Consider the following 72,089-nt stretch of genomic DNA (forward strand, 5'->3'; position numbering starts at 1 on the left):
AAAGACAAAACTCAAGACATATTTATACTAGACTAGCTACTAGGGTTTACAGAAGTAAGTAATTGATGCAGAAATCCACTTCTGGGGCCTACTTAGTGTGTGCTTGGGCTGAGCTTGAAGTTTACATATGGAGAGGTCATTCTTGGAGTTGAACGCCAATTTGTAACGTGTTTCTGGCGTTGAACTCCACTTTGCAACTTGTTTCTGGCGTTGAACGCCATACTGCAACATGGAACTGGCGTTCAATGCCAGTTTGCTTCATTTAAACGCAGGCAAATTATGGACTATTATATATTGCTGGAAAGCCCTGAATGTCTAATTTCCAACGCAATTAAAAGTGCGCCATTTGGAGTTCTGTAGCTCCAGAAAATCTACTTTTAGTGCAGGGAGGTCAGAATCCAACAGCATCTGCAGTTCTTCTTCAACCTCTGAATCTGATTTTTGCTCAGGTCCCTCAATTTCAGCCAGAAAATATCTGAAATTACAGAAAAACACACAAACTCATAGTAAAGTCCAGAAATGTGAATTTTAATTAAAAACTAATAAAAATATACTAAAAACTAACTAAATCATACTGAAAACTATGTAAAAATAATGCCAAAAAGCGTATAAATTATCCGCTCATCACAACACCAAACTTAAATTGATGCTTGTCCCCAAGCAACTGAAAATCAAATAGGATAAAAAGAAGAGAATATACTATAAATTCTAAAATATCAATGAAACTTAGCTCCAATCAGATGAGCGGGACTTGTAGCTTTTTGCCTCTTGAATAGTTTTGGCATCTCACTTTATCCATTGAAGTTCAGAATGATTGGCATCTATAGGAACTTAGAATTCAGATAGTGTTATTGATTCTCCTAGTTCAGTATGTTGATTCTTGAACACAGCTACTTTATGAGTCTTGGTCGTGGCCCTAAGCACTTTGTTTTCCAGTATTACCACCGGATACATAAATGTCACAGACACATAACTGGGTGAACCTTTTCAGATTGTGACTTAGCTTTGCTAAAGTCCCCAATTAGAGGTGTCCAGGGTTCTTAAGCACACTCTTCTTTTTGCTTTGGACCTTGACTTTAACCGCTCAGTCTCAAGTTTTCACTTGATACCTTCACGCCACAAGCACATGGTTAGGGACAGCTTGGTTTAGCCGCTTAGGCCAGGATTTTATTCCTTTAGGCCCTCCTATCCACTGATACTCAAAGCCTTGGATCCTTTTTACCCTTGCCTTTTGGTTTTAAGGGCTATTGACTTTTTGCTCTTGCCTTTTGGTTTAAAGAGCTTTTGGCTTTTTCTGCTTGCTTTTTCTTTTTCTTTTTCCCTTTTTTTTTCTGCAAGCTTTTGTATTCACTGCTTTTTCTTGCTTCAAGAATCATTTTTATGATTTTTCAGATTATCAAATAACATGTCTCCTTTTCATCATTCTTTCAAGAGCCAACATATTTAACATTCATAAACAACAACTTCAAAAGACATATGCATTGTTCAGGCATACATTCAGAAAATAAAAAGTATTGCCACCACATCAAAATAATTAAACTAGTTTCAAGGATGAATTCAAAACCATGTACTTCTTGTTCTTTTGTAATTAAAACATTTTTCATTTAAGAGAGGTGATGGATTCATATTCACTACTTTAAGGCATAAACACTTAGACACTAATGATCATATAATAAGACACAAATATAAATAAACATAAAGCTCAAAAATCGAAAAACAGGAAAATAAATAAACAAGGAGATTAAGGAATGAGTCCACCTTAGTAAGGGTGGCGTCTTCCTCTTCTTGAAGAACCAATGGTGCTCTTGAGCTCCTCTATGTCTCTTCCTTGTCTTTCTTTCTCCTCCCTCATAACTCTTTGATCTTCTCTAATTTCATGGAGGATGATGGAGTGCTCTTGGTGCTCCACCCTTAGTTGTCCCATGTTGGAACTTAATTCTCCTAGGGAGTTGTTGATTTGCTCCCAAAAAATCTGTGGAGGAAAGTGCATTCCCTGAGGCATCTCAGGGATTTCATGGTGAGGAATTTCCTCATGCTCTTGTTGAGGTCCATGAGTGGGCTCTCTTGATGTGCAGTCAAATGCTCTATTACTGAGCTATGGACCCTTGGGATGAATCTCTCCATCTCCCCTGACTCAGAGGTGGAAGCAATTGCCTTCCCTTTCCTCTTTCTAGAGGTTTCTCTGGTCTTAGGTGCCATAAATGGTTATGGAAAAACAAAAATCTATGCTTTTACTGTAAGACCCAAAACCTTTGAAAAAGGGCTATCATTAGCTAATTTCAAATTCAGTGTTTTTGCAGCTTTAATTTCAGAAATTCCTCTGTTAAAGAAAATTAAAGCAAGTTTTGATTTATTGAATTTGAAATAAATTGAGATTATTATCCAATTTCACAATTATTGGATTATTTTCTATATTCAAATTATAAAGTTGGTAGTTGTAAAATAATAAGGGTTTCTATATGATTTGGATTAAATAATTAATATTTTAAATATTAATACTGCTGCTTTGGAAAATAAATGATTTAATTATATCATTTCTAATTATTGAATTTGGGCATTTTGTTGAAAATAATTTGTAAATTGATGAGCCAATAGTATTTTTATGCTTTATTATTGTTGGGTTAAAATCTATTTTTAATTACTATATTGGCCCTATTTTTATTGGAAATTACAAAACTAACCCTATTACCCTAATTTTGTCAAAATTACCAAATTACCCCCCAGCTAAACCTTAATCTGGTTACCCATTCTCTCTAACCCTACAGCCGCCAGAAACCCTCCCCCAACACCCAGCAGCAGTAACGCTGCAAATGAGGGAAACACACAACACACACACACACCCACAAAGCACGGTTGGCCGAAGGAGGAGAAGACAAGGGGAGGGAGGAGAACCGCACCAGCGCGTCGGGCTTCACCACCGCCGTCGCGCTGTGCCGTTGTGCTCCACGCTGTGCTGTCGCTGCTGCACACCGAGGGAAGAGAGATCCAGAACGGAGCTGCAATCAGAGGGGAAGAGACTGACGGGAAGGCCTCGCGAGGAAGGAGGCACTGGTTGGCCGCCGCACCTCACCGTCGATCGCCATTGAACCGCGTCGGACCCAGAACTGCGAACGTGAGGGGTGCGATGCAGGAGCCCGACGCGAGGAAGAGGGAGCGTGCGTGCACGCGCAGGAGAAGGGCGATGCTGCTGTCACTGCCGTTGCTGAGCTGCGCCGCCGTCAACCTTGCCACAGTGTCAGTCGCCGTCCTCTATGGCAGAGCCAGAGAGAGAGAGAGTTCGGGAGCAGAGAAGACGAGAGAGATCTGAAGGTGTGCTGGGAGTCCAGCCACCGCGCCCGGCCGCCGTTTGCGTTGCCGGCGCCGCCTCCGTCGGAACTGCCGCCGTCAGAAAAGGGTTATGGCCGCCAGGAGTGGTTCTGTGACTTCCGAGACCACCGCCGGAGCTTCTGGCTACTTCTGCTGTCGCCGGAAAAAGTTTGTCGGTAAGGGTTTCATTTGAGGTTTCTGCCTTTTTGGATTTCGAGAAGGTTTTAATGTTGTGCGGTTTTTATAATTGATCCACCAGAGCTTCTGGTCGCCGCCAGAGCTGTTGCCGGGGCCGGTTTGAAATCGCAGCTGCTTCGTTTTGTTATTCCGGTAAGAAATTATGTTTCGAAAGCCCTACGTTAGTGTCCTGTACGTGTATTAAAGCCTTTACGGTATTAATGTTCTTAGAGTTTAGTAACTGAGGTTGCTTGTTGTAATTTAGAGCTGTTTATGCTGCTGCAAAAATGTGTGGGGCTGTGCTTTGAAGCTGCCTTCGATTTCAAGTTGAGGCGAAAAGGGCTTATGAGGCGTTTGGATTATGGGATTTGCGTTTTGAGGTAGGGGCGCTTTCCAAAAACTATATTTCTATATGTTGGAATTATTACATATGGATACTGATGTGAGAAAATGTGTATTTGGTGATTGTATCGGCCTTATGTATTATTTGATTGACTCGAATGTTAATGGATGTTGGTTTGGCTGAGTTGTTGTGCGGCTTTGTGAAATGTAATATTTTGAAGCTGATTCTTTAAATATTTGAAATCTGAGTTTAATCCGTTGAGGATTGGTTTGAATTGAGTCAATTTTTTTGATGATGTGAAAGATATAATACTCTTTGAAATTCAGCTTGGTTTGCTTTCACTGATTTGGTTTTGATAAATGATTTGTTGCTGAACCGATTCTTTAAAGCTTTGGAAATGAGTTAAATTGATTGATATTGAGTTGATTTCTGAAATAGTTTCTTTGAGATATGCCACTGAGGCGACTGTTGGATTTAGCTTGCTTTTGAATTGATTTCTGGTTTTGGGCTGTTAAAAAGGAATGAGAATCGGTTTAGTTGGGACCCGAACCAGGTGGCAAAAGTCCAAGTTTTAGGGGAGGTGCTGCCGAAATTTCTATAAAATCCGAGTCTTTATTGAAATGTTGTCTGGAAAATGATGAGTTAAAGACTTCTACTATTTTATTTGAATTATCGAGAAAAGGATGATTCATGCTTTCGAAATGAATTAATAAAGAGGAAATTGTGATTTAGTCTTGCTTCTTAAGAAAGACATTGTATCTCTTTCAGGAGAAGGTTATTTAGATGAAACTTGTGTTTTAAAGCTGTTTGGATGTGAAAAGGGTTTATGCCTTTGAATTTGACTTGGGAGTTTCAATTAAAGAAGTTTCAATGACTTTGAAAGAACCTGAATGTCTATTGACAAGTTTCATTTTGAAATGTTTTGAGAAAGGTTTTAAGTACTCTTTGAATTCTGAATTCTTGCAAGACTAAAACAATTTTGAACAGTTGAAACGTTCTAGAATTTATCATGGGGGTTGAAGTTGGTTTTGCCTAAGTAAAGGAAACAGCTTTGAAAGAAGTAAATGATTACATGACTCGGTTTGGCTTAGATCCTATTTGCTTACTCAAATCAGAAAGCCAATGTTTTAATGATTTTAAATGAATTTGGCGAAATGAGTTATGTTATTCTCCCCTAAAGACTTGGGACTCTGCCGAGAAACTTTTGTTACGAAATCCCATTGTTGTATGGGTGATTTTGAATACTTTGAAATAAATCCTTAACTTGCCATGCTTTTGGAAGTTTTGGAAAGAGAATGCCGATAGTGGCTTTGTTTTAAAAAGGGAACTCACTTTGAGTAAATTTGGCTTATGAGCCTGAGATGATTTGAGAAATGAGATCTTTAAAGCCAAGGCTAAAAAGAGTTGAAATTTGATTTCAAAGTGAAATGGCTTGAGAAAAGTGATTTATGGCTTAAATGCCGGTTTTATGAATTTGATGATGTTGAATGGTGGAAGTGTTGTTTTGTTGTGAGCCGGAATGGCCGTGTATGCTATTGAACTATGGCTGATTGCCGAATGAGTTGTGAGCCGTGTGGCTGATTATGAATTATGAACTTAAGCCGAAGGGCTGTATTTATTGATAAATTGGCTGGTTCTGGATTGAACCGTGAGCCGGATGGCTGAGATGGATGGTGATCCATGGTTGAGTATAAATGCATGTATGCAATCGAATGAATTGTGAATTTAAGCCGGATGGCTGAGATGAATGTTGTATGCGAGTATGCTTGTGTTTTCTCTCTGGTTGTAAGGGTGACAGGGCAACGATACCCTCTAATGGCGACAGAGCGCAGATACCCTCTAATGGCGACAGGGCGCAGATACCCTCTAATGATAATAATACGCAACAGAGAGACTGTGTCCGGGTTAGCTACCGGATACGTCGGGTTGGCTTGGTAACCGACAGATGATATCATCAGCCACTAGGGACAGGCATGCATCATATGCATTTGTGTGACATTGGTTGGGTGTGCATATTATACTTGGTTTGCCTATGTGATTAATTGCTAACTGTTCTACTTGTAATAACTGTTTGTTTGTGCTTGAACTTCCTATCTGTGTTTGCATCTGGGACTCTGTTGGATTGTGGTGATTGGTTGATGGTAGGACTATTTGGGGCCTAGGGCCGTGGTTGAAATGAGATGAACCGATGGTTGATTTCGGTTTTGTGTTTCTGGTTTGGAATAAAATATGAAGGCTGTTTTGGTTCAGCATAGATAAACCGTTTTGAAAGGCTTTTGAGTTTTTGAGAATTTAATTGTTCCTCTTTCAGAAAAGATTTCAGACTTCTATTTATTGTAAACCGTTGTTTTTGAAAAGAGGTATAAGACGGTTATTAATCACTGGTACGGTTTATCTTCACGTATCCTATTACAGTAATTTCCAAAAACCCTCTACTGAGAACCCTTTCGAGGATGATGTTCTCACCCCCCTACATTTTTCCCCTTTCAGGATATGGGCGCAGAAGTTACGAAGAGCTTATTTAATTGTTGTTGTGATGCTCTGATTTGTTTTATTTATGGTTTATTGTACCCTCGCCTTTATCTTAATATATTCTGTAAGAGGGATAGGAATTGTATTGGGTAATGCTTGTAATATTATATATATATATATATATATATATATATATATATATATATATATATATATATATATATATATATATATATATATATATATATGGATGTACTCTTTATGAGTTTTGTAAGTTGCATGGTATCTATAGATGTATGTTATCGGATGAAAGTATTTTGGGGAGCGGTTTTGAGGTTTAAAGTTTCAAACAGGCTCATATTTTAGTATTAAATAGTATAAGAGTCGTCGTAATATCCGAGCTATCAGAGTCGCGCAGCCGGAAGTGTGAACTTTGGTAGTTAGGGTGTTATATTATGGTATCAGAGCAGTTCTTCCTGTAGAGCCTGAGGAATGGACTGACTATGCTTCAGTTGCATGCTCTGAGTGTTTGTCATGGAATAGGGTTGAGAAGAGGGAAGAATATGAGTGGAGGTAGGTGGGGATCCTGTGGGGTCCACAGATGCTGAGATGATCCTGTGGGGTCCACAGATCCTGAGGTGTCAAGGATTTACATCCCTGCACCAATTAGGCATGTAAAATGCCTTTGCATGCATTTCTGGCGTTTAAACGCCGAAGTGATGCTTGTTCTGGGCGTTCAACGCCCATGTGCAGCATGTTTCTGGCGTTGAACGCCAGCTTCATGCTTGTTTCTGGCGTTCAGCGCCAGCTCTTCTCAGGGTGCATTCCTGGCATTTGAATGCCAGGATGTTACTTGTTTCTGGCGTTCAACGCCAGATCCATGCTCTGTTCTGGCGTTGAACGCCAGCCAGATGCTCCTTACTGGCGTTTAAACGCCAGTAAGTCCTTCCTCCAGGGTGTGATTTTCCTTCTGCTATTTTTGATTCTGTTTTTAATTTTTGTATTTATTTTGTGACTCCACATGATCATGAACCTAATAAAACATGAAAGAACAATAAAAAAAAAATAAAAATAGATAAATAAAAATTGGGTTGCCTCCCAACAAGCGCTTCTTTAATGTCAATAGCTTGACAGTGGGCTCTCATGGAGCCACACAGGTGATCAGGTCAATTTTATAGACTCCCAACACCAAACTTAGAGTTTGGATATGGGAGTTCAACATCAAACTTAGAGTTTGGCTGAGGCCTACCAACACCAAACTTAGAGTTTGACTGTGTGGGCTTTAGTTGACTATGTATTGAGAGAAGCTTTTCATGCTTTCTCTCCATTGTTACAGAAGGAGATCCTTGAGTTTTAAATACAAGGTTGTCCTTATTTAGTTGAAGGACCAACTATCCTCTGTCCACATCAATCACAACTTTTGCTGTGGCTAGGAAGGGTCTTCCAAGGATGATGGATTCATCCTCATCCTTTCCAGTGTCTAGGACTATGAAATCAGCAGGGATGTAAAGACCTTCAACCTTTACTAACACGTCCTCTACAAGTCCATAAGCCATTTTCATAGATTTGTCTGCCATCTCTAATGAGAAATTGGCAGCCTGTACCTCAAGGATTTCCAGTTTCTCCATTACAAAAAGTGGCATGAGGTTTATCCCTGACCCAAGGTCACATAGAGCCTTCTCAAAGGTCATGGTGCCTATGGTACAAGGTATTAGGAACTTTCCAAGATCCTATTTCTTCTGAGGCAATGTTAGTTGATCCAGATCACTCAGGTCATTGATGAGCAAGGGAGGTTCATCTTCCCAAGTCTCATTACCAAATAATTTGGTATTCAGCTTCATGATTGCACCAAGGTACTTGGCAACTTACTCTTCAGTAACATCCTCATTCTCTTCAGAAGAAGAATACTCATCAGAGCTCATGAAGGGCATAAGGAGGTTCAATGGAATCTCTATGGTCTCTAGTTGAGCCTCAGATTCCTTTGGTTCCTCAAAGGGAAACTCCTTGTTGATCACTGGACATCCCAGGAGGTCTTCCTCACTAGGATTCACGTCCTCTCCCTCCCTTGTAGGTTCGGCCATGATGGTTATATTAATGGCCTTGCACTCTCTCTTTGGATTCTCTTCTGTATTGCTTGGGAGAGTACTAGGAGGAGTTTCAGTGATCTTCTTACTCAGCTGGCCCACTTGTGCCTCCAAATTTCTAATGGAGGACCTTGTTTCATTCATGAAACTCAGAGTGGCCTTAGATAGATCAGAGACTAAATTTGCTAAGCCAGATGGATTCTGCTCAGAATTCTCTGTCTGTTGCTGAGTGGATGATGGAAAAGGTTTACTATTGTTAAACCTGTTTCTTCCACCATTATTAAAGCCTTGTTGAGGCTTTTGTTGATCCTTCCATGAGAAATTTGGGTGATTTCTCCATGAGGGGTTATAGGTGTTTCCATAAGGTTCACCCATATAATTTACCTCTGCTATTGCAGGGTTCTCAAGATCATAAGCTTCTTCTTCAGAAGATGCCTCTTCAGTACTATTGGATGTAGCTTGCATTCTATTCAGACTCTGAGAAATCATATTGACTTACTGAGTCAATAGTTTGTTCTGAGCCAATATGGCATTTAGAGCATCAATTTCAAGAACTCCCTTCCTTTGAGGCATCCCATTACTCACAGGATTCCTCTCAGAAGTGTACATAAACTGGTTGTTAGCAACCATGTCAATAAGTTCTTAAGCTTCTATAGGCGTTTTCTTTAGGTGAATGGATCCACCTGCAGAATGGTCCAGTGACATCTTTGATAACTCAGATAGACCATCATAGAATATATCCAGGATGGTCCATTCTGAAAGCATGTCAGAAGGACACTTTTTGGTCAGTTGCTTGTATCTCTCCCAAGCTTCATAGAGGGATTCACCTTCTTTCTGTCTGAAGGTTTGAACATCCACTCTAAGCTTACTAAGCTTTTGAGGAGGAAAGAACTTGGCTAAGAAAGCCGTGACCAGCTTATTCCAAGGGTTCAGACTATCTTTAGGTTGAGAATCCAACCATATTCTAGCTCTGTCTCTCACAGCAAAGGGGAAAAGCATGAGCCTGTAGACCTCGGGTTTGACCCTATTGGTCTTAACAGTATCACATATCTGCAAGAATTCAATTAAGAACTGAAAAGGATCTTCAGATGGAAGTCCATGAAACTTGCAGTTTTGTTGCATCAGAGAAACTAGTTGAGGCTTAAGCTCAAAATTGTTTGCTCCAATGGTAGGGATGGAGATGCTTCTTCCATGTAAATTAGAATTTGGTGCAGTAAAGTCACCAAGCATCTTCATTGCATTGTTATTATTTTCGGCTGCCGTCTCCTCTTCCTTTTCAAAAATTTCTGTAAGGTTGTCTCTGGATTGTTGTATTTTAGCTTCTCTTAGTTTCCTCTTCAGAGTCCTTTCAGGTTCAGGATCTGCTTCAACAAGAATATTTTTGTCCTTGCTCCTACTCATATGAAAAAGAAGGGAACACAAAAGAACATATGGAATCCTCTATGTCACAGTATAGAGGTTCCTTATGCAAGTATAAGAAGAGAAGAATATAAGAAGGAGAGGAGAAAAACTCGAACACAGAGAGGAAGATGAGGTTCGAATTTTTGGGTGGAAGAGAAGTGTTAGTAGATGAATAAATAAATAGAAAGGGATAAGAGAGAGGGAATTTCGAAAATTAATTAAAATAAAAATAAAAAAAATAAAATTAAAATTTAAAGTTAAATTTCGAAAATTAAAGTTTGAACTTAAATTAAAATTAAAATAATTAGTTAAATTAAAAAGGAAATTTGAAAAAGAGGGAAGTATTTTCGAAAATTAGATAGGGAAAAGTGGTTAGGTAGTTTTGAAAAAGATAAGAAACAAATAAAAAGTCAATTAATTAGTTGAAAAAGATATGCAAATCAATTTTGAAAAGATAAGAAGATAAGAAGTTAGAAAAGATATTTTAAAATCAAATTTTTGAAAAAGATATGATTTAAAAAGATATGATAGAAAGATATGATTAAAATTAGTTTTGAAAAAGATTTGAATTTTAAAATCAAAATTAATGACTTGACTCACAAGTAATCACTAGATATGATTCTAGAACTTAAAGTTTGAATCTTTCTTAACAAGAAAGTAACAAACTTGAAATTTTTGAATCAAAACATTAATTGTTGATGATATTTTCGAAATTTATGAGATAAAATTAAGAAAAATGAAAAAGATATGATTTTTGAAAAAGATTTTGAAAAATATAAGATTTTTAATTTGAAAATTTGAATTGACTCATAAGAAACAATTAGATTTTAAAAATTTTTGAAAAAGTCAATCAAAATTTTCGAAATTTATGAGAAGAAAAAGGGAAATATATTTTTTTTTATTTTTTTGAATTTTTTATGAAGAAAGAGAAAAATAAGAAAGTGATGCAATGCATTAAAAGTTTGGATCAAAACACATGATGCATGCAAGAACACTATGAATGTCAAGATGAACACCAAGAACACTTTGAATGTCAAGATGAACATCAAGACTTATTTTTAAAAAATTTTCAAGAAAAGAAAATATGCAAGACACCAAACTTAGAAATTTTTAATATTTAGACACTAAGAATTCAAGAATGCATATGAAAAACAAGAAAAGACAAAAGACAAGAAAATATGAAGATCAAACAAGAAGACTTGTCAAGAACAACTTGAAGATCATGAAGAACACATGCATGAGTTTTCGAAAAATGCATAAATTTAAAAAAAAAATGCAATTGACACCAAACTTAAAACTTGACTCAAGACTCAAACAAGAAACACAAAAATATTTTTGATTTTATGATTTTATGAATTTTTTTGGTATTTTTTTCGAAAATTATTTGAAAAAGAAAAATAAGGATTCCAAAATTTTTAATAAGAATTCCAGGAATCTTGCACTGTTAGTCTAAAGCTCCAGTCCAGGAATTAGACATGGCTTACTAGCCAGCGAAGCTTTCAGTGAAAGCTCCGGTCCAAAATACCAGACATGGCCAATGGCCAGCCAAGCTTTAGAAGATACAAATCAGGCATATAACAGCTGATACTTCATCCAACTTCATATACTGATAAGTGGAAGCCCCAGTCTAAATGAATTAGACATGGCTTTACAGCCAGCCAGGCTTCAACATGCTTCATGAAACACTAGAATTCATTCTTAAAAATTCTGAAGAACATAGAATAATTTATTTATTAATTTTTTTTTTCGAAATTAAGAATAATAAAAACAAAAAGCTTAAAATTAAAATAAAATTACCTAATCTGAGCAACAAGATGAACCGTCAGTTGTCCAAACTCAAACAATCCCCGGCAACGGCGCCAAAAACTTGGTGTGCGAAATCGTGATCTTTACTTCCTTGGTAACGGCGCTAAAAACTACATACGCACGTTCATGTTCTTAATTCTGTTTTACAACTTCGTACAACTAACCAGCAAGTGCACTGGGTCGTCCAAGTAATAAACCTTACGTGAGTAAGGGTCGATCCCATGGAGATTGTTGGTATGAAGCAAGCTATGGTCATCTGGTAAGTCTCAGTCAGGTGGATATTAAATGGTTATGGAGTTTTCGAATAATAATGATAAATAAACAGAAAATAAAGATAAAGATACTTATGTAAATCATTGGTGAGAATTTCAGATAAGTGTATAGAGATGCTTTCATTCCTCTGAACCTCTGCTTTCCCGCTGTCTTCATCCAATCAGTCCTACTCCCTTCCATGGCAAGCTTTGTGTAGGGCATCACCGTTGTCAATGGCTACTTCCCATCCTCTCTGTGAAAATGGTCCGATGCGCTGTCACCTGCATGGCTAATCATCTGGAGGTTCTTGATCATACTGGAATAGGATTCACCCTCCTTTTGCGTCTGTCACTACGCCCAGCACTCGCGAGTTTGAAGTTCGTCACAGCCATCCCTTCCCGGATCCTACTCGGAATACCACAGACAAGGTTTAGACTTTCCGGATCTCAGAAATGGCCATCCATGGGTTCTAACTTATACCACGAAGATTCTAATATCTCGGACTTGGTCCTCTGTATTAGATATCTAAGAGATACTCATTCTAGCTTGTTTGCATGTAGAACGGAAGTGTTTGTCAGGCACGCGTTCATAAGTGAGAATGATGATGAGCGTCACATAATCATCACATTCATCATGTTCTTGGGTGCGAGTGGATATCTTAGAATAGGAATAAGCTTGAATTGAATAGAAAAACAGTAGTACTTTGCATTAATTTATTAGGAACAACAGAGCTCCACACCTTAATCTATGGAGTGTAGAAACTCTACCGTTGAAAATACATAAGAACAAGGTCTAGGCATGGCCGAGAGGCCAGCCCCCAAAACGTGATCTAAGAATAATCCAAAGATAAAACTAAAGACAAAACTCAAGACATATTTATACTAGACTAGCTACTAGGGTTTACAGAAGTAAGTAATTGATGCAGAAATCCACTTCCGGGGCCCACTTGGTGTGTGCTTGGGCTGAGCTTGAAGTTTACACGTGGAGAGGTCATTCTTGGGGTTGAACGCCAGTTTGTAACATGTTACTGGCTTTGAACTCCACTTTGCAACTTGTTTCTGGTGCTGAACACTAGACTGCAACATGAAACTGGTGTTCAACGCCAGTTTGTGTCATCTAAACTCGGACAAAGTATGGACTATTATATATTTCTGGAAAGCCCTGGATGTCTACTTTCTAACGCAATTAGAAGCGTGCCATTTGGAGTTCTGTAGCTCCATAAAATCCACTTTGAGTGCAGGGAGGTCAGAATCCAACAGCATCTGCAGTCCTTCTTCAACCTCTGAATCTGATTTTTGCTCAGGTCCCTCAATTTCAGCCAGAAAATATCTAAAATCACAGAAAAATACACAAACTCATAGTAAAGTCCAGAAATGTAAATTCTAATTAAAAACTAATAAAAATATACTAAAAACTAACTAAATCATACTAAAAACTATGTAAAAACAATGCCAAAAAGCGTATAAATTATTCGCTCATCAAGAACCTATATCAATAATTATTATTTTAACCATTCAAAACTTTAGACACAAATTCTTTCTATCATTCCATATGTGTTAAGATAAGATGTTATGCATTTAATTGTATATTTATCTTATCTTAGCAATTTTTAGGACCTTTAAAATGGCTTAAATCCATGAGACTAACATGTTTACCTATTTAAATGAGTGAATTTTATCTCTAAAATTAATCTTGTTTAAATTTTGGGTAAACGGATTGAGCCTAATTAATCCAAAAAAGTGATGAGTTAAATAGGTAGCTCGTTTATTTTTTTATATATTTTTTAAAAAAATATTACATTTGACTAATATTTCTTCTGTTCTAACTTGAAAATCTGACTCATCAACAAAAATACTATTTGTTTAAAATTTTTTACCTAAAAGTGGTATTTGATACCAAAATATTTTTAAAAAATAAAATAAAAGGGCAAACGACCAAGTCCATTTGACCAATCTGGCTGGTCATGAATGGCTCGTGAATAAAGCAAACTTAAATGGGTCAGATCTAAATGGGTTAGACTGACCCATTTGACTACCTTAACAATTTTGATAGGAGTTTAATCTAAAAATATATATATAAAACTGTTTCTATGTACAAATACAACTACTTCAACTAAAAAATAGATCAAATATGTTAATAAATTTCAATAAATAATAATGTTGGCCATATTACTTTGATTCTAAAAATGAATATGATATTAAAATATAAAATAATTTTAGATAGATTTTAACAAACTTTGTTCTCCATAATAATTTTTTTTCTATGATAACAAAGAAAATAATTTAAGAGCAAATTTTATCATATGTTAAATTGTACTTGTTAAAATTAATTTTAATATAAGAATAAAAAGGTTTGAAGAAAATTTTATTCATAAATCATAAAAAAATCTATAAATTTAATTATTAATATTATTTAAAAAATTTAAAAAGATAAAATTTTAATTTAAATATTTTTATTTAACCATAAACTATAAATTATTAATAAATAATTATTATACTTTTAAAAATAAATAAAATCATTACTCATTAATTTAAATATTTTAATGTTAACAATAATTAAATTTTAAGTTTAATTAATTTTATAAAATTTTTATGACAAAAATTATTATGCATATTTTATTTAGAAATTTAAATTTTTTCTTATATATTTTTATATAAAACATGGATACATATACTAATTAATTACAATTTATTAAATTAATTACATTTAAACCGAATAAGAGGAGGATATTGCTCTAAAAGGGGTCAGAGCGCACAATCATTTATTCATCTGTTGACTTATAGGCTTACCTAATTAATTTTATCAAGCTTCCCATTATTTAAGATCAACAAACAACCATAAAGTCTTATTTCATTAGATAGGATCGATTTCTATTATGAAAATCAAGCGAAATGATTATTATTTTAATACTAATTTTAGTTGATTTAGTAATTAATTTATTAATTCACTTAAATAAATATTACAAATTTAAATGAATTAGTCATTAACTTATCAAATTAAAATATATTATACAAAAATGACAACGAAATGAGTAAGGACAACTTTTTGTCTTACGTGACCTCATTGCCCTATAATAACTTACGTAAAACCTGTTTCACTTCTACTCGCAGTTAATAAAAAGTTAAATTCTAATTCGTTTTTGTTGGTACCTATTTATTTCTATGAGTATTCGCCTTTATAAATATTAAAATCTAATAAATAAAAATAAATTTTAAAATTTATATAATTATCATTACATACGTAACATAAATTGAAATAAAAATTTAAATATGATACAATATTATTAATTATTTTAGTATTTTACTAATTATTTTATATATATTATACATTAAAATTATATACTTATATATACTGGGATAGACAAAGACACTACTAGAAAATAGATTAATACAGACAGATTTAGTCTTTATTACAGACGGATTTTTAGTTACCGATGAAATTACCGACGGATTTTGTCCCTCTGTAAAAGCCTCGTCAGAAATTATTTACCGACGGATTTTCCCTCTGTAAATTTTCCATCCATTTCCCGAAGGTGACGAACTTTCCGACGGATTTTCCGTCTGTAATTACAGACGGATTTTCAGACGGATTTTTTGTCTGTAATTACAGACGGATTTTTCGTCTGTAATTACAGACGGATTTTTTGTCTGTAATTACAGACGGATTTTTCGACAGATTTTCTGTCTGTAATTACAGACAGATTTTCCGACAGATTTTCCGTCTGTAATTACAGACAGAAACAAATTTTCCGACAAATTTTTCGTCTGTAATTTGAACCTTGAAAAATCATCCCACACTCTGAATACAGACAGAAAATCCTGTAAATCTGTCAGTAAAGTAAAATAATTTTTTTTGAATTTTTCCATTACAAAATAAATACTTTAGATTTGTTTTCTAAATTTACTCTATCAAACACACTGTAAATTGAAGAAAAGAAAGCCAAAAATCACATAGATAAACATAATATTCATAGATAAACATAATATTCCTTATACGATACCTATAAAATTGGATATTATTTTTCAACACCACTATTCAATATCTCAGTGTCTCAATAAAAAGATACCCAAAAAATAAGATGACCATCCTAATTTTGCCATCTAAACCTCATCATAGCAGTAGGACCACCAGTCTCTATCTCATCTAAAATATGCTTCAAAGATGGATCTTCTTTTATGCATGCCATTCTCTCCTCAAGCTGATCTTTATTTGAAGGACTAGTAAGACTTTCAAGCATGGAAGACATAGATGGATCCTGAGATAGATAGTATAGATATGTTATCAACCAATAGATATTTTATATAACAGAGTACAGGAAGTTTATAAATATCTGCATCAATGCATTACCCAGGCGCTCAGCCATGGTCATGAAGTTAGGATTCTGCATCACCTGCTGCAACATTACCCAGTCGTATATTTGAATTTTACAGACAAATTTGAATAGAGCAATATCACAGCTTTCAATAGTTCAATGTTACTACTTCACATAAGATTCAGAATTCAGTGGCTATTTTAGTTATAGCAATTCACTCCATTTTCTGACCAGAAAACACATGAGATCTAAAAAGTTACCAACAGAAACACCAAATTTTGAGGGCAAACGTCATAAAAACCAAAATCTATCTATCATATGTAAGCTACTTTTTTATTCTAGTTGATGCTTTGACATAAAAAAATAAATAAAAATAAAAAAGGAAAAATCCTCCTTTCTCCAACACTTGTTACAGATAGATCTATTGTCCAACCAACGAAAATCTCAGCCTAATAAACCAACCAAATAATCAAGCTCTTTCAATATCACTTTCCCTCAATAAGTTTAAAAATTAAAAAAACTTAAGGGTTTAAATAAGGTTATGATCCATGTAAAATTTAGCAATTTTATGGTAAACTAAACCTATGGTTCCTATGATTCAAAGATAAGTAACCATATCCAAATTTCTTTAATTTTGGATGACAGAAGGGACTAATTTCACTTCTGAATACTTTTTTTTTTTACCAAAACCACTAAAAGAAAAAATCTGTAAGGCCAAAAATCTATTTAAGCCATAATTCAAACAATCTTGTTCACGGTTGAAAAGATCTCACATGACCCCCAATTAGTTTTTTATGATCAAGTGAAGTGATAAATAAATAAATAAAGAAAGAAAGAAAGAAACAGAGAAACCTGGATCTCAGTGGTGACAGGATACTCATCCATGTCAACATAGTTCTTGTTAAGTGAAGCCATGATGATGTGCCAGTTTATGAAACCAGTTTATGAATTTTCAAATAAGTAATATATATGCTCAAAAAGTAAATTTTATTGTCATATGATTCAGTATTTTAACAATCAGGAATTACATTAAATCAAACTATTGGCAGTTCACTATTTTAACAATTAGGTTCTAAGCATGAGATCTGAAAAGGAAATAGAGTCACTATCACCTTCACAGTTTGAAGAAAGTCACTAAGAAATAATTCCTGTGTTGCCTTGGACTGGTGACTGCAGGCCAAGATTTTCATCATATGCTTGACAGCCATATCATACATCCCAAGTGAAGCATACCACCTATAACAATGAAAAGTAAGAAAGTTTAAAGAATCTAGATGCATATGTTCTACATTATTAAACAACCAGAATATGCTATTACTGAAGCAAGTCAAACTTACTGTCCTATATGAAATTGAAAATGAACATGATCATTGATGTAGCTCCAAGTAGAAGGATCACTATCACACTGCAGCAAGAAGCAGCAGCAAAAGAAAAAGATAGTGCAGTGAAAGAAAACACCAAAAATTGAAAAACCATGAGGAAAAAAGTTTTAACAACAAATTTTAAATCAAACTAATTACTAAAATTAGAAAAAAACAAATCTAACTAAACCTAATCTAATCAAAACCTAAAAATCCACTACATCTAATCTTTGTTTAGTGTTTGACAAAAATTAAAGCTGTGAATCCATTTTTTTACCGGCAACTGATTGACCCTTCTATAATTCTGCAAGTAAGAAGTTGAAGAGAAAGCCAATATTTAGCAACTCCGATCCCCTAGGTTTTAATGTTTAAAAGGTATATATAACAGTTTTTATTCTAGAAATAAAAAAATGTCTTAAAGCTACACATTTTAATCTATTTAAGAAATACGACATGACAAACACTATTATAATAGCAATAAATATCAAATCAAGTTAATTAACAAAACTAATAAGAAAACAAAAATTCTTTTTCCCTTTTCAGATCTTTTTATGTGTCTTGTTTAATAAAGCAATGCTGGACACTTTCCTCCTAACTCCAAACTCACAGGTGTCAGATGCTCTGCTGCTGCACTCATAACAATCCGTCCCACCCTTGCACTTCCTATAATACAATTGCATTATTATTTTGAAACACAAATATAGTTAATTAATAAATTTAAGTGATGATTATTAGTTATATAAAATAATTTTATATATGCATCTAATTATATTATATTATATCAATAAAAATAACTATATTTTATATTGATTATGTAAATAGCTACCAATTATAGCCTATATCTTTTCTACAGCTAAATTCACACTATCAACAGAAGTGCCCTCAATGGCTGCAAAAGACCATTACAACAAATCATTTAGATATTGAATTTTCTTATGGCACAGTAGTAAGGAGTCAAGCTGGTAAGAGGGAAGAGGCTCTACTTAAATGAAAATCCACCAACTGAGCCAATGAAAGATTCCTGCACATATAATTACTATGTGCTGGTCTCTCAATCAATCAAGTGCTACATATATAGAGTTAAGAAACACTCATGAACTGAATATATTATATTGTGAATGAATTATATTAAATCAGCTATGACATAACCATATCAAAGTTAAAATGAAAGCATAATAGAAAATAAACATTTCAATTTGATCCATACAAGTTAGGCAATAACTTAGGTACAGCCAGGAACAGAGGAACTTACTAACAAAATCATCTTCTTTTGAAGTAGGTATTATTATCTTAACCTTCAATTCCTCTTCTATTTTCTGTTGTGTGGATCCCTTGAAACAATATATCTTATAGATTTGCAGGTATATATTGATATGTAGGTTATTGATATAGGAAGAAACTAAGAAAATAGACCAGAATTATACTAACCCTTCATGGCAGGAGCCTTGGTCACAGATCTTGACTTGTTATGGGCCTCCTGTAAGCAAGTTTTGAGCAAAATGATGAAAAAATTGCAAGCAGTTTTTACTAGATAAAGTACAGAAACAAGCAAGCACAAGTGCACAATATTTTTAAAGTCAATGAGCTTATACATGTAAATTAGAAAACACATAAAATAGCCAATGAGGTGAAAACTGATTTCATATATATATAACCAAAAGCTCTGGCTAGTAGCTTTTTCTTTTGAAGCCTGACATCTTAATAAAACTTCACGATTAAACACGTGCACCATAGCAAACAGGAATATTACAGTATCCCAAAGAAAAGAAATTAGATGTTGAACCTTTATGAGGTTTCCATGAATCTTCTGAAGCAATGACACAGATAAACTTTCTGAGTTACCAACAGCTAATAATTTTTCCATCACATGAACAGAGAATGAATTGGTGGCCACCTGAAAATTTACATCCACTTGCATAATAAAATTATACACCTTCATGCTGTATTTGAATTAGAAAAGGAATACAAATTTCTAATCTAATAATGTCTTCACCACCACCAAGACCTTGGCCACGTGGGATCTCAAATAATTCCTAAAGAAAAAAAGTCATCAAGTTAATAAATATAGTTTCATCTTAAGTAAAATATAGTTGCATATGCCATCTATACATTTTAATTCCTAAGTAAAATATTCACAGACATTACTGCTATTCTATTAGCTCTTGCTTTGCATAGGATTCAAGAATAAGCTGATCTATGATGCATGTAGAATTCATAGTGTGTAATATAGAACACTCCAAGCTAAAACATTACAATAGAAAATATTTTATACTTTACTCACAGACATTATTGTATTGCTCATATTTTAGACTTAAAGCCATATAATCATCTCAGTAACTGAAAAAAGAATGAACTAATTGAACAACAAAATCTACACAATCAGTATTTCAAACATGGAAATAAAAATCCAAAAAACTGAAAGTGATAAGTTCAAAAATTAACCGAATCTAAGGATAGATTCTCGATATTCTGGAACAAGAAATTCTATGAGTGGTAGCAGATCCAGAAGTGCGAGAAGGAAAACGAAGGAGAAAGAAAGAAAGAAAGCAAAAGAAAAATAAAACAAAATAGCTATGCATGCGTAAGAGGATAGCAAATACAATAAGAATTGGACCACAGAAACCATACCAAGACTAGAACGACGGCAGCGCGCTGCAAAGTTCAAGGAGAGGTGGTGAATCGGACGAGATGCAGAAAAGCTCGACGGAAAATGGCGAACAGGAGGAGAGGCTGGCGTCAGTGTAGCAGCGAATAGGAAGAGTGATAAAGGTGTGGAATAGATTAGGGTTACCTGCACAGCTGAGCAAGATCGAAACAGAGCGATTTCTGCATATTAGGGTTCGATACGAAGCGACGCGAGCAACACACGAAGAAGCGTCGGGAGGGGGTGTGACGGAGCTTCGGTGTGACGGAAGTTCAGTGCGACGGTGGTGCAAGGCGGAGAGGCGCCGCCGATGGAGCGTTTGGAAGAAAGGGGTGTGGAGGCGCGGATAGGTATCGTGTGAAATGAGGAGCCACGCTTAAAGCAAACCCCTTATTTCAACATTTCCGACGGAAAATTTTAAATTACAGACGGAAAATCCGTCTGTAATAATTTAATAAAATGCAACGTTTTGTCTATTTAATTACAGACGAATTTTCTGTCTGTAACCATTTCTCACGGAAAAAAATTAATTTTCTGACAGAATTATCGAGGGATTCTCTTTTCCGTCTGTAATTTATATTAATCCATTTTTTTGGTTTTCCGACAAAAAATCCCTCTGAAATTCTGTCTGTATTTCCGTAGGATAAAATCTGTCAGAAATTTTCGTCTGTATTCCCTTGGGATGAATCTCTCCATCTCCTCTGACTCAGAGGTGGAAGCAATTGCCTTCCCTTTCCTCTTTCTAGAGGTTTCTCTGGTCTTAGGTGCCATAAATGGTTATGAAAAAATAAAAAGCTATGCTTTTACCACACCAAACTTAAAATGTTTTCTCGTCCCCGAGCAAAAGAAGAAAGAAAGAGGTAGAAGAAGAAGAGAAAATATGGAGGAGAGTGGGGGGAGGTGTATTCGGCCAAGGTAAAGAAGATAGGGTTGTGTTGTGTGAAAATGAAGGAGGGATTGAGGGGTTTATATAGTGAGGGGAGAGGGAGTAGGTTCGGCCATATGGGGTGGGTTTGGGTGGGAAAGTGATTTTGAATTTTGAAGATAGGTGGGGTTTATGGGGAAGAGTGGATGAATGTGAGTGGTGAAGGGGTAATAGGGAAGAGAGATTGAGGTGATTGGTGAAGGGTTTTGGGGAAGGGTGTTTATTGGGAATGGTGAGTGTTGAGAAGAGGGAAGAATATGAGTGGAGGTAGGTGGGGATCTTGTGGGGTCCACAGATGCTGAGATGATCCTATGGGTCCACAGATCCTGAGGTGTCAAGGATTTACATCCCTGCACCAATTAGGCATGTAAAATGCCTTTGCATGCATTTCTGGCATTTAAACGCCGAAGTGATGATTGTTCTGGGCGTTCAACGCCCATGTGCAGCATGTTTCTAGCGTTGAACGCCAGCTTCATGCTTGTTTCTGGCGTTCAGCGCCAGCTCTTCTTAGGGTGCAAATGCCAGGATGTTGCTTGTTTCTGGCGTTCAACGCCAGATCCATGCTCTGTTCTGGCGTTGAACGCCAGCCAGATGCTCCTTACTGGGGTTTAAACACCAGTAAGTCCTTCCTCCAGGATGTGATTTTCCTTCTGCTGTTTTTGATTCTGTTTTTAATTTTTGTATTTATTTTGTGACTCCATGATGAGCGGATGATTTATACGCTTTTTGGCATTGTTTTTAGTATGTTTTTAGTAGAATCTAGTTACTTTTAGGGATGTTTTCATTAGTTTTTATGTTAAATTCACATTTCTGGACTTTACTATGAGTTTGTGTGTTTTTCTGTGATTTCAGGTATTTTCTGACTGAAATTGAGGGACTTGAGCAAAAATAAGATTTAGAGGTTGAAGAAGGACTGCTGATGCTATTGGATTCTGACCTCCCTGCACTCAAAGTGGATTTTCTGGAGCTACAGAACTCGAAATGGCGCGCTTCCAATTGCGTTGGAAAGTAGACATCCAGGGCTTTCCAGCAATATATAATAGTCCATACTTTAGCCAAGAATAGACGACGCAAACTGGCATTCAACGCCAGCTCTCTGCCCAATTCTGGCGTCCAGCGCCAGAAAAGGATCCAAAACCAGAGTTGAACGCCCAAACTGGCACAACTGCTGGCGTTCAACTCCAAGAAGGACCTATACACGTACAATACTCAAGCTCAGCCCAAGCACACACCAAGTGGGCCCCGGAAGTGAATTTATGCATCAATTACTTATTTCTGTAAACCCTAGTGACTAGTTTATTATAAATAGGACCTTTTACTATTGTATTAGACATCTTTGGACGCCTGGTTCTTAGATCAGAGGGGCTGGCCATCTCGGCCATGCCTGGACTTATCACTTATGTATTTTCAACGGTAGAGTTTCTACACTCCATAGATTAAGGTGTGGAGCTCTGCTGTTCCTCAAAGATTAATGCAAAGTACTACTGTTTTCTATTCAATTCATCTTGTTTCGCTTCTAAGATATTCATTCGCTCTTCAACCTGAATGTGATGAACGTGACAATCATCATCATTCCCTATGAACACGTGCCTGACAACCACTTCCGTTCTACCTTCGACTGAATGAGTATCTCTTAGATCTCTTAATCAGAATCTTCGTGGTGTAAGCTAGAATGATGGCGGCATTCAAGAGAATTCGGAAAGTCTAAACCTTGTCTGTGGTATTCCGAGTAGGATTCAATGATTGAATGACTGTGATGAGCTTTAAACTCGCGATTGCCGGGCGTAGTGAGAGACGCAAAAGGAGGGTGAATCCTTTTCCAGCATGATCGAGAACCGACAGATGAATAGCCGTGCCGTGACAGGGTGCGTTGACCATTTTCACTGAGAGGAGGGGATGTAGCCACTGACAACGGTGATGCCCTTGCATAAAGCCAGCCATGGAAAGGAGTAAGACTGATTGGATGAAGACAGCAGGAAAGCAGAGGTTCAGAGGAACGAAAGCATCTCTATGTGCTTATCTGAAATTCTCACCAATGATTTACATAAGTATTTCTATCCCTATTTTATTATTTATTTTCGAAAACCCCATTATTATTTTATATCCGCCTGACTGAGATTTACAAGGTGACCATAGCTTGCTTCATACCAACAATCTCTGTGGGATTCGACCCTTACTCACGTAAGGTATTACTTGGACGACCCAGTGCACTTGCTGGTTAGTTGTGCGAAGTTGTGAACCATGGTATTGGCATCATGTTTTTGGCGCCATTACCAGGGAAAGAAAGAGCGATGAATTTTACATAATTAAAGTGTAATCACAATTTCTGCGCACCAAGTTTTTGGCGCCGTTGCCGGGGATTGTTCAAGTTTGGACAACTGACGGTTCATCTTGTTGCTCAGATTGGGTAACTTTATTTTCGTTTTCTTTTCAAAAAGTTTTAAAAAATTTTTCAAAAATCTTTTAAAAATTTTTCTTTTGTGTTCAGAAAAAAAAATAGTGTTTTCAAAAATGTAATTTTCTTCAGAATTTTTAAAGAATGAATTCTAGTGTTTCATGAAGCATGGCTGGCTGTAAAGCCATGTTTAATATGACTGTAGAGCATGTTAGACGTGTCATGTCTGAGTTACATACTAAAGCTTGGTTGGCTATTAAGCCATGCCTGACCCTTTGATTGGAGCTTTAGAGCATAAGATTCCTGGAATTCATATTAAAAATTTTGAATCCTTATTTTTCTCTTTTCTAAATAATTTTCAAAAAATATAAAATAAAAATCCAAAAAAATTTAGAAAATCATAAAAATCAAAAATATTTTTTGTGTTTCTTGTTTGAGTCATGTGTTATGTTATAAGTTTGGTGTCAATTGCATGTGCATCTTGCATTTTTCAAAAATTCATGCATTCATAGTGTTCTTCATGATCTTCAAGTTGTTCTTGGTAAGTCTTCTTGTTTGATCTTTGCATTTGCATGTTTTGTGTCTTTTCTTGTTTTTCATATGCATTCTTGAATTCTTAAGTGTCTAAGCATTATAGAATTCTATGTTTGGTGTCTTGCATGTCTTCTCTGCATTAAAAATTTTTCAAAAATGTGTTCTTGATGTTCATCATGATCTTCATAGTGTTCTTGGTGTTCATCTTGACATTCATAGCATTCTTGCATGCATTCATTGTTTTGATCCATAACTTTCATGCATTGCATCATTTTTCTTGTTTTTCTCTCTCTTCATTAAAAATTCAAAAATCAAAAAAAAAAAATCTTTCCCTTTTTCTCTCTCAAAATTTCGAAAATTAGATTTGACTTTTTCAAAAATTTTTAAAATCTAGTTGTTTTTATGAGTCAAATCAAATTTTCAATTTAAAAATCTTATCTTTTTCAAAAATCAAATCTTTTTCATTTTTCTTAGTTATTTTCGAAAATAATAATAACAATTAATGTTTTGATTCAAAAATTTCAAGTTTGTTACTTGCTTGTTAAGAAAGATTCAAACTTTAAGTTCTAGAATCATATCTTGTGATTTCTTGTGAATCAAGTCATTAATTGTGATTTTAAAAATTCAAATCTTTTTCAAAAACTAATTTCTATCATATCTTTTCAAAAATATCTTCTTATCTTATCTTTTTTCAAAAATTTGATTTCAAAATATCTTCTCTAACTTCCCAACTCCTTATCTTTTCAAAATTGATTTTTGTTTCAACTAACTAACTAACTTTTTGTTTGTTTCTTACCTTTTTCAAAACCACCTAACTAACTCTCTCTCTCTATTTTCGAAAATATCTTCCCCCTTTTTCAAAAATTTCTTTTTAATTAACTAATTATTTTATTTTTATTTTGAATTTTCGAAAAAAAACTACTAACCTTTTTCAAAAACTATTTTCAAAAATCACTAACTCTTTTTCAAAAATTATTTTCGAAATTTCCCCTCTCTCATCTTATTCTATTTATTTATTCATCTACTAACATCTCTCCCTCACCCACCAAAATCCGAACCCTCTCTCTCTCTTTCTGAGTTCAGATTTTTCTCTTCTTCTTTTCTTCTACTAACAATAAGGAACCTCTTTACTGTGACATAGAGGATTCCTCTTCTTTTCTTTTTCTCTCCTCTTTCTTATGAGCAGGGATAGAGAAAAAGGCATTCTTGTTGAAGCTGATCCAGAACCTGAAAGGACTCTGAAGAGGAAATTAAGAGAAGCTAAATTACAACAATCCAGAGACAACTTGATTGAAAATTTCGAACAAGTAAAGGAGATGGCAGCCGAACCCAACAACAATGCAAGGAGAATGCTTGGTGACTTTACTGTACCAAATTCCAATTTACATGGAAAAAGCATCTCCATTCCTGCCATTGGAGCAAACAACTTTGAGCTGAAACCTCAATTAGTTTCTCTGATGCAGCAGAACTGCAAGTTTCATGGACTTCCATCTGAAGATCCTTTTCAGTTCTTAACTGAATTCTTGCAGATATGTGATACTGTTAAGACTAATGGAGTAGATCCTGAAGTCTACAGGCTCATGCTTTTCCCTTTTGCTGTAAGAGACAGAGTTAGAGTGTGGTTGGACTCTCAACCCAGAGATAGCCTGAACTCTTGGGATAAGCTGGTCACGGCTTTCTTAGCCAAGTTCTTTCCTCCTCAAAAGCTAAGCAAGCTTAGAGTGGATGTTCAGACCTTCAGACAGAAGGAAGGTGAATCCCTCTATGAAGCTTGGGAAAGATACAAACAGTTGACCAAAAGTGTCCTTCTGACATGCTTTCAGAATGGACCATCCTGGATATATTCTATGATGGCCTGTCTGAGTTATCTAAGATGTCATTGGATACCTCTGCAGGTGGATCCATTCACCTAAAGAAAATGCCTGCAGAAGCTCAAGAACTCATTGACATGGTTGCAAATAACCAGTTCATGTACACTTCTGAAAGGAATCCTGTGAATAATGGGACGCCTATGAAGAAGGGAGTTCTTGAGATTGATACTCTGAATGCCATATTGGCTCAGAACAAAATATTGACTCAGCAAGTCAATATGATTTCTCAGAGTCTGAATGGAATGCAAGCCGCATCCAACAGTACTCAAGAGGCATCTTCTGAAGAAGAAGCTTATGATCCTGAGAACCCTGCAATAGCAGAGGTGGATTACTTAGGTGAACCTTATAGAAACACCTATAACTCATCATGGAGAAATCATCCAAATTTCTCATGGAAGGATCAAAAGCCTCAACAAGGCTTTAATAATGGTGGAAGAAACAGGTTTAGCAATAGCAAGCCTTTTCCATCATCCACTCAGCAACAGACAGAGAATTCTGAGCAGAACCCATCTAGCTTAGCAAACTTAGTCTCTGATCTATCTAAGGCCACTGTGAGTTTCATGAATGAAACAAGGTCTTCTATTAGAAATTTGGAAGCACAAGTGGGCCAACTGAGTAAACGGATCACTGAAATCCCTCCTAGTACTCTCCCAAGCAATACAGAAGAGAATCCAAAAGGAGAATGTAAGGCCATTGACATATCCAAAATGGGCGAACCCAAAGAGGGAGAGGAGGACGTGAACCCCAAGGGGGAAGACCTCCTGGGACGTCCAGTGATCAATAAGGAGCTTCCCTCTGAGGAACCAAAGGACTCTGAGGCTCATCTAGAGACCATAGAGATTCCATTGAACCTCCTTATGCCCTTCATGAGCTCTGATGAGTATTCATCTTCTGAAGAAAATGAGGATGTTAGTGAAGAGCAAACTGCCAAGTTTCTTGGTGCAATCATGAAGCTGAATGTCAAATTATTTGGTATTGAAACTTGGGAAGATGAACCTCCCTTGTTCATCAATGAACTAAGTGATCTGGATCAACTGATATTGCCTCAGAAGAGACAGGATCCTGGAAAGTTCATAATACCTTGTACCATAGGCACCATGATCTTTAAGGCTCTGTGTGACCTTGGTTCAGGAATAAACCTCATGCCCCTCTCTGTAATAGAGAAACTGGGAATCTATGGGGTGCAAGCTGCTAAAATCTCATTGGAGATGGCAGACAATTCAAGAAAATAGGCTTATGGACAAGTAGAGGACGTGTTAGTAAAGGTTGAAGGCCTTTACATCCCTGCTGATTTCATAGTCTTGGATACTGGAAAGGAAGAGGATGAATCCATCATCCTAGGAAGACCTTTCCTGGCCACAGCAAGAGCTGTGATTGATGTGGACAGAGGAGAATTGATCCTTCAATTAAATGAGGACAACCTTGTGTTTACAACTCAAGGATCTCTCTCTGCATCCATGGAGAGGAAGCATAAAAAGCTTCTCTCAAAGCAGAGTCAACCAAAGCCCCCACAGTTAAACTCTAAGTTTGGTGTTGGGAGGCTACAACCAAACTCTAAGTTTGGTGTTGAACTCCCATATCCAAACTCTAAGTTTGGTGTTGGAGAGTCTCAACAATGCTCTGAACATCTGTGAGGCTCCATGAGAGCCCACTGTCAAGCTACTGACATTAAAGAAGCGCTTGTTGGGAGGCAACCCAATTTTTATTTATCTAACTATATTTTTCTTAGTTATATGTCTTTATAGGTTCATGATCATGTGGAGTCACAAAATAAACAAAAAATTTAAAAACGGAATAAAAAACAGCAGAAGAAAAATTACACCCTGGAGGAGCATCTGCCTGGCGTTCAACGCCAGAACAGAGCATGGTTCTGGCGCTGAACGCCCAAAATGGGCAGCATCTGGACGCTGAACGCCCAGAACAAGCATGGTTCTGGCGTTCAACGCCAGAAATGGCAACAAATGGGCGTTGAACGCCCAAAATGGGCACCAACCTGGCGCTGAACGCCCAGAGTTGTGTGCAAGGGCATTTTACATGCCTAATTTGGTGCAAGGTTGTAAATACTTGAACACCTCAGGATCTGTGGACCCCACATGATCATCTTAGGATCTGTGGATCCCACAGGATCATCTCAGGATCTGTGGACCTCACAGGATCCCTACCCACCTCACCCTCTCGTTCTCCATTCATGACCATCTCTTCTGTTTTCTATTCACCACTCACATCCATACACACATCCCTCCATCTCCTCCATATCTTCTTCTTCTTCTTCTATTCTTTCTTCTTTTTCTCGAGGGCGAGCAACATTCTAAGTTTGGTGTGGTAAAAGCATAAGCTTTTTGTTTTTCCATTACCATTAATGGCACCTAAGACCGGAGAAACCTCTGGAAAAGGGAAAGGAAAGACAAAGGCTTCCACCTTTGAGCCATGGGAGATGGAAAGATCCATCTCACAAGCCCATCACTAAGAAAAGGATAGAGCAAACAAGAGAGCACATTCATGGATCTCAACAGGCACATGAAGAAGCTCATCATCAAGAAATCCTTGAGATACCTCAGGGGATACAGTTTCCTCCACAGAATTTGTGGGAGCAAATTAATAACTCCCTAGGAGAATTAAGTTCCAACATGGGACAACTAAGGGTGGAACATCAAGAGCACTCCATCATGCTTCATGAAATAAGAGAAGATCAAAAAGCAATGAGGGAGGAGCAACAAAGACAAGGAAGAGACATAGAAGAGCTCAAGGACATCATTGGTTCCTCAAGAAGGAAACGCCACCATCACTAAGGTGGATTCATTCCTTGTTCTTATTTCTTCTGTTTTTCGTTTTCTATGTTATGTGCTTATCTATGTTTGTGTCCTCATTACATGATCATTAGTAGTTAGTAACTATGTCTTAAAGTTATGAATGTCCTATGAATCCATCACCTCTCTTAAATGAAAAATGTTTTAATTCAAAAGAACAAGAAGTACATGAGTTTTGAATTTATCCTTGAACTTAGCTTAATTATATTGATGTGGTGACAATGCTTCTTGTTTTCTGAATGTATGCTTGAACAGTGCATATGTCTTTTGAAGTTGTTGTTTAAGAATGTTAAATATGTTGGCTCTTGAAAGAATGATGACTAGGAGACATGTTATTTGATAATCTGAAAAATCATAAAAATGATTCTTGAAGCAAGAAAAAGCAGCAAAGAACAGAGCTTGCAGAAAAAAAATATAAAATAGGCGAAAAAAAAAGCAAGCAGAAAAAGCCAAAAGCTCTTAAAACCAAGAGGTAAGAGCAAAAAGCCAATAACCCTTAAAACCAAAAGGCAAGGGTAAATAAAGAGGATCCCAAGGCTTTGAGCATCAGTGGATAGGAGGACCTAAAGGAATAAAATCCTGGTCTAAGCGGCTAAACCAAGTTGTCCCTAACCATGTGCTTGTGGCGTGAAGGTGTCAAGTGAAAACTTGAGATTGAGCGGTTAAAGTCAAGGTCCAAAGCAAAAGAAGAGTGTGCTTAAGAACCCTGGACACCTCTAATTGGGGACTTTAGCAAAGCTGAGTCACAATCTGAAAAGGTTCACCCAATTATGTGTCTGTGGCATTTATGTATCCGGTGGTAATACTGGAAAACAAAGTGCTTAGGGCCACGGCCAAGACTCATAAAATAGCTGTGTTCAAGAATCATCATAATGAACTAGGAGAATCAATAACACTATCTGAACTCTGAGTTCCTATAGATGCCAATCATTCTGAACCTCAATGGATGAAGTGAGATGCCAAAACTATTCAAGAGGCAAAAAGCTATAAGTCCCGCTCATTTGATTGGGGCTATGTTTCATTGATAGTTTGGAATTTATAGTATATTTTCTTCTTTTTATCCTACTTGATTTTCAGTTGCTTGGGGATAAGCAACAATTTAAGTTTGGTGTTGTGATGAGCGGATAATTTATACGCTTTTTGGTATTGTTTTTAGTATGTTTTTAGTAGAATCTAGTTACTTTTAGGGATGTTTTCATTAGTTTTTATGTTAGATTCACATTTCTGGACTTTACTATGAGTTTGTGTGTTTTTCTGTGATTTCAAGTATTTTCTTACTGAAATTGAGGGACTTGAGCAAAAATCAGATTCAGAGGTTGAAGAAGGACTGCTGATGCTGTTGGATTCTGACCGCCCTGCACTTAAAGTGGATTTTCTGGAGCTACAGAACTCGAAATGGCGCGCTTCCAATTGCGTTGGAAAGTAAACATCCAGGGCTTTCCAGAAATATATAATAGTCCATACTTTAGCCAAGAATAGACGACGCAAACCGGCGTTCAACGCCAGCTCTCTGCCCAATTCTGGCGTCCAGCGCCAGAAAAGGATCCAATACCAGAGTTGAACGCCCAAACTGGCACAACTGCTGGCGTTCAACTCCAAGAAGGACCTCTACACGTGCAACACTCAAGCTCAGCCCAAGCACACACCAAGTGGGCCCCGGAAGTGGATTTATGCATCAATTACTTATTTCTGTAAACCCTAGTGACTAGTTTATTATAAATAGGACCTTTTACTATTGTATTAGACATCTTTGGACGCCTGGTTCTTAGATCAGAGGGGCTGGCCATCTCGGCCATGCCTGGACTTATCACTTATGTATTTTCAACGGTAGAGTTTCTACACTCCATAGATTAAGGTGTGGAGCTCTGCTGTTCCTCAAAGATTAATGCAAAGTACTACTATTTTCTATTCAATTCATCTTGTTTCGATTCTAAGATATTCATTCGCTCTTCAACCTGAATGTGATGAACGTGACAATCATCATCATTCCCTATGAACGCGTGCCTGACAACCACTTCCGTTCTACCTTCGACTGAATGAGTATCTCTTAGATCTCTTAATCGGAATCTTTGTGGTGTAAGCTAGAATGATGGCGGCATTCAAGAGAATCCGGAAAGTCTAAACCTTGTATGTGGTATTCCGAGTAGGATTCAATGATTGAATGACTGTGACGAGCTTCAAACTCGCGATTGTCGGGCGTAGTGACAGACGCAAAAGGAGGGTGAATCCTATTCCAGCATGATCGAGAACCGATAACTGAATAGTCGTGCCGTGACAGGGTGCGTTGACCATATTCACTGAGAGGAGGGGATGTAGCCACTGACAACGATGATGCCCTTGCATAAAGCCAGCCATGTAAAGGAGTAAGACTGATTGGATGAAGACAGCAGGAAAGCAGAGGTTCAGAGGAACGAAAGCATCTCTATGCGCTTATCTGAAATTCTCACCAATGATTTACATAAGTATTTCTATCCCTATTTTATTATTTATTTTCGAAAACCCCATTATTATTTTATATCCGCCTGACTGAGATTTACAAGGTGACCATAGCTTGCTTCATACCAACAATCTCCGTGGGATTCGACCCTTACTCACGTAAGGTATTACTTGGACGACCCAGTGCACTTGCTGGTTAGTTGTGCGAAGTTGTGAACCATGGTATTGGCATCATGTTTTTGGTGCCATTACCAGGGAAAGAAAGAGCGATGAATTTTACATAATTAAAGTGTAATCACAATTTCTGCGCACCACTCCACATGATCATGAACCTAATAAAACTTGAAAGAACAATAAAAATAAAATAAAAATAGATAAATAAAAATTGGGTTGCCTCCCAACAAGCACTTCTTTAATGTCAATAGCTTGACAGTAGGCTCTCATGGAGCCACACAGGTGATCAGGTCAATTTTATAGACTCCTAACACCAAACTTAGAGTTTGACTGTAGGGGCTTTAGTTGACTCTGTACTGAGAGAAGCTTTTCATGCTTTCTCTCCATTGTTACAGAAGGAGATCCTTGAGTTTTAAACACAAGGTTGTCCTTATTTAGTTGAAGGACCAACTATCCTCTGTCCACATCAATCACAACTTTTGCTGTGGCTAGGAAGGGTCTTCTAAGGATGATGGATTCATCCTCATCCTTTCCAGTGTCTAGGACTATGAAATCAGCAGGGATGTAAAGACCTTCAACCTTTACTAACACGTCCTCTACAAGTCCATAAGCCATTTTCATAGATTTGTCTGCCATCTCTAATGAGAAATTGGCAGCATGTACCTCAAGGATTCCCAGTTTCTCCATTACAGAAAGTGGCATGAGGTTTATCCCTGACCCAAGGTCACATACAGCATTCTCAAAGGTCATGGTGCCTATGGTACAAGGTATTAGGAACTTTCCAGGATCATGTTTCTTCTGAGGCAATGTCAGTTGATCCAGATCACTCAGTTCATTGATGAGCAAGGGAGGTTCATCTTCCCAAGTCTCATTACCAAATAATTTGGCATTCAGCTTCATGATTGCACCAAGGTACTTGGCAACTTACTCTTCAGTAACATCCTCATTCTCTTCAGAAGAAGAATACTCATCAGAGCTCATGAAGGGCATAAGGAGGTTCAATGGAATCTCTATTCTCTAGATGAGCCTCAGATTCCTTTGGTTCCTCAAAGGGAAACTCCTTGTTGATCACTGGACGTCCCAGGAGGTCTTCCTCACTGGGATTCACGTCCTCTCCCTCCCTTGTAGGTTCGGCCATGATGGTTATATCAATGGCCTTGCACTCTCTCTTTGGATTCTCTTCTGTATTGTTTGGGAGAGTACTATGAGGAGTTTCAGTGATCTTCTTACTCAGCTGGCCCACTTGTGCCTCCAAATTTCTAATGGAGGACCTTGTTTCATTCATGAAACTCAGAGTGGCCTTAGATAGATCAGAGACTAAATTTGCTAAGTTAGATAGATTCTGCTCAAAATTCTCTGTCTGTTGCTGAGTGGATGATGGAAAAGGTTTACTATTGTTAAACTTGTTTCTTCCACCATTATTAAAGCCTTGTTGAGGCTTTTGTTGATCCTTCCATGAGAAATTTGGGTGATTTCTCCATGAGGGGTTATAGGTGTTTCCATAAAGTTCACCCATATAATTTACCTCTGCTATTGCAGGGTTCTCGGGATCATAAGCTTCTTCTTCAGAAGATGCCTCTTGAGTACTGTTGGATGCAGCTTGCATTCCATTCAGACTCTGAGAAATCATATTGACTTGCTGAGTCAATAGTTTGTTCTGAGCCAATATGGCATTCAGAGCATCAATTTGAAGAACTCCCTTCCTTTGAGGCGTCCCATTACTTACAGGATTCCTCTCAGAAGTGTACATAAACTGGTTGTTAGCAACCATGTCAATAAGTTCTTGAGCTTCTGTAGGCATTTTCTTTAGGTGAATGGATCCACCTGCAGAATGGTCCAGTGACATCTTTGATAACTCAGATAGACCATCATAGAATATATCCAGGATGGTCCATTCTGAAAGCATGTCAGAAGGACACTTTTTGGTCAGTTGCTTGTATCTCTCCCAAGCTTCATAGAAGGATTCACCTTCTTTCTGTCTGAAGGTTTGAACATCCACTCTAAGCTTACTAAGCTTTTGAGGAGGAAAGAACTTGGCTAAGAAAGCCGTGACCAGCTTATCCCAAGAGTTCAGGCTATCTTTAGGTTGAGAATCCAACCATATTCTAGCTCTGTCTCTCACAGCAAAGGGGAAAAGCATGAGCCTGTAGACCTCGGGTTCGACCCTATTGGTCTTAACAGTATCACATATCTGCAAGAATTCAGTTAAGAACTGAAAAGGATCTTCAGATGGAAGTCCATGAAACTTGTAGTTTTGTTGCATCAGAGAAACTAGTTGAGGCTTAAGCTCAAAATTGTTTGCTCCAATGGTAGGGATGGAGATGCTTCTTCCATGTAAATTAGAATTTGGTGCAGTAAAGTCACCAAGCATCTTCCTTGCATTGTTATTATTTTCAGCTGCCATCTCCTCTTCCTTTTCAAAAATTTCTGTAAGGTTGTCTCTGGATTGTTGTATTTTAGCTTCTCTTAGTTTCCTCTTCAGAGTCCTTTCAGGTTCAGGATCTGCTTCAACAAGAATGTTCTTGTCCTTACTCCTGCTCATATGAAAAAGAAGGGAACACAAAAGAACATATGGAATCCTCTATGTCACAGTATAGAGGTTCCTTATGCAAGTATAAGAAGAGAAGAATATAAGAAGGAGAGGAGAAAAACTCGAACACAGAGAGGAAGAAGGGGTTCGAATTTTTGGGTGGAAGAGAAGTGTTAGTAGATGAATAAATAAATAGAAAGGGATGAGAGAGAGGGAATTTCGAAAATTAATTAAAATAAAAATAAAAAAATTAAAATTAAAATTTAAAGTTAAATTTCGAAAATTAAAGTTTGAACTTAAATTAAAATTAAAACAATTAGTTAAATTAAAAAGGAAATTTGAAAAAGAGGGAAGTATTTTCGAAAATTAGATAGGGAAAAGTGGTTAGGTAGTTTTGAAAAAGATAAGAAACAAATAAAAAGTCAATTAATTAGTTGAAAAAGATATGCAAATCAATTTTGAAAAGATAAGAAGATAAGAAGTTAGAAAAGATATTTTAAAATCAAATTTTTGAAAAAGATATGATTTAAAAAGATATGATAGAAAGATATGATTAAAATTAGTTTTGAAAAAGATTTGAATTTTAAAATCAAAATTAATGACTTGACTCACAAGTAATCACTAGATATGATTCTACAACTTAAAGTTTGAATCTTTCTTAACAAGAAAGTAACAAACTTGAAATTTTTGAATCAAAACATTAATTGTTGATGATATTTTCGAAATTTATGAGATAAAATTAAGAAAAAGATTTTTGAAAAATATTTTTAAAATTTTTGAAAATAATTAAGAAAAATGAAAAAGATATGATTTTTGAAAAAGATTTTGAAAAATATAAGATTTTTAATTTGAAAATTTGAATTGACTCATAAGAAACAATTAGATTTTAAAATTTTTTGAAAAAGTCAATGAAAATTTTTGAAATTTATGAGAAGAAAAAGGGAAAGATATTTTTTTATTTTTTGAATTTTTTTATGAAGAAAGAGAAAAATAAGAAAGTGATGCAATGCATGAAAAGTTTGGATCAAAACACATGATGCATGCAAGAACACTATGAATGTCAAGATGAACATCAAGACTTATTTTTGAAAAATTTTCAAGAAAAGAAAACATGCAAGACACCAAACTTAGAAATTTTTAATATTTAGACACTAAGAATTCAAGAATGCATATGAAAAACAAGAAAAGACAAAAGACAAGAAAATATGAAGATCAAACAAGAAGACTTGTCAAGAACAACTTGAAGATCATGAAGAACACATGCATGAGTTTTCGAAAAATGCATAAATTTAAAAAAAAATGCAATTGACACCAAACTTAAAACTTGACTCAAGACTCAAACAAGAAACACAAAAATATTTTTGATTTTATGATTTTATGAATTTTTTTGGTATTTTTTACGAAAATTATTTGAAAAAGAAAAATAAGGATTCCAAAATTTTTAATAAGAATTCCAGGAATCTTGCACTGTTAGTCTAAAGCTCCAGTCCAGGAATTAGACATGGCTTACTAGTCAGCCAAGCTTTCAGTGAAAGCTCCAGTCTAAAATACCAGACATGGCCAATGGCCAGCCAAGCTTTAGAAGATACAAATCAGGCATATAACAGCTGATACTTCATCCAACTTCATATACTGATAAGTGGAAGCCCCAGTCTAAATGAATTAGACATGGCTTTACAGCCAGCCAGGCTTCAACATGCTTCATGAAACACTAGAATTCATTCTTAAAAATTCTGAAGAACATAGAATAATTTATTTATTAAATTTTTTTTTTCGAAATTAAGAATAATAAAAACAAAAAGCTTAAAATTAAAATAAAATTACCTAATCTGAGCAACAAGATGAACCGTCAGTTGTCCAAACTCAAACAATCCCCGGCAACGGCGCCAAAAGCTTGGTGTGCGAAATCGTGATCTTTACTTCCTTGGTAACGGCGCTAAAAACTACATATGCACGTTCATGTTCTTAATTCTGTTTTACAACTTCGTACAACTAACCAGCAAGTGCACTGGATCGTCCAAGTAATAAACCTTACGTGAGTAAGGGTCGATCCCACGGAGATTGTTGGTATGAAGCAAGCTATGGTCATCTTGTAAGTCTCAGTCAGGCGGATATTAAATGGTTATGGAGTTTTCGAATAATAATGATAAATAAACAGAAAATAAAGATAGAGATACTTATGTAAATCATTGGTGAGAATTTCAGATAAGCGTATAGAGATGCTTTCGTTCCTCTAAACCTCTGCTTTCCCGCTGTCTTCATCCAATCAGTCCTACTCCCTTCCATGGCAAGCTTTGTGTAGAGCATCACCATTGTCAATGGCTACTTCCCATCCTCTCTGTGAAAATAGTCCGATGCGCTGTCACCTGCATGGCTAATCATCTGGAGGTTCTCGATCATACTGGAATAGGATTCACACTCCTTTTGCGTCTGTCACTACGCCCAGCACTCGCGAGTTTGAAGTTCGTCACAGCCATCCCTTCCCGGATCCTACTCGGAATACCACAGACAAGGTTTAGACTTTTCGGATCTCAGGAATGGCCATCCATGGGTTCTAACTTATACCACGAAGATTCTAATATCTCGGACTCGGTCCTCTATATTAGATATCTAAGAGATACTCATTCTAGCTTGTTTGCATGTAGAACGGAAGTGTTTGTCAGGCACGCGTTCATAAGTGAGAATGATGATGAGCGTCACATAATCATCACATTCATCATATTTTTGGGTGCGAATGGATATCTTAGAATAGGAATAAGCTTGAATTGAATAGAAAAACAGTAGTACTTTGCATTAATTTATAAGGAACAGCAGAGCTCCACACCTTAATCTATGGAGTGTAGAAACTCTACCGTTGAAAATACATAAGAACAAGGTCTAGACATGGCCGAGAGGCCAGCCCCCAAAACGTGATCTAAGAATAATCCAAAGATAAAACTAAAGACAAAACTCAAGACATATTTATTCTAGACTAGCTACTAGGGTTTACAGAAGTAAGTAATTGATGCAGAAATCCACTTCCGGCGCCCACTTGGTGTGTGCTTGGGCTGAGCTTGAAGTTTACACGTGGAGAGGTTATTCTTGGAGTTGAATGCCAGTTTGTAACTTGTTTCTGGCTTTGAACTCCACTTTGCAACTTGTTTCTGGCGCTGAACGCCAGACTGCAACATAGAACTGGCATTCAACGCCAGTTTGCGTCATCTAAACTCGGACAAAGTATGGACTATTATATATTTCTGAAAAGCCCTGGATGTCTACTTTCTAACGCAATTAGAAGCGCGCCATTTGGAGTTCTGTAGCTCCATAAAATCCACTTTGAGTGCAGGGAGGTCAGAATCCAACAGCATCTGCAGTCCTTCTTCAACCTCTGAATCTGATTTTTGCTCAGGTCCCTCAATTTCAGCCAGAAAATACCTGAAATCACAAAAAAACATAAAAACTCATAGTAAAGTCCAGAAATGTGAATTTTAATTAAAAACTAATAAAAATATACTAAAAACTAACTAAATCATACTGAAAACTATGTAAAAATAATGCCAAAAAGCGTATAAATTATCTGTTCATCAAGGACCTATATCAATAATTATTATTTTAACAATTCAAAACTTTAGACACAAATTCTTTCTATCATTTCATATGTGTTAAGATAAGATGTTATGCATTTAATTGTATATTTATCTTATCTTAGCAATTTTTAGGACCTTTAAAATGGCTTAAATCCATGAGACTAACATGTTTACCTATTTAAACGGGTGAATTTTATCTCTAAAATTAATCTCGTTTAAATTTTGGGGAAAACGGATTGAGCCTAATTAATCCAAAAAAGTGATGAGTTAAATAGGTAGCTCGTTTATTTTTTTATATATTTTTTAAAAAAATATTACTTTTGACTAATATTTCTTCTGTTCTAACTTGAAAATTTGACTCATCAACAAAAATACTGTTTGTTTAAAATTTTTTACCTAAAAGTGATATTTGATACCAAAATATTTTTAAAAAATAAAATAAAAGGGCAAACGACCAAGTCCATTTGACCTATCTGGCTGGTCATGAATAGTCCAGGCTGAAAATTTATGGCTCGTGAATAATGCAAACTTAAATGGGTCGGATCTAAATGGGTTAGACTGACCCATTTGACTACCTTAACAATTTTGATAGGAGTTTAATCTAAAAAAAAATATAAAAATATTTCTATGTACAAATACAACTACTTCAACTAAAAAATAGATCAAATATGTTAATAAATTTCAATAAATAATAATGTTGGCCATATTACTTTGATTCTAAGAATGAATATGATATTAAAATATAAAATAGTTTTAGATAGATTTTAACAAACTTTGTTCTCTATAATAATTTTTTTTCTATGATAACAAAGAAAATAATTTAAGAGCAAATTTTATCATATGTTAAATTGTACTCGTTCAAATTAATTTTAATATAAGAATAAAAAAGGTTTGAAGAAAATTTTATTCATAAATCATAAAAAAATCTATAAATTTAATTATTAATATTATTTAAAAAATTTAAAAAGATAAAATTTTAATTTAAATATTTTTATTTAACCATAAACTATACATTATTAATAAATAATTATTATACTTTTAAAAATAAATAAAATCATTACTCATTAATTTAAATATTTTAATATTAACAATAATTAAATTTTAAGTTTAATTAATTTTATAAAATTTTTATGGCAAAAATTATTATGCATATTTTATTTAGAAATTTAAATTTTTTCTTATATATTTTTATATAAAACATGGATACATATACTAATTAATTACAATTTATTAAATTAATTACATTTAAACCGAATAAGAGGAGGATATTGCTCTAAAAGGGGTCAGAGCGCACAATCATTTATTCATCTGTTGACTTATAGGCTTACCTAATTAATTTTATCAAGCTTCCCATTATTTAAGATCAACAAACAACCATAAAGTCTTATTTCATTAGATAGGATCGATTTCTATTATGAAAATCAAGCGAAATGATTATTATTTTAATACTAATTTTAGTTAATTTAGTAATTAATTTATTAATTTACTTAAATAAGTATTACAAATTTAAATGAATTAGTCATTAACCTATCAAATTAAAATATATTATACAAGAATGACAACGAAATGAGTAAGGACAATTTTTTGTCTTACGTGACCTCATTGCCCTATAATAACCTACGTAAAATCTGTTTCACTTCTACTTGCAGTTAATAAAAAGTTAAATCCTAATTCCTTTTTGTTGGTACATATTTATTTTTATGAGTATTCGCCTCTATAAATATTAAAATCTAACAAATAAAAATAAATTTTAAAATTTATATAATTATCATTACGTACGTAAGATAAATTGAAATAAAAATTTAAATATGATACAATATTATTAATCATTTTAGTATTTTACTAATTATTTTATATATATTATACATTAAAATTATATACTTATATATACTGGGATAGACAAAGACGGGCATAACTTAAACCCGCCTTGATCTGATCCGCCTAATATCTTACTCCATTAAAAACTTGTCCCGCACTGAAATTGGTAATTATCCTCCCCGAATGATAGGGATGAAATGGGTATCATAAATTCGGATAGTGTTACTATCCTTAAATTGTTAAGGAAAACAAAAAAAATCTTTTTCAATAAAAAAAATAATGATACTACATGACCAAGTTATTTAAGTAATTAAATTCAACTAGGTTAATTCAATATTTATGGGCACAATAAAAACTAATCAAAGAAGAAAGAGAAAACACAAAAAAAAAGTAGTTAAACTTAGTTGCAAAAATAGCTTGTTCACCTCATATTTTTAAAAAAATTAAATAACTATTATACGATTAATTTAACTAAAAAAAGGAATAATCTAAATAGGACAATTATTTTTAACCAGAGAATTGTATCACTAAATATTATCATCATCGTATTATACTAAAATATATAATTTTTTGGATAAATTACATAGATAAATTGATTGAAGATTAAAATTATACAGATATTCTAAACTGAATTTGATTACATACATGTTTCATTTGACCTTTAATATAAATTGAATCAATTGGATCTGATTTAATATGTATATGATGTACTAGTAGTGTTCGGTAAGTCAATTGCTGAACGGTTCGGGTTGTGATCCGGGATGATGGTAGGGGCTCGTCAAGTCGTGGACTGCCGATCAGCAATACGCGAGGTCCCGAGTACTTCACGTGAGAGGGGGGGTGCCACCTGCAAAGACACTCCGACGCTCTTGTCAGTAAGGTGTGCAGGCGGAAAGGGTGATAGAGTATGTGACGTACCTCTGGAGAAGAGTAAATCTTCCCCTTATATATTGTCAGAGGTGGGCCTTGTGAAGGCAGGCCCACTATTCCCGAGACGTTTCCTTCACAGCTAAGGGTTAGCTGTTACGGACGCATGTCTGGGTCGGTGACGGAGCGCCCTGCCCCCTGACCGTTCGGGTCGGGTGGAGCTCAGGTCGGCCCAAGCCAGCGGAAGGTTTGGGCCGGGCCGTAACAGTGCCCCCACGCGCCAGTGGTAGCCGTGAGGACTATTGGTGGCGCGTTTGTCTTCTTTCTCCATACGTCGTCAGATCGGCCGCCCGTGGGGGAACGTGCCCCCTGCGTGCGTGTCTTTTAGTTACTAAGGTAACCGCTCATCGCTTCATTCTCCGTGCTGAGCATTGAATGCTCATAATGGGTTGGAAAACCCCGCATGCAAAGACCATTTTGCCCCCAGTCTTTCGCGCTTCCTGGGAGGCAGTTTTAAATAGTTTATCTCCCACTTTTCTTCTTTTTTACGCTCTTGCCTCTCCCATTTCCTTGCTATCTCCTTCTTCTTCTCTCAGAAGTTCCAGGGTGTTGCTGCAATTTCTACGAACATCTTCCTCTTGTCCTTTCATTTTTTAACAAAATCCAGGTAATCCTCGGACCTTCCCCTTTTTCGTTCTGGCATTGTATGCTTGCTGTTTGTGTATGTTTGTTTTTGTTGCCTTATTTGGGTTTTGTTGCTACATGGCTTTCTAATGATAGGTAGAGTATTAGGGGAGGGGTACCATTCCAGGGTAGATTTTTAGGTGGCTTGCTTGGTTCATACTTGATTTTAACTGTTCAGTAGGACGAATCATAGCTTCTGGGTATTTTTCGGGCTCCCGATCTCGTAGACTAACGGAATGGTACCCCGCTGTAGGTATGCCTCGTGTCGTCTCCCGGGCTTCCCCTTCCGCAGCGAGCTATGATCCGTACGCTTGGGTAACCTCGGATGTAAAGGATTCGCCAAACCAGATGGATCTGGCGGAGTTGACGGAGTTCTGGCAGGCCGGGTACTTGTGCGGGGGAACAGACGAAGAGGCCAATTATGAGACCTTCGTGCCTGCCCCCCATGAGCGGCTGTACGAGGTCAATCTTCATTCTCCCCGAATTGCCGACTGGATTTGGTTTTACAAATCCATGTTCACCCAGGTTGGGGTTCGCATTCCATTTTCCGAATTCCAGATGTCGCTCTTGAATCGGATATCCGTGTCTCCGTCACAGCTCCATCCGAACAGTTGGGCTTCCATCCGCTGTTTTGAGATGGTTTGCGAGTATCTCGAGCTGCCGGTGTCGGTGGACGTCTTCCTTTTCTTCTTCAACCTTACCAACCCTTCCAAACAAGGGAAGGCGAGGAAAGGGTTCCTTTCTTTCCAGTCTGCCCAGGGTAGGAGAATATTTGGTCTGTTCGAGGACTCCTACCATGGGTTTAAAGATAAGTTTTTCAAAGTCCGTCCCGTTAGAGGTCGCCATCCCTTTTGGTTATCCTTGGAGGGGGAGCGCCTCATCCCCACTTACTGGAGCTTTGGGGCGGGGTCGAATTCTTTTATTAAGGTAACATATAAGAGGATGTCCTCGGTAGATAAGCAAATAGCCGATGTGCTATTTGCTATTTTTGAAAAGAACCCTGTAAACCCTCATCTCCTTATGGGTGAACGGGAGGCCGCTAGGAGCTATATCCGTGAGTTGTCTTGTTTTCTATTTTTGTGTTGTTTATTATTGTTTGCTTTACACGATCTAACGGCTGATGTGTTTGTTTGTTGCAGTGGAAATGTTTGCTACAGTGGCGGGTCTCTAGAACCTGATGAAGACCTTCTTCGAAGAAAGCGATGACGAGAAAGCTGAGGGGAAGGATGCCGGGAAATCGGTTGGACCTTCAGGGGAGAAGGAGGACCAGACTGAGCCCCCTCCCAAGGATACTGATATGTCTGGTGTGAATCCAGAGGGGGCGCAAGCTTCTCCCCCTCCCGAGGTCATCGTTGGCGGGCATTCGCCCTCTGCTCCTCAGGTAGATGACGATGTGGAACTCATCCACACCCCTAAGAGGCGGAGGGCGTCTTCGAGCCCGGAGGGGGCTCTTACCATCATGGAGAGGAATTTCAATGCCACAACTTTTATTGACTCGCAGCTGATCCCTGGGACAGAGGAGCATTTCCACTGGATCGACCTAGCCGGACAGGCGAGATGGATGTATCGAACTTTGCTCCGGGGGGCCGTGATAGCTCGAAAGGCTGAGTTCGAGTTGTCGGGAATGCAGGCCCTCCGGAGGAAGCTCGAGTCTTCTGTCAAAGAAAACAATGACTTCAAAGCGCAGGTTGAGCTGCTCCAGAGTCAGTTGTCTGAGATGGGGGTGAAGCTCAAGGCATCCGAGGAAAAGACGACATCTGCCGAGGAGAAATTGAAGGCTTCCGACGAGACGGTGGCCCGTTTAGCTGAGCGAGAGATGACCTTGGAGAGCCAGCTGAACGCCGCCCAGGGGCGTGTGGCAGCCTTGGAAAAGGAATGGGACCAAACCGTGTCGTCGGCTAAAGCCGCTAGGGTCGAGGTCGAGGAGCTCAGGAAGAAGCTGAAAGCGACCAAAGAGCAATGGAAGAATGTGATTTCTATGACTGAGGACGCCCTGAAGGCTCAGGTGAAGATCGTGGCACCAGACTTTGACACCTCGGCTATTGGGGTCTTCAAAATGATCCAAGACGGCAAGATTGTCGACATGCCTAGGAAGTGACTTCTTATAACTTAAACATTTTGATGTAGATTTGTTGAACGTTTGTTGTGTGTTTTGTAATTTGATACTCCGTAACATTTATGTTAGGTTAGTCGTTTGGCCGAGTGGCCGTTACTATCTTTCGCCTTGCTCGTCGTATTATTTTTGTTACCGCCTTTTTCGTGGTGGGCTTATTACTTGTGCCCGTTTGTCGTTTTTACGTTGGTAACGATTCGGACCGATTTGGTCGTGTTGTCGCCGTGTTAATTATGGCAATGGTCCATCTGGCTCTTGGGGTGATCAGTCCCGGGCTGCCGTTTTAGGACGCAATCGTGTGAAGCGCGTATTGGGAAGTAACAGATAAGTAGGAGAATATTTTGACAAGTGAGAATTAATCGTCAGCTAGGCAAGCTTGTTAATATGGTAAGTATTCAAATAAGAGTAAATAGCTAGAAAGTGATTAAAAATTAACATGTGAACAGAACAAGCATGCATAAGTCCGTTAGGCCTCCTGGTCGGCTTACCCAAGTCAGGAGTAGAACCTTCTCAGGTTACCTGCATTCCATGTTCTAGGAATTTCTTTGCCGTCAAGTCTCTCGAGCTTGTAGGCACCCTTGCCAAGCACTTCTCTAATTCTGTAGGGACCTTCCCAGTTTGCCGCCAGCTTTCCTTCCCCAGGGGTCGGCAAACCGACGTCGTTGCGTCGCAGAACGAGGTCTCTTTCCCCAAAATCCCTCCTGAGGACTTTAGCGTTGTATCGTAGGGCTATTTTTTGTTTCAACGCTGTTTCTGGCAAATGGGCCATCTCCCTCATCTCTTCCACCAGGTCCTTTTCTACCGCTTCGTCCACACCTGTGAGCAGTAGCCGCGGGCTCGGTTCGCCGATTTCGACGGGTATCACGGCGTCGACCCCGTACGTTAGGCGAAAAGGGCTTTCCCCCGTAGCGCTTTGCTCGGTCGTTCGGTAGGACCATAGGACCTAAGCGAGCTCGTCGGCCCATGCACCTTTCTTGTTGTCTAGGCGTTTCTTGAGGCCAAGTAAGATGACCTTGTTTGCGGACTCTACTTGTCCGTTTGTCTGGGGGTGTTCCACTAAGGAAAATTTTTGCTTTACCCCTAGGCCGGTGAGGAACTCCGTGAATTTCTTGTCTGTGAATTGTGTTCCATTATCCGAGATGACGACCTCCGGGATGCCGAATCGGGTTATCACCTGTCTCCACATGAAATTCCTGCAATTAGAGGAAGATATGCTGGCCAGCGGCTCAGCCTCTATCCATTTGGTGTAGTAATCGATGGCCACTATGAGATATTTGACCTGTCCTGGGCCAACCGGGAAGGGTCCTAGAAGGTCGACTCCCCATTGAGCGAAAGGTCGTGTAGTCGTCAGAAGGCTCAGCTCGGAGGCCGGCGCCTTGTGGAAATTGGCGTTTTGTTGACACTTTACGCACTTTCTAACGAATTCCCTGGAGTCCTTCATCATTGATGGCCAGTAGTATCCAGCTCGGATGAGCTTCCTCGCTAGGGCTTTGCCCCCGATATGGTGGCCGCAACATCCCTCGTGGACTTCTCTAAGTACGTAGTCCGTCTAGTCGGGGTGCAAGCACTTCAATAGGGGCTGGCTGAGCCCCTTTCTGAACAGTTGCCCTTGTATGATTGCATATTTGGCCGCCTCCCTTCTCAATGTTTTGGCCGCCTTCTCATCGTCAGGCAACTTGCCGAATTCCAGGAAGTTTATGATGGGGTCCAACCACGAGGGGCTTGACTCCGTCAGATGGAGGGCGACCGTTGGCTCCTTCACCATGCCCTGGATGAGAGACCGGTTACCCGCTCCTGGCTTCGTGCTCGCTAGTTTGGACAGGAGGTCCGCCTGTGTGTTCCTTTCTCTTGGGACGTGTTGGATCGTGACCTCTTGGAACTGACTTGTCATTTCTTTAACCTTTTCCAAGTATTTTTGCAGGAGGGGGTCCCGGGCTTGGTAGCTTCCGTTTACTTGCGAGGTGACGACCTGTGAGTCACTGCATACTTCGATCTTCGTTGCCCCGACTTCCCTAGCTAGTATTAGTCCGCTTAGGAGAGCTTCATATTCCGCCTGATTGTTCGACACAGGGAACTCGAACTTGGTCGATTGCTCGTAGATGACTCCTGCCGAGCTTTCTAAGATGACCCCGGCTCCCCCAGACGTTTGGTTGGAGGCCCCGTCCACGTGGAGCCTCCACCGTGTGCCTGTTTCCTCGGGGGAATCACCCGTGACCTCAACCAAAAAGTCTGCCATTGCCTGGGCCTTGATTGCGTGCCGGGGCTCATACTGCAAGTCATATTGGGAGAGCTCGATGACCCAGGTCATCATCCTACCAGCCAAATCAGGTTTTTGGAGTACTTGGCGAATTGCCTGGTCCGTCCTCACGACTATGCGGTGACCCTGGAAGTATTGCCTTAATCTTCGGGAGGAAGTTAGGAGTGTCAACGCCAGTTTTTCCAGTTTGCTGTACCTCAGCTCGGCTCCTTGAAGAGCCCTACTCACGAAGTAGACCGGCTGCTGACCTTTCCCTTCTTCTCTTACAAGCACCGCTGCAAGCGCTTCCTCTGTTACAGCCAAGTAAAGGTAGAGTGATTCTCCGGCCTTGGGCTTCCCGAGCACCGGAGGCGTTGCTAGGATCTCCTTGAAGTGGTTGAATGCCTCCTCGCACGCCGGGGTCCATTCGAATGCTATTCCCTTTTTCATCAGATTGAAGAAGGGCAGGGCTTTTGCTGCCGATGCACCGAGGAAATGGGATAATACCGTCAGTCTCCCCGCCAATCGTTGGACATCTTTGATACAACCCGGGCTCTTCATCTGGAGAATCGCTTGGCACTTCTCGGGGTTGGCTTCTACTCCTCTTTGGGTGATCATGAATCCCAGGAACTTTCCGGCCTCCATGGCAAAGGCGCATTTGAGCGGGTTAAGCCTCATGCCGTGTTGCCGGAGGGACGCAAATACGCCTCCCAGGTCGCTCAGGAGATCGTCTGGTCGTGTGGTTTTTGCGAGGATGTCGTCCACGTAGACTTCCACTGTCTTGCCTATAAGCTCACTGAATATCTTGTTCATCAATCTCTGGTATGCGGCGCCAGCATTTTTCAGACCAAATGACATTACTTTGTAGCAATAGGTCCCTCCTGGCGTTATGAACGCCATTTTTTCCTTGTCGGGTCGGTGCATCGGTATCTGGTTGTATCCAGAATAGGCGTCCATAAAGCTCAGATACCGGTACCCCGCCGCTGCGTCGACGAGTGCGTCAATGTTGGGCAGGGGGTAGCAGTCCTTAGGACATGCCTTATTGAGGTCAGAGTAGTCTACACACATTCTCCACCTCCCATTGTGTTTCTTCACCAAAACTACGTTCGACAGCCAGGTCGAGTAGTCCAATTCCCGGATGAACCCTGCTTCAAGGAGGCTGGCCGCCTGCCTGGCCACCTCCTCTGCCCTTTCCTGTGACATCTTTCTCTTCCTCTGGGCCACTGGCTTGGCTTCTGGTTTGACGGCCAGATGGTGTGACATGAGCTGGGGATCTATCCCTGGCATGTCGGCTGGCGTCCAAGCGAAGAGGTCGGCATTGGCTCTGATCATCTCCATCAGAGGCCCCTTTAATTCATGGGGAAGGTTTCTGTTTATGAACGTGAACTTCTCGTCCCATCACCAACCCTAAATTTTTCCAAATCCCCTTCTGGCTCAGGTCTGGGCTTATCTTCTATCCTGGCGTCCAGGTCGGCGAGGAAAACTCCTGAAGCTTCTTTGGACTTTTTCCTGAGAGAGAGGCTGGCGTGGTCACAGGCAACCGCCGTTTCCAAGTCTCCTCTGATGGATCCTACAGATCCGTCATCAGCAACAAACTTCATCACGAGCAGCTTCGTACTAATGGCAGCCCCCAGGTCGTTGATGGTTTTCCTCCCCAAGATAATGTTGTAAGCTGTGGAATCTCGTAAGATTACAAAATCGGCCATCACAGTCCTTTGCCTTTGCCCTTGCCCCACGGAGGTCGGGAGCGAGATGATTCCATCCGGCTTGATGAAGTGGTCTCCCAATCCTACCACACCGTGCTGGTGGGTCGCCAAATTGGCATCTCGTAATCCCAGGGTATCAAAAACGTTTCGAAACATGATGTTCGAGTCTGCCCCCGTGTCCACCAGGATCCGCTTGACGAGGCCGGTTCCGACCCTGGCCGTGATGACCATGGGGGGACTTTCCGGCATCTCGTCGAACCATTGGTCTTCGGGGCCGAAGGAGATGGATGGGTGTCCCCGGATACTTCTGGCAGACGAGGAGGAGACCGCGAGGACCTTGGCATATTTTTTCTGTGCCGATTTCGACCTTGGGGTGGAGTTTCTCGCTGTTACTACGTTCACCACCGTGAGACCGTGGTCGTCCCCCTCTGGTTCTCGGCGTTGTCTTGCCGCCCGGGAGCTGTCCTCGCCTTCGTGATCCCGATTGCGTCTCCTCGGCTCCCTTATAAGATGGGAGAAGTCGGCAAGTTTTCCGTCCCTGATTGCCTGCTCCAGGGCGTCTTTTAGGTCGAAGCAGTCTTGGGTTTTGTGTCCGTATGCCTTATGATATTCGCAGTAGAGGCTCTTGTCTCCCCCCGTCCTGCCCTTCAGAGGTCGGGGTTTCGTCAGTATCCCCTTCTCTGCTATCTGTTGGTAGACTTCCGTGATCGGTGCCATGAGGGGGGTGTAATTGGTGAATTTTCCGACTCGGGGGAATGGCTTCGAGGCTTTGCTTGGGCCGCCGTCCCTGGCGTGTTCCCTGGCGTGTTCCCTTGGTTTTTCTCTGCCTTCGTAGTGCTGGGCTTGGTTGTAGGCGGGCTGCCGTTTATTGGCAGCCACGACCCGGCTTACTTCCTCGTCGTTGATATACTCCTTAGTCACGCACTGGATCTCCTGCATTGTCTAGACTGGCTTTGTAGTAAGGTGCTTCCTGAAGTCCTCATTCAGGAGCCCATTCGTCAAGCATAAACTCGCCACTGAGTCCGTCAAACCATCAATTTCCAAGCACTCGTCGTTGAAACGGTCTAAGTATTTCCTGGTCGGCTCCCCGGCTCTTTGGGTCAGCCCTAGCAAATTAATCGGGTGCTTGGCTTTGGCGATCCTGGTTGTGAATTGAGCCAGGAAGGCATGGCTGATGTCGATGAATTGGGTCACCGAGCCCTGCGGGAGGTTATTGAACCACCGTATTGCAGGTCCCGCCAGAGTGACCGGGAAAGCGCGACATCTTACCTCATCTCCTACTCCTTCTAAGTTCATCCTGGCCTCGAAGGCCGTTAGATGCTCCAGGGGGTACTGCGTTCCATCGTACCTCATGTCCGTCGGCTTGTCGAAATATTTTGGCAGCCGGACCTCGAGTATGGAGCGGTGGAAAGGGGTGGCCCCTATTATCACGTGTCCCCGGGTGTTCGTTCTCCCATCGTCGTTCTCCCGACGAGCGTCTTCGTCCCCTCGGTTTGTGGTACGCCGCCCTTCGCGCCTGGCATAGATGACGGGGTCATGACGCCTTCTCGCGCGCCCTCTCTCCCCGGTGCTTTCTGACTCGACCTGGGGGCTAGGCGTGCGCCGGGAGCGACTCCTAGAGCGAGAGCGGGAGTGACTCTGTTCCGGGGTGCGCTGGTCGCGTTCCCTGTCTGCTAACCGGCGTTCTAAGTCTTGCATTCTATGGCGTAACTCTTGCATTATTCTGGCGTGGTTGTCGCCAGTCCCCCCGAAGGGGCGTCTCTCGTGCGCCTGGGTTGCGTCCTTCCGGGGGGATCTCGGATGTTGTCGGGTTCCCGTCCCGGCGGCGTCGCCTCCGGGTACGGCCTCGCGGCTCGCCTCTGTTTCGACTAGCACGAAATCCATGGACGAGTCCCCACAGACGGCGCCAATGTTCGGTAAGTCGGTTGCTGAACAATTCGGGTTGTGATCCGGGATGATGGTAGGGGCTCGTCAAGTCGTGGACTGCCGATCAGCAATACGCGAGGTCCCGAGTACTTCACGTGAGAGGGGGGTGCCACCTGCAAAGACACTCCGACGCTCTTGTCAGTAAGGTGTGCAGGCGGAAAGGGTGATAGAGTATGTGACGTACCTCTGGGGAAGAGTAAATCTTCCCCTTATATATTATCAGAGGTGGGCCCTGTGAAGGCAGGTCCACTATTCCTGAGACGTTTCCTTCACAGCTAAGGGTGAACTGTTACGGACGCGTGTCCGGGTCGGTGACAGAGCGCCCTGCCCCCTGACCGTTCGGGTCGGGTGGAGCTCGGGTCGGCCCAAGCCAGCGGAAGGTTTGGGCCGGGCCGTAACAAGTAGCAAATTAAATTAACTTGATTCAATTTATTACTAGTACATCATATATATGTAGATCCAATCAACATGATTTGATTCACTGTTGTATAATACATACTAAATCAAATAGCTTGATTCGATTTGCTACTAATAAAAATTATTAACATTTCTTTCATTAACTTTAAAATGTAAAAGAAATGTCAATATATAGAAAATACCTCGTTTGAATTCAAATAAAATATAAAAAAAATCAAAACGAATAAGAATAGAAATTTAACCTCTATGTTTTAGTTCAAATTCCAGAAAATTTATATTTTTACAAACTTATAAATTCAAAACAAAACAATAAGTGATGTCAAAAATTCGTTAAAAATCATCCTTTGACCCATTAACATCTAAAGAATCATTGTCGGGACTTTTGATGTTAAAAATCATCCAGTGTACTCACTTACGCGGATAAAGGGTGTGTACGCGAGTTAGGAAAAATAACACATATGCATACGTGGGATATGGTTCGCGTATGCGGGACCCTGTTTTTTAGCAACTTAAGTTTTGTGATCTTGAACATGATTTTGAACCTCTAAACCTCTATTTTTACTCTATAAGTTTCCAAACCATAGTTTTAAGTATAATAAAGGGGTTAAGCTATAAAGGGATGGTAACTTGGAAGTGAAGAAATTTGAGATATGATAAATTATATAGAGAAGTGCAAAAATATTATGTAATTGATGAATAGGGGCCATAATGATATTGAATGAATGAACATGATCATTGAGGCCTGGTTTGAGATTGTTGATGATTGAGTATGTTTAAGTTTTTTCTCTATTTGTAAAGTGTGTCGGGCTCTATATCCCATGAGTATATCGGGTACTATATCTTAAGAGTGTGGCGGGCGCTATATCCTAAGAGTGTGGGAACACTTTACTCTGGAAAGTGTGTCGGACACTATATCCTGAAAGCGTGGTGGGCGCTATATCCCAAGAGTGTGGGAACACTTTATCCCAGAAAATGCGATGGGTACTATATCACGAGTGTGGCGGGCACTATATCTCGAGAGTGTGATGTGCACTATATCCCAAGAGTGTGGAGGCATGTTAGAGAGACGATATCCGGTTAGCTGACAGATGTGTCAGATTCTAGTGATATAACTGACACGTGAGCTCACGGCCAGTAAGAAAGGCATACAACATATGCATATGTGTGTTTTATTTGATTGTGCATTACTTGGGTTTGCCTATGTGATTATTATGTTTACCTGCTATATTTACTACCTGTTGTATCTGTAATCTACTTGTGTTTGTCTTTATCTGTTTTGCTTGTCTGTGTGGTTCTACCGGAGTTTTGGAGGATTGTGGAGGAAGGTGAATAGTTGAGGATTTTAGTTAGAGTTTAGTTAAAATTTAGAATCTTAGATAACTACCTTGCTTATGGTTTTTCGTTTTAAATCTGAGTGTCGAAGTTCTAGGATTGCCTATGACTTTTTTAGGACCTTATATCTTATATATGTGGGCACCTATACTATCCTAAGAACTCTCGGTTCTCATCCCATACAAACGTGGTTGTTTTCAGATGTAGATCGAGGGGTACCTCACTAGGCGTTTAGGTATATATATATATATATATATATATATATATATATATATATACACACTGTGTGTTTAGACTTCTCTTTTTGTGTATGTTTTACTTCTGTACCTTCTAAAGGCTTTTGATGGAGAACTAAGATTTATTTTGAGTATTTTGGGACTTGGTATGTATGTATTTATGTAAATATTTCTCCGGCCAGTCTTGGTTTCAAAAGTTGAGCTCGGAGTTTAAGTATTTTGTATCCTTGGCACTCCACTCTAATTATATTATATTATATTATATTATATATATATATATATATATATATATATATATATATATATATATATATATATCTTGTCTTTCTTCGTACGCAAGTAAACGTTATTTTTAAACGTTGCGCTTTTAATTTCACGATTTGGTTTTAACCATCCTTCAAGTCTTCTTGGATATTATATTTTTTCGATTATATTATATATGTTTCTTTTATTTTAGAGGTCATAATACCATACTACCTCTATTTTTCGGCTTAAACATAAAGTTTTGTGTGATAGAATATTACAATTTTTCACTAACAAGTACTCTTGAGACTTTATTTAAAATTATTATAAGTTTTTTAATTTTTTTAATATATATTACAAGTAAATTGAAATTTTTTATTTTTTATAATTTCCTTTTACTACCAAACAAGTCTAATCACACTTAAATGAAGGTGATGAAGTCCGCAATGTACACTTAGTAGAAATTACAAATTTAATAGTAATTAATCTATTACTTTATCGTTTTATAATTGTTTTCATTTTAGAGGTTTTTTCTCACTTTAATTGATCTCCTTAGGATATTTATTAAAAGTTTAATTTTGACATATTGAGAGTGTAAACTATTTTATACTATTATTTAATTATATATCCATTCATTTAGATGTTAATTATTGAAATTAGTTATTTTTGTTTGATAATACTAAAAAGATAAAAGAAATAGTCAGAATTTGCCTTATTTAACATTCATTAATTGTCGCAACAATTAATGAATGTTAAATAAACTAAGTTAATATGATTGTTTTTGGCTAATTTTTTTTATTACCAAACATTTTCGTTTTTGCTAACATAGTGATACATAATTAAATATACATGTAAATCTCATTTATATTATTATTAGTTTATTTAAAATTAAATTCTACTTATTAACCTCTTAAACTTTAAATTTTTATTACAACGAAAATGTTTGACAAAAAAAATTAACCAAAAATAATTAGAATTTATCTTATTTATTATTTATTAATTATTGTAACATTTACAACAATTAATAAATAATAAATAAGACAAATTTTAATTTTTTTTGTCTTTAATATTATCATTATTATAAATAATAATTATATGGTTTGACTTTAATAATAGAATAATTACAAAATTAATTAGGTGCCATAACAAGAAATACCCTCCTCTTATTCTAGTAAACTGTAATTAAATTTTAGTATATTATAGTAAATAAAAAAATATTAAAAAGTTATTAAAATTTATTATTTTTTTGTGATCGTTTAGCCTTCCACTCAATTTCTTTATTTATTTTATTTTAATAACGCACTGTAGCATTCTTCCATGCCATCAAAGGCATATATATATATGGGTAGACATGTATAAGTTGTTTCACGTACATAACAAGGCAAACCTGAAGAGTGAAGGCTGCTCAGGCTAATAAGAATTAAGATGAAAGCCTTTACTTATGTTCTCATCGTTCTCTTTATTTTCTCCGTTGGCATCGGTATGTTTTAGTTATCTAATAAATAAGGTTTAATTTTTTTTATCCTGCTGCACGAAAATGAGACTATTTGCCTTATAATTTATTTTATTGTTAAAAAGAAGAATGATTTTTTATATTGTTAAAAATAATTGGAAACAGATTTATGTTTATTTACTTATAAAATTTTATTATTTTTAATTTTTCTTCAGTAAAATCCTGAAGCTAAAAATTTTAAAAATAAAAACAAAAAATATTTTCTCAAATTAAATAAACACTAAAAATACATTTGATTTGTATTTTTATTTTTAATATTCTCTCTTTTAAAGATTTTATGATGGAATAAAAGAAAATAACCAAAATAATAAAATCTTATTTTTGTATTTTTACTTTCTATTTCTTTTTTTACAAAATTTTAAAAACAAAAAATAAAAAACACAAATCAAACATGCATATTCTTTAAGCATAGTTTAATTTTTACATCAAAGTAACAAATGGTTTTATATGGTTGATGTGTAAATGCATAGAGAATGAAAGTTTGTTGAAAGTATCAGAGGCAAAAAAGTGTAAACAAATACAGAATGAAGGAGGCTGTATAAAAAACACATGCAACAGCGACTGCAGGAGAGTATATGGAGGGCGAGCATCTGGCCATTGCAATGCAATAGAAGAGTGTGTCTGTTATTTCCCATGTTAAATATTTAAATAAAGGATAGTGCAGGGATGGATCTACATGTAGAGGTGTGGGCCCCATTAAACCAATAAATATATATGTGAATTTACATAATGCTTTTATTATCATAATGTGTTTGTCTCAATATTTAAAAAAAATTATGTGTGAAAAACTTATATTATTTAATAACAATAGCTCAAATGACATAGTCTCTCTACACTCAATTAAGAGGTTGCGGATTTGAGTCTCTTATTTTTGGTAAAAAAAATAAAAAAATAAAAAAATACCGTGTTATATAGATCTAATCAATTCTGATAGAAAAAAAAATAACTCTACTACTCAATTTAAAAAAAAGTATATAATAATAATAATAATAATAATATAGAGTAAACTGCTAAAATAGTACTAAAAATTTACATTACTGATAAAAAAAATCTCAAATAGAGAGACCAACGACAAATGAACCTTCAGAATATTTAAAAACGCAATAAAAAGAACTAAATATTAAATATATATTTTAAAAAATAATTTATAAATCAAATTTTGATGCAATTTTTTTCATTTATTATTAAAAAAAGATTTTTTAACCCTTAAAATATGGTAATTTTATGTCGCGAGAATAAAAAAAAGATTATTGTGAATTATCATTTTTTTTAAATAAAAAAAATTTAGAGATTAAATTTTTTTTTGAATCTACTTATTTACCTTTTAAATATTTATTCAAATATTAGCACAAAAATGTAAATTAAATGGATAAGCGATTTTTTAAATATATACAAAATTTTTTTGGTCACTTACAAAAATATAATAATTATTAATTTTTTTTTGTATTTTCAAATCATTCATAGGCTGTTTTGTTGATAACGTCTTTCAAAAACCTTTTCATCAGATCAGCCGTTAAATCTTATTAGTACCAAATTAGTAGTTAACAATAATAATAACAACAATATATAACAACAACAATAATAATAATAATAATAATAATAATAATAATAATATAATTAGTTATTTATCTAAAATTAAGCTTAGTTTTTCAAATATGATGAGACTATTAGTATTTAATAATTTTTTTAAAAATTAATTGAAATTATATGTATATCATTTATTTTACTGTTTTATTTAATTTAGTTATGGCCTTATATATATATATATATAATAATAATAATAATAATAATAATTGTCTTTGTCGAAAAAATTCTACCACAAATATTATAGAGTCTTAATTAACCTTACAGTTAAAAACACTAAAAAATTATTGAATAATTATTTAATAGATAAAAAGATAAAATATACACCTATAAATAAAAAGAATTATGAATTTACGATCGTTTCATTTGAATTTTTATCTTTTTTATATGTTTTGTATTTCTTACACAATTATAATGAAGAATCAAAGTTAGTCCATTCGAATAAAAATATTATATAAAAATTATAAAAATTATTTTGTATTATATAAAAATAATCAATAAAAATATTATTTGACAAATACTAAAGTGTTTGACAAAATATTAATATTAGTAATAAATATAGAGAAATATTAGAGGATTAGTATAATTTATTTTTTTGTCAGTAGTTAATTATTAATGTTTAAAAGTGTGAGCTAAAAATATATTATAGAATTACTAGACTAAAAAAATTAAGTTAATGACTAAAAATAATGATCAAATTAAAAAATATATATTTTACTAATCCTTTAACATTTTTCATAAATATATTATGCAACATGATAAAATTAAAATATTAAAATAAAAAATACTTTAAATTAATGTACATTTTGATGTTTTAATTAAATAATTAAAAGTTTTATTGATCTGTTTTAAATTTTAAATATCTTAATATATTTATATTAATTTTTTTATTATTATTTTTATTATTTTTACTTTCACTATTAAAATTTGTTGGATCATCATTAATAAGGATGAGATCATAATTCATAGATAGGGTGTGGAGGTATGAGAAACAGTTTAAGAATATTATAGGAACTAACTATTCTTCCAAAGAAAATAATTTGTCTTTGGTGTGAAATAAAGGGTGGCTAACGGGTTAACTCCCTCCATTCCTATTCTAAGTTTTCAACGATTTTGAATTTCATGCCCACTCCATCTAACGTAGGAGGCTACTATGCCTTATTTTTCTTTACTCATTATTTTTAAAGAAAAATAATTATTTATGATAAAGTATTAAATTAGTTTCTATAATTAGGTGTAATTTTATTTTAATTTCTAAAATTTAGTTTTTAGATATATAAAATTTATATAATCAAACTCTTCAATTATTGAGGGAAGTTTCCTTCGGTAGAAGAGACGATAACCTTGTTTTAGTTGCCATTAATGAATTAAACTAAGACCAGTGGTTCGCGGTGATATATTCGTTACTGATGCGGTACCTTTTGAGTTTGTATTTTTATTTTAGAAAAAAATATTAAAATTTGGTAGAACAATGATGTTAATTATTTAACATTAATTTTATGGTAGAATTACATTAAAACTAAATAAAATTATATTAAATTTAAATATAATATTTTAAACTTTAAAAACCAAAATAGAATTAGACCCAAATATAAGAATCAATTTAATACTTTACTCAACAATTTATTAATCATGATCAGGCTCAGACAATTAAGACAACACTCTTATTTGATATATTGAACTCCTCCAAAAATCACGTCGTCTAAAACGGTTTCTTCAAATACCACCAACTAACCAGCAAACTAAAAGAACAAAATTAAAGCTAAATTGCCAAATTACAACTAGCAAGGAAACAAATTATCAACCAACTCATCAAAATTATAAAATTATAACGAGATAAATTAAAGTTAAATTAAAACTAGAAAACAAAATCATAACACATAACACAAAAGGCATAACATATTTATAAGGAAGAGAATAATTGTAGGGGGAAAAATAATAAAGAAGAGAAATATTATGAGAAATGTTACATGGTAATATATCTAAGAAATTTGGTTAATATTTACTTTTAAAATGGAAAATGGAAAATGGAAATTTTATTAAAAATTCATTTTTTTATATTTTAATTAGTTAGTTTGTTGAAAAAAAAATACACAATTTATAATCTAATTTTTCACTAACAAGTGCTCTTAAGACTTTGTTTAAAATTATTATTAGATTTTTTTTAATTTTTTTCTTAATAAATATATTACAAGTAATTGAGGATTAAAATTTTTTTTTGTTTTGCATAATTTTATTTTACTACCAAACACGTCTAATCACACTTAAATCAAGATCATGAAGTCCACGCATAATAAAAATTATAATTTTAATTGTAATTAATCCATTACTTTATTCCTTTACAATTTCCTTCACTTTAAAGGATTTTTTTCTCATCATAATTAATTCATTATGATATTTATTAATAGTTTAACTTTGATATAATGACAATGTAAACTATTTTTTACTGTCGTTCAATTATATGTCCATTCTATTAGATGATCATTCACGTGTTGATTCACTACAAGAAAAACGCTGAATACCGTTGAATTCAATGTTGACTATTAGTGACGAATTTACCGTTAGAAGCACCGGCGGATTAGGCGACAAATTCAACTGGAAAAAATGTTACTGTTAAATTCGATTTTCTACCGGTAAATGCATTGGTAATATTTAGAGGGAAGAATGAGAAATTTGGCACATTTTGTACCGGCGGATTTATCTGCTGGTAAATCTCACTTAAAGGAATGCTGCTTTTTGTGACGCATAATGGGGTTACCGTTGGATTGATCCGCCAAAAAATTCAACGGTAAAATTGACCCTAAATTTGGAATCACACGTCCTTTCCACTTCATTTCGGAAGACAACTCTCTCTCTCTCTCTCTCTCTCTCCATTCCGCTAAACCACCTCCTGCAGGCCTTTTGTCAGCACTGGCCACCACCACCAACCTCCAAAGACCACGCGAGGACTGATCGCTGTCACCACTAACTTGCACTGCGTGGAACGTCGTGGTGCCACCGCCAATTTTGTCGCTACCGTCACTGCTTGTCGGAGCTACCTTCTTCCTCTGTCTGGGTAGGTTGTCTTCCTCCCTCTTCATATTGTATCCTATTTTATATTTGTAATTTTTAAAATGAAAGTCTAAATGCATAAATGTAGCCATCCAAGTTGGTCACTATCGCTGCCACTGTGTCGTACATGCTGCCACCACCACGCCAGAGAAGTTTTTTGTGCCATCACTGTCTCTGAGTAACTCACTCACTAAGAAATTTAGAGTAGTTAAACCTTAAATCTTAATTTATGTAATTTTAATTTGTTTTGTGTTAGAAAATATGTAATTAGAATGATGATTACTAAATTATAAATTTTTAATTTTTTTATCAATAACATGAATAGAAAAAATAATAATATTGTTTGTTATATTCTATTATAAAGTAATATAATATTTCTAATTAGTTTTTAGTTTAAAACATAAGATCAATTACAAATTTTTCATGTTTAATTTTGATGAAAGTAAATATACATTTAAGGTTATTAATTTTTATATTTCACTTCCTTTATTAATTTTTTAGGTTAGATTTTTAAGTTTTGATTATTAGTTTTTAGATTTTACTAATTTTACTTTTATTTTAGAATTTTTTTTAAAGTTGTACAACTTTAATCGTAGGTTGTTTGTGTAGTACTCAGGTTGGTTTTTTATCTGTAAACGTGCTATGTTGTTTATGTTTTATGCCGAACTTACTTTTTTTACGATAGAGTTTTATGCCGAACAAGGGGTTGCGCACTAGAAAGGCTAGGATTTTATATTTCATTAAATGCTATTTCTTCTAATATATTATCCCTACAATTGTTTCCTCTATGAAAAGTGATAAATTTATTTGGTGGATTTCTCTAAATTAATGAGAAGTTCTATCGAATTTTCATTTAAATTGTTTAAAACATGTTTGGTTTGTAAAAAAAAAATAAATGTTGGATTTGTTGAAAAATTCTAATTATAGAAGAAATTCTAACAAATTTTTAAAAATTTTAATAAGTTGTATTGTTCGTTGAATTCAATGGTGTTTTTGACAAAACAATTCCAAGTCATCGTCTATGAATGTATGATAGGGATAACGGTGGACGGGAAAGGAAGTTAAAATCTGAGTTCTTTGCGGGGGTCGACGATTTTGTTGCGTATAACTTTAATATGGAACCATTTAGGTCTCAAGGTGTATCTAGGTGTTTGTGGTATAAGTGTCGGCTGATTAAATGGTTAGGACTTTTAGATATAACACTTTGGGTCTATCGTAATGAGTTCAAGGATGGGTATTGGATATGGACGGAATACAGAGAAGTGGATGAGCAGGGAATCAATCGGTCATGTAGGATTACAAGTGTTCATAACACGCAGCGGAAGTAATAAAGTAATCCTATTGATCTATTTTGTGCTTAAAACTTTATTGAAATAAGACGGGTTAGATGCCAATACCTGAGTACCCTAGTGAATGAAAACTTTCTCCTTCGATAGTATGAAGGTACTATGTGTATCCACACCGAGACTGATCCTTGTTGTCAACTCCTTAACCAATGGATTTAACTGAGAAATTTTTTGCAACTTCTTGCACCAGCAATTCTTCACTAAGAATTGTAATATTTGTGTATGTGGAGGTAAAAGAAAAACTTGTGTGTTCTTTCTTTTATCATATACACATATATATAGTATGAGATTGGTGACTGATTTGTGAATCAAATTACAACTTATTTTGAAACAGAATCAGTTGGGATCTTATCCATATTTAAAACTCATCATAGAATAAATAATTAATTATTTAATATTCTCAATTATTATATTATTATATTCATGGTGCTAGCAAAGAATATAATAATATTTCATTTGAATTAATATAATTATTTATTTGATCTAATAAAAATAATAATTAAATGATTATTTACCAAGGATTAGAACACTCGTTAGTGTGTGACCTCATAGGTTCAATACTAAGCGGGTAGTAAATTAGTCATACTAAATTTACTAATCAAGGTTGGCGTCTAGCAATGCTCCTTGATGACCCGATAGTATGAAGTACTAATATTTTTACTAAGAACCCAAGATGAACAAAAAAATACAACTCCTTCCATCTTTTCAGCTCTTGGCTAACTTTTAGAGTACGGTTTTATTGTCAAACTCTAACTTGTTACCATTATTATAATGAATTATGAATGACTTAAGAAACTCATTTCTTAATTCATTCAAACCCCTTGGCCAAGGCATTGTTTATTTCATTCATTATAATCGTAGAGCTCAAACTCATTACCATAGTTGATGGATTCCATTTTGACTAATCATTAATTCTATAAGTATTTAAATCATACCCAATATCCATTCAACTAACACCGTAGGGTGTTAGGTGTTCGAAATCAAAGTATAACAAATACATTGTCAATTACTATGATAGTCGCAGGTCAAAGGAAAATTCTAATATTATGTTCATCATAAGAATATTCTATTGACAAATATACGGTAACTATAACCATTAGAAATTCTTAGAGTGAGTCAGTTCAATGGTTATATCTCTATATATACCATTTATATATATAATTTAATAAATGAGATCTATTAACTTCATCCAATGAAGACTATATATATATATTAATCTATCCGAATCACTAATGTCCCATTTTTAGTGATTCTACGATTAAGAACAATTTAAATTAAAAGTACTCAAAAAACGTATATCTCATTATTACGATCCCTATCGTAATTATTCATTTCTAATTTTAATTAAAGACATTATCATAAATTATAAATGTTTATTCTTATAAAAAGGAATAATAATAATAATAATAATAATAATAATAATAATAATAATAATAATAATAATAATAATAATAATAATAATAATAATAATAATAATAATAATTCACGATAGTATTTTGTTGGACTACACACTTATCTCCAACAATCTTTCACTTGCACTAGAGCCAATGACAGATTGGATCTAGGGCATAGATGTATTTTCAACAAAATCTCCCACTTGCACTAGAGCCAATCAGTCATATATTTCAATCCCAATTCCCACATGTGCTTATCAAACTCTTTTGATCCAAGTGCCTTAGTGAATGGGTTTGCTGCATTATCCTTCCTGGCAACCTTTTGAATTTCAACGTCTCCACGTTCAACGATCTCTCTTATCAAATGATACCTTCTCAAGATATGCTTAGATTTTTTATGTGATCTTGGCTCTTTTGCTTGTGCAATGGCTCCATTATTGTCACACAGTAATAGAAGTGGTTCTTTAATTGAAGGCACCACACCAAACTCGTTTATGAACTTCTTCATCCACACAGCTTCTTTAGCAGCCTCACTTGTTGCTATGTACTCAGCTTCAGTTGTTGAATCAGCTACAGTAGCTTGTTTAGAACTTTTCCAACTCACTGCACCACCGTTTAAGGTGAAAACATAACCTGAAGTAGATTTGCTATCATCTTTGTCTGAGGCAAAACTTGCGTCAGTGAACCCTTTTGGTATAAGTTCAGAATCTCCATAGATGAGGAATTGGTCTTTGCTTCTTCTTAAATATTTAAGAATGGATTTAACCACCTTCCAATGTTCCTCACCAGGATTTGCCTGATATCGATTGGCTACTCCTAGCGCATATGCGACATCAGGACGTGTACATGTCATGGTATACATGATAGCTCCCACTGCACTAGCATATGGTATTCTACTCATGCGTACTCTCTCTTCAAAAGATTTAGGACAATCCTTTCTACTGAGAGTAATTCCAGTGCCTATTGGTAAATAGCCCTTTTTGGAGTTTTCCATGTTATACCTTTTCAATATGGTATCAATGTACATAGATTGTGAGAGTCCAGCAACCTTTTAGATCTATCTCTATAGATTTTTATTCCTAGAATATAGGCTGCTTCTCCCAAATCTTTCATGGAGAATTGTTGAGATAGCCAAGTTTTGGTATTTTGCAATGCTGGTACATCATTTCCTATTAGTAATATGTCATCAACATAGAGTACTAAGAAAATGACTGTACTCCCACTAAATTTTTTGTATATGCAAGGATCCTCTTCACACTGGATAAAATCGAACTTTTCGATTGTCTTATTAAAGCAAATGTTCCAACTTCTAGAAGCTTGCTTTAGCCCATAAATGGCGCATTGCAGCTTACAAACTTTACTATGATCAGACTAAAGTGTGAAACCTTCAGGTTGTGTCATGTACACTTCCTCTTTGAGTTCACCATTAAGAAGAGCTATTTTCACATCCATTTGTCATATTTCATAATCATAGTATGCTGCTATAGCAAGTAGAATCCGAATAGATTTGAGCATTGCCACAGGAGAAAATGTTTCTTCATAATCTATTCCCTCCTTTTGACGGTATTCCTTGGCAACTAGACGGGCTTTATAGGTCTCTACCTTATCATATGCTCCAATCTTTTTCTTGTAAACCCATTTGCAACCAATAGGTTTTATGTCTTTTGAGGGATCAACTAAAGTCCAAACATTTTTGATCCTCGTAGACTCTATTTCGGATTCCATGGCACTCTGCCATTTTAGATTTTCGGAACTTTGCATTGCCTCTTCATAAGTCTTAGGATCATTATCATCATAATCGATCCCATTTTCCACATCATTTTGCACCATTAGGTTTAACCTTAGTGGTGGACGATGTTCTCTTGTGGACCGTCGAAGAGGTAGTTCTTGTACCAAATTTGGAGGTTGCTGAACTGGTTCCAAAGGTAGTTCAAGGATTGGTTCATTAATCTCTCTTTGAACTACTATTGGTTCGTTATCCTCAACTCTTGAAGATGATAAATTTGGTGTTAGTTTGAGTACATCCAAAGTTAGTTGCTCAACTTGAATTTCATATTCTTGAGCTTGTACTATTTTATTGGTTTCTTGAACTTCATCAAGTTCTATTTCTTCACCTTGTCTTCCTTCAGAAAGAAATTCCTTTTCTAAAAAGGTTCTACCTCTTGCCACAAATACTTTGTGATCAGAAGGGTGATAGAAATAATAACCCATTATTTCTTTAGGGTAACCAATGAATCTACATTTATCAGACCTAGCAACAAGTTTATTACTTTGCAATTTCTTAACATATGCTAGACATCCCCAAACTCTAATGTGCTTGAGATTTGGTTTTCGTCCTTTCTATATCTCATATGGTGTTGAAGAAACTGCTTTAGTGGGTACTTTATTTAGCAAATATGCTGCTGTTTCTAAAGCATAGCCCCATAAATTCAATGGAAGATCAGTAAAATCCATCATGGATCGAACCATATCTAATAAAGTTCTATTCCTCCTCTCTGAAACACCATTGTGTTGTGGAGTACCAGGAGGTGTCCATTGAGAAAGAATCCCATTTTTCTTTAAGTACTCAAGAAAATTATCATTTAGATATTCTCTTCCTCTATCAGATTTAAGCACCTTAATGCTTTTACCTGTTTGATTTTAACTTCACTGCGAAAAATTTTGAACATTTCAAATGACTCAGATTTGTGTTTCATAAGATACACAAAGCCATATCTAGACATATCATTAGTGAAAGTGATGAAATAGGAATATCCTCCTTTGGCTTGAATTTTCATTGGTCCACAAACATCTATATGTATTAGTTCTAATAATTCTGTAGCCCTTTCTCTATGTCCCATAAATGGAGTTTTGGTCATTTTTCCTTTGAGATAGGATTCACAAGTTACATATGATTCATAATCATATTTGTTAAGGTAACCTTCTTTATATAACTTAGAAATCCTTTTTTCTCCTATATGACCAAGTCTACAATGCCAAAGATATGATTCATTTACTTGATTATTCCTCTCTCTTTTGAGAGTTGAAACATACATGACAGAATTACCATTTAAATCGGGAAGAATATAAATACCATATTGGAGATAGCCATTTACGTATAAGTCATCACCATAAGTAGAACAAATGCCATTTTTAATATTAAAATAAAAACCACGTTTGTCCAACATAGAAACAGAAATAACATTTGTAACAAAATTAGAAACATAATGACAATTCTCCAATATTAATGTCTTGCCCGTAGGCATTGCTAAAGAAATAGATCCTATAGCTACAGCAGCAACATTTGCTCTGTTCCCGATTTGAAGGTAAGTTTCTCCCTTCTTCAGCCATCTACTTACTCGTAGTCCCTGCAACGAATTACAAATATTATGAGCACTTCCGGTATCTAATACCCATATAGAAGAATTAATAGTAGCTAAAGAAATCATGAAAACTGTTTTCAAGCATGTCTTACCTTCCTCTTTGGTTTTCAAAGAAGCAAGGTACTCCTTGCAGTTTCTTTTCCAATGACCTTTGCGTTTACAATAAAAGCATTCAGCATTATTTTTGTCAGCCTTTTCTTGTTTGCCCTTGGGTTTGGTCACACCACCCTTAGATGCCATGGGTTCTCTTTTAAAATTATTCTTTCCATTTCCTTTTGCTTTCCACTTTCCTTTCTTCTTAGAAGAGCTGCCAACTACCATAATAACTCCTTTCCTTTTCTCAGATGCAATTTGATTCTCATAATCAATTAGTATGTTGAGCATTTCATGAAGATCATAGCTTACTTTAATCATATTAAAGCTAACAATGAATTGTGAAAAAGGAGAGTCCACATCAAGTGTGGATCTAAACAAAATTTTGGACAATTGATATCGGGCCGTCTTACTTTATGCACCATACATCTTCTTAAGATGTTCAACAATAGTTGGTGGATCCATATCCTGATGTTGCCTCTAAAGATCAGAACCCATGGATGCCAGAATGATGCATTTGGCAGTAAGACAATTTTCCAAGTACTTCTCATAAACCTTGGTTGCCTCATTATCAATACTTCCATCCTCTTTAGGAACTAGAGCCATTACAGCAGGCTTATCGATTATATCAATTAGCCTTTCATGCATGAGAACAATTCTCAAATTGCGATACCAATCACATAATTGGCTCCAGCCAATTTGTTATTTTCAAGCATGCCACGCAGTGATAGAGCAGACATATTATTCATGAATCTAAAAGAAAAAAACAAATATAAGTACGTATTCATACATACAAATAACACTTTCTACAATAATTATTATTATAGAAAATTAAGAAATCTTTATTTCTTAAATTAAGTGTTAAAAAAATATTTAAAATCATGAATGAGTATCTTGGTTGTCAAGTCATTACTCATACATTTTTAAACAGACGATTAAATGTATCACATACAATTTTAATCCCAAATAATTACTTGATTGTCAGGTTATTATTTAATTGAATTATATTTTATACCCCTAGGTTGTTTAGGTTCAAGTAAAAATTAATTCATTCCATGTATCAAATACATACATATATATATATATATATATATATATATATATATATATATATATATTATCCTTGACTACGAATCTCCTAGTTGTCAGGTAACTCCTCGTAAACAAAGTATAAAATTTATTTATCTTTTTTTTTCCTTTCAGTTTTATTTCATAAATAAATAAAAACTAATAACAACAGTATGTTCCTTAACATACATATAATTTTATCCCATATAAATTTATAATTTTGATAATAGCATCCCATGCCATTATTAGGAATCACATTTACTATAATAACAAAACTTAAATTAATCCTATTAATTCTGTAAATTTTTAAAATAAAATTTTAAACACAAAAGGGCCATGGCTCTGATACCACTGTAGGATTACAAGTGTTCATAACACACAGCGAAAGTAATAAAGTAATCCTATTGATATATTTTGTGCTTAAAACTTTATTGAAATAAGACGGGTTAGATGCCAATACCTGAGTACCCTAGTGAATGAAAATTTTCTCTTTCGATAGTATGAAGGTACTATGTGTATCCACACCGAGACTGATCCTTGTTGTCAACTTCTTGACCAATGTATTTAATTGAGAAATTTCTTGCAACTTCTTGCACCAGCAATTCTTCACTAAGAATTGGAATATTTGTGTATGTGGAGGTAAAAGAAAAACTTGTGTGTTCTTTCTTTTATCATATACACATATATATATATAGTATGAGATTGGTGACTGATTTGTGAATCAAATTACAACTTAATTTGAAACAGAATCAGTTGGGATCTTATCCATATTTAAAACTCATCATAGAATAAATAATTAATTATTTAATATTCTCAATTATCATATTATTATATTCATGGTGCTAGCAAAGAATATAATAATATTCCATTTGAATTAATATAATTATTTATTTGATCTAATCAAAATAATAATTAAATGATTATTTACCAAGGATTAGAACACTCGTTAGTGTGTGACCTCATAGGTTCAATACTAAGCGGTAGTAAATTAGTCATACTAAATTTACTAATCAAGGTTGGCGTCTAGCAACGCTCCTTGACGACCCAATAATATGAAGTAATAATATTTTTACTAAGAACCCAAGATGAACAAAAAAATACAACTCCTTCCATCTTTTCAGCTCTTGGCTAACTTTTAGAGTACAATTTTATTGTCAAACTCTAACTTGTTACCATTATTATAATGAATTATGAATGACTTAAGAAACTCATTTCTTAATTCATTCAAACCCCTTGGCCAAGGCATTGTTTATTTCATTCATTATAATTGTAGAGCTCAAACTCATTACCATAGTTGATGGATTTCATTTTGACTAATTATTAATTCTACAAGTATTTAAATCATACCCAATGTCCATTCAACTAACACCGTAGGGTGTTAGGTGTCCGGAATCAAAGTATAACAAATACATTGTCAATTACTATGATAGTCATAGGTCAAAGGAAAATTCTAATATTATGTTTATCATAAGAATAACCTATTGACAAATATACGGTAATTATAACCATTAGGAATTCTTAGAGTGAGTCAGTTCAATGGTTATATCTTTATATATACCATTTATATATATAATTTAATAAATGAGATCTATTAATCTTCATCCAATGAAGACTATATATATATATATATATATATATATATATCCGAATCACTAATGTCCCATTTTTAGTGATTCTACGATTAAGAACAATTTAAATTAAAAGTACTCAAAAACCGTATATCTCATTATTACGATCCTATCGTAATTATTCGTTTCTAATTTTAATTAAGGACACTATCATAAATTATAAAAGTTTATTCTTATAATAATAATAATAATAATAATAATAATAATAATTCACGATAGTATTTTGTTGGACATACACACTTATCTCCAACAGGTCAAAATTATCCGAGGGTAAAATCAACCAATTTAATTAAAAATAAAAATGTACAATAAGATTATCGTCAAATTTTTTCGATGGTAACGTAGAGCAAAATATATAGCGCGTGGCACCAAATTTTCCATCGGATAAGTTTAGCAACATTTGATTTTCACGTCTTGAAATCATAATCCGACGTTAATTACCGATGAAAAAATAAATCCAATGGTAATTAATTACCGTGAAATTTCTACCATCAGATTTATTTTGCTACTAAATCTGATGGGAAAGCATGTTACCGTCGGATTTATTTCGTAAATTTGCTAGTAAATCTAATGGTATTCAAAATTGTTCTTATAGCGGTCGTTGAAAGTAGTTATTTTGTTGATATAATGATGATACGTAATTAGATATATATGTAAGTTTTTTTTATATTATTTGTGTATTAAAATTAAATTCTACTAATTAATTTCTTAGATAATTATTTTTTATTAGAAATGATAATTATGTGATTTGACTTTTGATAATAGAATAATTATAAAATTAATTAGGTACCATAACAAGAATGTACCCTCCTCTTATTCTGTTAAAATGTAATTAATTTTAGTATACTATAGTAAATAAAATATGCCATCAAAGGCATATATATATGGATAGATATGTATATTGTATAAGTTGTTTCATGTACCTAACAAGGCAAACCTGAAGAGTGAAGGCTGCTCAAAATGAAAGCCTTTACTTATGTTCTCATCGATCTCTTTATTTTTTTCCATTGGCATCGGTATATATGTTTTAGTTATCTAATAAATAAGATTTAATTTTTTTATCTTGTTGCACGAAAATGAGACTATTTGTCTGTCAATTTATTTTATTGTTAAAAAGAAGAATGATTTTTTATATTGTTAAAAATAATTAAAAACTGATTTATGTTTATTTACTTATAAAATTGGAAATTCATTTCTTTAAAAATTTAATTATTTCTTGCAAATACTACATGAAAATATCTTTTTTAAGCCCAAGAAAAGTGCCAGAAAATGTCATAAGGAACACATTTTAAGGTTATGCACTTGTGCTTGTTTATGATCATTAAAAAGGTAATTTTACAATTTGATTTATTTTCACGTTTAAAATAACTTAAAAAAATTATTTAATTAGAATATATTTCTTTTATTTTTATATAAAAAACTGAAAAACTTTCTTTGAAGAATTTCTTATTAATTAATAAAAATCTATGTAAATAAAGGGTCAAAATTGATTTATTTTTCTAAAAAAAAACTGGGTGTATAAAATGTGATACGGGATACGACATGATACGAGACACGAGGATATATAAATTTTAAATTTTTATAAGATACGGGACATGCCATATATATAATATATATATAACATATTTTTCAATAAATTATATATAACATATATTTCAATAAATACAGAATTAGCCAACAATTTCCAATTTAACCAACACTTAAGCCTTCCAACTCAAGTGTCTCCTCTTAATCAACCCCCATGTCAAGTTTGGGAAATCTACTCCATTGACATTAATATAATACTCAGAAAAATATAAGAAGAAGACATAGTAAATTAAATAGAATAAAACTTCGAAATTTATTAAAGGTAAAAGTAATCCTCTTCACTAACAATTCATGAAAATAATCCAATTACTACTTTAAGCAAGAATTAAGAATATGTTATACATAAATAAAAGAGTAAGTAAAGAAACAAACTAGAATAATGTCTTCAACAGAGGTAATGACTCTTCAATATCCAAAAGCAAAAACAATGAATGTAAAGTGAAACTAGAGGAAGAGTAATTCTCTCTCTAGATTCAGATTTAGAAACCTAAAAACTATCCTAATGTATCTCTCTATGTTTGTGTCAAGTTACGTCTTGAGTCTCTGCATGTTTCCTGGCCTTATTCTGTGTTTCTGGGCCGAAAACTGGGTTAAAACGTGGCCCGAAATCGCTCCCAGCATTTTCTGTTAATTTTACAGATCGCGCAGGTCACGCGTACGCGTCGTCCACGCGTTCGCGTCATTCAGCGATTTTTCTTGTCACGCGTACGCGTCGTCCACGCATTCGCGTCATTTGTGCAGATTCCAATCCACGCGTTCGCGTCAGGCACGCGCTCGCGTCGATGCGATTTTCTCCATTCCGCGCGTTTGCGTGAGCCATGCGCGCGCGTTAGTGTTCGCTGGTCATCTCCTTAGTTTCTTGTGTTCATTTCATTTTCACAAGCTTCCTCTCTATTTTCTAAGCCATTCTTGCCCTATGAAGTCTGAAACACTTAACACATGGATCACAGCATCGAATGGTATAAAGGAGAATTAAAATATACTAATTAAAGATCTTTAGGAAGCAAGTTTTCAATCATAAAACAATATTAGGAAGGAGTTATAAAATCATGCAATTAGTATGAATAAGTGGGTGAAGACTTGATGAAACCATTTGATTAAACACAAAATAAACTATAAAATAATAGTTTATCAACCTCCCCACACTTAAACATTAGCATGTCCTCATGCTTAGCTTAAGGAGATAAAATAAATGAGTAGAAAAAAGTAAGACTCATGCAATGCAATGCAACCTATGTATATGAATGCAATTATATGATTCTGTCTACTTGGTTAAAATAAATAAGTTCTTCAAGACAAAAATAACTCAAACTTCACTAATTCAAACTATACAGTAAAGACAAGTAAACTTGTAAGAAGACAGCTCATGAAAGCAGGGAACATAGAATTTAAGCATTGAACCCTCACTGGTGGTGTATATGCACTCTAGTCTCTCTAGTGTATAGGATAATCACTCTACTCTTCTCTAATCATGCTTTCTAAACCTTTTTCTTCATCTAATCAATCAACAAATATTTAATGTACCAATGCAAACATCATGAGGTCTTTTCAAGGTTGTAATGGGGCCAAGGTAAAGGTAAGGGTATATGTATGACCAAGTGAGCTAAAATATGAATCTTTGACTAACCTAAGCTCTCACCTAAACACACGCACACTCTATATAACTCTAAAATCATCCTTAGCTACCCAGAATTTTTCCATTTTTGTTTTACATATTCATGCATCAACTTTTTCTTTTAATCTTTATCACATACGCATTGATTTTTATTGAACTTAATTTAGCATTGGGGTAATTTTGTCCCCTTATTTATTTATCTAATTACTTATTTATTGGAATATTTTTTTAATTTTTTTAAGCATAAAAATAAACATAACATTACCAATGCACATGGATTTTTAATTTTTCTAGTTTCACATGAGTAGGTACCCAAATTCCCATTAATTTATCATGACACATTCCCTTATTAACCCATGTTCCCACAATCTTCCCATACTCAATTGGCACACAATTTCTATCTTAAGCTAACCAAAGATTCAATTGGGATGTTTAATTGTTTTTCCGCTTAAGACTAGTAATATGGTAAAATATAGAACAAATGGGATTTAAAAGGCTCAAAGTGGCTAACAAAGGTAAAAAGAAGGGTAGGCTATTTTGGGATAAGTGAGCTAAAACAATTAATGGTCTCAATCATATGCATGCATATAACACATTAAACATTGGACATATAGGATAGAACAAAATAAAGATTACAATCATAAAGAAGTAAACACACAAGAATAATATTTATGGTTAAATAATGTAACCATGTTATTAGGCTCAAGTCTCACAGGTTGTGTGCTCTTAGCTATAATTCATGTTCCAATTTACAATCTTCAAACAAATTTTAACACAAAAATTTTGATTTAAATTAGTGAAATTTTTTAAAAATAGGGTCTTAAAAAGAAACTTTATTATTTTCTAACCAAATAGAACATGCATGCAATTAACCTATTACTATGCTATCTATCCTACCCTAACAAGAAAAATTAACTAAATATCCTAGCCTATTGGTGTTTAAGGAAGAGAAATTACCTCCGGAAGTCAGGTACTGACCGACCTCCCCACACTTAAAGCTTTGCACTGCCCTCGGTGCCATCTGTCAGGAACAAAAGGGGGCTGGTAGCAGCATCTCCACAATTGGGACCGTCATGGCTCCCTGTGCTCATAAATAAAGTGGAGTCTGGGGTGTCTGGGTCTTCTTTAGGTGGGTGGTTACCAATAATCATCTCCTTGAGGTATGTAAATCTGTGCTTGTTACGGCGTTCTCTTTGCTTTCCTTTCCGGTCTAGCCGGTCTAACTTCTCAAGTATCTGATGGAGCAACTGATTTGTTGTAGGTGCTTGTGATGTGGAAGAAGAAGGGATATCTTCTGCTGGTTCTGTGCTCCAGTTGATAGGGGCTGCTGGAGGTCTGATATACTTCTCGTTAGGGACGTATTGATCATCTCGTGGAATCATGGCCTTGGTGTCCCCAGCTCTGTAGGAGACTTCGGCTACTGAGACTAGATCTGAAACTAAGGCAGGGAAAGGTAAGTTGCCCGCAATCTGTACGTGTCCCATAGCATGCCGAATGTGTCTTGGTAAATTGAGGTGCTGGTTTGTAAGGATACACCAGAGTAGAACAGCCATGCCTGCAGTGAAGGAGGATTCATGAGTACTCGGAAAGACATAGTGGGACATAATCTATGCCCATACTCGAGCCTCCAAGGTGAGTGATGAAGCCAATATGCCCTTAGGTCGGGACCGATGGTATCCGTAGATCCATATGCCGCCAAGTTGTGCTATAACTCTGAGAACGGCGTCCCAGTCAAATTGGTATGTCTGGCGCTTGAATGAGACTTCTTGGAATGCGTCCAATCCTTCTGGAGCAGGGAGAAGATCTAAAACTCGTTGAATGGCCTTTTCTGTCATGGGGACTTGCTTCTGACGGACATAGACAGACTGCATGGTTGGCATGTGAAAATTGGAGTAGAATTCCTCTCAGCCAGGATGGGGAACATCTGCTCACAATAGCGGTTAGTGAACCGCGCAGTGTCCTTTGCTGGAAAGACTTTCTCTTTTTCATCGACCTTGATGATCCTCTTGATTCGTTTTGTTGAGGGCTTTACCGCTGTTGAAGATGGCTCTGTCGTTAGTGTCCTTTTTGTTCCTTTTCTTGCTGGTGGTTTGGGAGTAGCTTTCTCTTTATCTTTCTTGGTGGCCATTCTGAAAAGGAAAAAAGAAAGTAATATGTAAAGTTAAGGGTTCGAGCAAGGGAGTGGATAGTATAGGTGACAATCAATGCACGGTAAAGAAGGATGTCGTTAACACATGGTCATGACTACATGTGAGAAGTTCATCAATAGAAATATAGCAAGTGCATGTGATGACAATTAAATGCAAGATGTTTATTGGCATGCCGGTAAAGGCATGAGTAGCATAGATCAAGCATTAAATGTCCAAGTTATAATATCAACCCTTTCAAACTAACAACCTGTTTGTATTGACAATTATATTTAATCAATAAAATATAAAAGGGGTTTTGTGAAAAATAGGCATTAGAGTAGTAGAATGACATAAAATTAATGCATGATGCCATACGGACTTTTTCACAAACACATAGCATGCATGGTGAATATGTTATTGAAAGTATTAAATTGAACATGCAAGCAACCCTTTAAGAAGTAATATTAATTGTCAAACAATACCACAATAATTCACAAGCAAAATGTAAAAGAAAATAATCACCCAATTAGATTTCTAACACCAATTAAAGGAATAAAAAGAAAAGAAAAGAAAGAAAAGAAAAATATAGATAATGAAAGTGAAAAGAGAAAGAAAACATAAATAAAAATATTAAAAGAGAAGTAAAAAGTAAAGAAAGAAAGAAAAGAACCTTGATAATGGATGTGAAAAATAAGGAAAGGAGAAAGCAAAAAAGTGAGAAAGAATAAAGAAGGAAGAAGGGAGA

The 72,089-nt window shown here is 35.9% G+C and overlaps 1 protein-coding gene, 1 long non-coding RNA gene, 2 other non-coding genes and 1 pseudogene across 4 annotated transcripts; 3 read left to right on the forward strand and 2 right to left on the reverse strand.

Moving 5' to 3' along the window:
* Positions 1 to 9,141: 9,141 nt before the first annotated feature.
* Positions 9,142 to 9,249, forward strand: LOC148569259 (small nucleolar RNA R71). Its single transcript, XR_015881738.1, has one exon. It is a non-coding gene; the product is annotated as a small nucleolar RNA R71 (small nucleolar RNA).
* A 6,556-nt stretch (positions 9,250 to 15,805) lies between these two features.
* On the reverse strand, positions 15,806 to 40,731 carry LOC107638043 (uncharacterized). Its single transcript, XM_088484968.1, has 7 exons — positions 40,639 to 40,731; positions 19,298 to 19,408; positions 18,943 to 18,991; positions 18,122 to 18,177; positions 17,491 to 17,558; positions 17,266 to 17,389; positions 15,806 to 16,096 (listed from the first exon to the last, which is right to left on the reverse strand). Exons 1-7 carry the CDS (start codon positions 40,729 to 40,731, stop codon positions 15,929 to 15,931), a joined length of 669 nt encoding a protein of 222 aa, XP_088341094.1. The 3' UTR covers positions 15,806 to 15,928.
* On the forward strand, positions 33,201 to 33,308 carry LOC148569260 (small nucleolar RNA R71). The gene has a single exon (XR_015881442.1). It is a non-coding gene; the product is annotated as a small nucleolar RNA R71 (small nucleolar RNA).
* Positions 40,732 to 52,344: 11,613 nt separating the features above from the next.
* Positions 52,345 to 53,309, forward strand: LOC107638044 (uncharacterized). The gene is made up of 2 exons (XR_001619707.3): positions 52,345 to 52,454; positions 52,958 to 53,309. It is a non-coding gene; the product is annotated as an uncharacterized LOC107638044 (long non-coding RNA).
* Positions 53,310 to 60,237: 6,928 nt separating this feature from the next.
* LOC148569261 (secreted RxLR effector protein 161 pseudogene) lies at positions 60,238 to 60,763 on the reverse strand (annotated as a pseudogene).
* Positions 60,764 to 72,089: the final 11,326 nt, after the last annotated feature.

The sequence above is a fragment of the Arachis ipaensis genome, chromosome B4 (genome assembly GCF_059453495.1).
Source record: "Arachis ipaensis isolate K30076 ecotype BB chromosome B4, ASM5945349v1, whole genome shotgun sequence".
In the NCBI taxonomy this organism is placed as follows: Eukaryota; Viridiplantae; Streptophyta; class Magnoliopsida; order Fabales; family Fabaceae; genus Arachis; species Arachis ipaensis.

What these genes read in the sequence shown, in the direction of transcription:
- LOC107638043 (XM_088484968.1), bottom strand. Translation starts at nt 40,731, where the DNA reads ATGAAAGGACAAGAGGAAGATGTTCGTAGAAATTGCAGCAACACCCTG. An exon ending in TTTCAATTTCATATAGGACA is followed by an intron (nt 17,390 to 17,490) that starts GTAAGTTTGACT and finishes TCATTGTTATAG; the next exon opens with GTGGTATGCTTCACTTGGGA. An exon ending in ACTTTCTTCAAACTGTGAAG is followed by an intron (nt 16,097 to 17,265) that starts GTGATAGTGACT and finishes TATCTATCTCAG; the next exon opens with GATCCATCTATGTCTTCCAT.